Genomic DNA, 72,089 nt, shown 5'->3' with positions numbered 1-72,089 from the left:
ATGATAATTCTGCTACTCAGTAACTTTAATATTTAAGCACAGGGCTTTGAAATTCTTGCTGTGCTTTGGAGGAGATGTCTCTACACTGTCCCCGATTTTTTTCCCATTCACTCTTAAACTCACTCTAATCTAGCTTTGGTCCCCAGTGTTCTATCAGAACTCCGCTTTTCATGATCTTCAATGAACTCCACATTCCCAACTCTTATGGCAGGACTCTGTCCACGTAGTATTTGTGGTACCTGCACATTTCAGCACAACATATCATGCCCCTTGATATACTGTCTTCATTTAGCTTCCAGGATATGGGTACCATTTACATCTCATTTGCTCTTCCAGAGTCACTCTTTACCTTTCTCCACTCCTGCTTTTGGCACAATGAGGCTGACCTGTATGGATTACATCAGTAGGTGGTTGTGCCCTCTGCTTCCCGTGGCATCTAGTGAGAAGGGAAGGAGCAGAGGTCAAAGTACATAGGCCCTGGCTCCCTGCCACCAAGGCTACTTTGAACTGGTTGTTTGTCTTCTCTCACAGAGTAGACTCTACAATAAACGTTCCCCTGCTTGTCTCATCAAGTCTAGAGACTGTATTAGCACCAGGTCACTCTACTATCTGCAGGGTTTCCCCCCACACACACCTTTGTAAACAATTCTGACTACTTCTCTCCACTTCTGCTGGAACCACCCTAGTCCAGGCATCATAACTCACATGGATGTTTGCAATGGTCTCATAATTTATTTCAGCCTGTATGTACCTTCCCAACTTCACTCACAGTCTATCCTCAACATAGCAGTCAGAGTGACCTTTTTAAGATCTAAGATAATACCACATAATCTGTTCCAAACCCTTTAAGGGATCTGCATTTCACTTAAAGTACAAGTCAAAGCTCTCAGTTTTCTACAAGGCCCTACATGATCTGGCCCCTTTACTTTGGTGATCTTATCTCCTATTAGTGTCCCCTAGCTTGCTCCATCACAGACTCACTTTCCCAGTGGCTTTCTTGCTGTTCCTCCTACAAGCTAGTACACTTCTCTTGCCCTAGGGCCATCGTGTTGACTGTTCTGCCTGGAACACTCATCACCCAGACATCTGCAAGTCTTTGCTTACCTGTCACTTTATTAATGAAGCTTATCCTGCTTAACCTTTTTAAACTTACAACCCACTCTCTCCCCTTTATCCTCAATTCCCCTTATTGAGCTCTATTTTTCTTTTTTTCATAGCTTTTATCACTTGTAAACTACCAGATTATCGAACTATGTACTTAATAATATATTCACTGACTGTAACTTTGTTTCTCCTAGTTAGAAAGTAAGTTCCAGGAGGTCAGGGATCTTTGCCTACTACTCTCCCTGGTACACAGTACAAGTATGATAAGTAATTGTTGAATGAACATCTAAGCCCTGGGGGCAAACTCCTTTTATCCCCACCTTTGCTTCAGGGCCAAGGAGTTTTCCATTTAGGTCCACTGGGGCTTTTCACTCTTCCTAGAGACTTTCTCATCCAAGCTCACCACAACCTAATTTACTTTCACATTATTACTCCTCTTCCCTGCTCAGGAGCCTAACTGCCTTTTATATAATACTTCAGTCTTCTATAAAGACTCTGGCCAAATGGAAATCTCTCCCGTTTTTACCAATATACATTCTAACATCAGACAAAATATCACATTATACTTTTGTGGTATTTGTACTGTAGAGCTCTAGATATTGTCTTTCCAACAAACTTATAAGCTTTTTGACAATAATCATACCATGCTATTTTTTGTAATCTCCAATTGTCATATAGACAGTGTCCAAAAGATGTTGTTAAATTTAATTTGAAATTTCTTTAACAATGATTGATAAATCTTCGATTCAACCATCCTCAAAATATTTCCCTCAAATATAAGATCAAATTTTGCTAAATTTATATGACCCGTTAATATGAAACTCATATTATGCTTTTCTAAGAAACTTGATTTCTCACAATCTTGCTCTGAAACATTTTTTATAAAATCGGCCAGACATTTTTTGAGGTGTGTACAAATTGTACACATTTCATTCAAATTCTGAAGGTTAAAGCCCTCAGAAAATATGTTGTGTGCATGCTCCGGGTCAATCACATATTGGCAAACTACATAAAGATGCAGAATAATATCTAAGAATTCTTGTCTTGAATAAATTACATGCTCATTAATGTTGCATAAGTGATTCCACATATGTGTCTTGGGATGTGGAGTCACTTTTCCAATTTGTGTTTATTACCTAAAAGTGTTAATGTATTATTAATTCCACATAGGATTTGGGAGCTCTGGGATTTCATCGTAACTTCTAGTTTGGTTTAATTAATAATATATCTTTTCTTTAATGATAAAATATCAATTAATGATCTTATTATATATATGAGTCTGATAGGCCCTGATGAGAGTCATTTAGACAAGTTAACTCCAAGATGTACCGTCCAAGAAATTAAATTCTTTACCAGCTTTGTTTCTAAAGCAGAAAGGAAAAGAAGAGTTGGGAGAGATGGAGGGACAGAATTATAATTGGTATATATTGACTAGCACTTTGGAGCATATGTCTCTTTTTCTTTTTTGTAATTAGATTCCTTTACTTCTCTTGATTAATATTTTGTTCATCATTTGATCACCCCAGAATTGGTCACTTAGTTTTATTAATTTCCTTCAGTTTTCACTCTAATGCTTAAGAACATTAGAGTGACTTAATCTCCTGTTTAAAAAAATTAATGTGGTTTTATTAATTTTTAATATTTTAATATTCATTCTAACGATCTGATAGCCAAGCAAAGATTTAATATATGGGTTGTTTTGGAAACAATTAATATTTTAGAATAGATTATTAATGATCATGTGATTTTTTTCACACTCCTTCTTTTGGGAGATATATTCAGAATTATTTTCTTACTGCTGTGGCAGGTACCCAGAGTCACACTGTGTAAGACACTTACCTGGCTTACCTGCACTCCCCATCTCTTTCACCCTGTCTTATAAGCCAGACTCTACCAACTCTGCCTGTTCTCTTTGTCTCTCCTCTTCTTTCTGCCTCTCTTGAAGACTTTCTATACTTCTCCTACCAGGATTCCATAAGGTTCATGTAAAAGAGACACCTGACTGGGAGAATATATAAGTGAAGTCCTCTCATAAAAAACTAGACACAAATGAGAAAAATCTTACTTTTTAGTTTAATCAGCAGCAGGATAACATAGCAGTTAAAACCATAGAATCTAAAGCTTGAGTTCATATTCTGGCTTTGTTTCTAGTATGTGATTTTGTTTCTTAATTTCTAAGAGGCTCAGTTTTCTTAATTGTAAAATGGAGATAAAGTTCCTACCTCACAGGGCTGTATAAGGATTAAATATGTTATATTTAAGTTAATATATAAATACTTAGTTGTAATATATAGTATATAAAGTACTTACAATAATCCTTGGCACAGAATGAGTGCTAGTTATGCTATTACTATGTAATAATTTGCATGCTATTATGCTACTGCTATTCCTATATCTAAGTTATAGCTATGTACATTTTAGCCAACACTACTATTAAACTTACAATAATGAAGAGAATGGGATTTCATGGCAAATCATGCTAGACTATATCCTCTATTACAGAAAAATAAAAAACTTATAAACAATGTCTCCTTGATCTTTAAGCCCATATATAGATTCTAAGACAAAACAAACTATAATTTTAATTAGTAATTATAATCAGTCACTGCAAAGTCTTGATTAGCTTTTGTATTCTTTGCTTAAATTTATAAAATTTGCTTTTATCTTTGAGAAACATGATACCAAAATTTCCAAATCTATAATTTCAGTGTGGGCTACAGTTGTAACTAAGCAAACTCTATCAAAAAAAAAAAAAAATGAAGGTACAAGTACATTGGTAAATAGAGATTGAAACTATAGGAAATGCAGTCCTTCTGGAATGTTCATTCCTTTTCACAGTTTGCTTCATTCATATTAGAAATCAGAGAATCTTCCTTCTCCATCACATCATGACTAGGTCCCTTTCATTACTTAATACTATTTTCAGGGTCTTGTTTGCAAAATTAAGAATCCTCTCTCTCCATAAAAGCTAAATAGATAAAGAAGTAAAAACAGGCATGTATAGATTATATACTGAAGATTGGTATTTATGGATTGAAATGTCAATAGCAATATGAGAGATATCAGCAATGGATATTTAAAATAATTTTGCCATCTAAGAATCAACACACATTTATTACGTGCTGATAAAAGGCAGGCTTTGTACTAGTCAATCCTATGGTGGATAAAAAGAGATATCTCTATTTTATCATGATCTTAAGCACTGCACCAGGTGTTGGGGAGACAAAGATGAATAAAACACAGTCTAGGTCCTCACAGCCAAGTGGGAAACAAAGCCACAGCTGTCAAGGATCTTTAGCTTAATTTTCAGAAAACTCCATGGCTTGCAGAATCTCACAAAGTGTTGAGTGAGAGAAACCAGGCCCCAGCTTTGTGTTTGCATTCAAGTAAGGTTCAAAAAGAGGCAAAACCAAGCTATGGTGTGAGAAATAAGTGACAACCCTCATAGGAGCAGGAGGTGGTGATTAGAAGGGAGCACAAAGCAGGCTTCTGTGATGTTGGTAAGACTCAGTTTCTTAATATGGGTGCTGATTATATGGGGTTCCTTACTTTGTGAAAATACACCTATGATTTGTACACTTTTTGGTATGGATATTATACTTCACTTAAAAAAAAAAATCCCATGACTTGTTAGAATTCCAAAATTCTCTCCGATATTTCTTTAAATTTCTAGGGAGAGGTGTGATAACATTCTTTTGATTTTCACTTTCTCCAGGCCTTCTGCCTTTGTGCTTTTAGAGATTTAGGAAGTATATGGAAAAGTGGTTTATACTGTAGGAGTGTATATAGCTTTAAACATAATAAGCATCACTGTTCAAGAAAATGTTCTTTGTCCACCCCACCACTATGGAATCTAGTTCCAGATTCACCCCATATCTCTCATGCGATCATTGCTCCTGTGTATTCTCCTCCCTTCCTCTGAATCAGCTGTCCCTTGTGCACCTTCTCCAGTCTCTACAGCGTACCTGACTCCAGCTGTGGAGAACAGTTCTGTGTGTGCTTTGACTCACTTCATTCTGACAGCATCTCCCCTCAATCATACACCGAAAGTTGTATGAGGCCCTTCCAAACCTGTGGCATGGGATGCAGGGGAAGTCCATGCACAGGCAAACCCTGAAAGTGAAATCAATTTAACACCTTCTGGCACGATCTTTGACCAATAGAAAGCTGATGGGTAAATGCTACTTTTTGTCAGTCTCAAGCGGACAATCGTAAGAGGTCTTCTATATGCTCCTCAGCAAAGTTCCTGGAGTGCTGTTATTACAGCAGTGACTGACTTGACAACATACCCCCTTTTCTCCTTGCACGTTTTACTGTTGTTGATTGCTAACTCCTGCTCACTGTGATTACCTTCCAAATAAACTACCTGTGCAGAAGTCTTTGAGGCTTTGCTTTCTGGGGGGACAATGTCTAAAACAGTTGGTACCTAGAAAGCAGACATATAGGATAGGATTCCAGAACTGAATCACTTACCAGTCTGATGCAAACAGAAAACCCACTGGTCGTGGGCAGTGGGGTGATGAGGAAGTCCAGGTATGCTATAGCATCACGACTGAGTCTCCCACCTGCAGTGGAATAGGCCGAATGGAAGGTGAGGCACTGGCTTATTCTGTGCCTCTAACACATCAGTGGGCAATGGTGAGTTTAATAACTATGAAATTGACCGGCTGATGTTTTATACTTTGGAAGAATTGAGCAAAGAAAATGACAATGTTAGATCAGACAACTACCATCTCGGGGCATGCTGTGAAACACAGGAGGACTTCCAAGGCAGCATCTAGCAAGACACTCATTTCCTGAAGCTGCAGGGAAGATTTTGCTCAAAACCAGACTCAGGAGTTTCAAAAGAAAGTATAAGTCTAGCCTTGAAAGGTTTCCTATGCTTTGTTTTGTGGAGCTACAGCTTTTCTCTCTAGTCATCGCAGTGCTTACACAGTAGGCCATGAAAGAAAAGGCAAAGGTGGCAGAGGGCAAACTACGTACGTACGGTTCGAGAAACCCGAACTCTCTTCCCAAGGCTGACCTAGCTACTACACGTTTGAATACCTGAACTGTCAACATCAAAGACTGATGGTGATTCCGCTATACGATATCATCCTTGAGAAAACCAGCCACCCATTTGGGTGGCTTGCAGATTTCGCCAAAACCTTTCAACCCTGGAAGTGGCAGCAAGAGTTTACAGAGGGATTGACATCTACTCCAGATTTGCTTTTACCTTCTCTGCCAAAAGTTCCTCCACCCCATCATCATGTAAGAGCTTACACAATGCTTTATTTATTGGCATGATTTTTTTTCTACAATACTGTCTCCAAATAAGGGACCCATTTTATAGCAATGACTATGTTGACCGTGGAGTAGACTGGTCCTAGCATAAATATATGTATTCCACAGAAGCAGTCATTTTAATAGAATGAGAATAGCCTATTCAAATATCATCTGGGTGCTAGTTTACAAACAAAACCCTGGAGTGCTGGAGTGCTAAATCAACAGTCAATACATGGTGTTGTGTCCTCAAAACCCAGAATATCCAGGTTGAAAAATAAGCCTAAGATATAAGATTGGCCCCCCTCACCACCATTTCCAGGAATCCTTTTGCAGAATTTGTGTTTTCAACCTTAAGTTAAGTAGATCTAGAGGTCTTCATTCCCAGAGGTGACTCCTTCTGTCAGGGAACAGAGAACTGACGAAGAGTAACATTTATCCATACTTTGCCTGTTGGTTGAAGATTGTGTTAACTTTCCTGCACTTATGGGCTTTGCACATGTGTGGGTCTAGTGGGCTTCCCCTGGAATCTCATGCCATAGTTCAGATTTTCTGCTAGATTTAAGTTTCTACTCACCTGAACCTATGACTATTTCCAGGTCACTTTAGGATCTTCATGCCAGTATCCATGCCAGCAGACAAAGAAAGGAGCTCCTGATTACCAGGAGATACTAGGAATACTGCTACGTATAGGGACACGAAGGAGGATATCTGGAACCCAAGGCATTAACTGGAACATTTCCCGGTACTTTTATCCCCAGTTAATGATGGTGAATGGGCAATTGCATTAATTGCCATTCAATAATGGCGACGCTATTGAGGTATCATACCTTTCAGGGGTAAATGTTTATGTCACCCCATATGGAAACAGTCAGATTACCTGAAGTTATGGTTTAGCTTGAGGAAATTTAGAATAGGTGATGGAAGATAGGAGATGATAACTGCCAATTAACGTCTTATGACCAATATAGCAGAAAAAGGGGATGGTTGTATCTTGTTTCACAAACCCTTCCCCTACTAATTCTTTTGAAGGATTGGACTTAATGAAAGACAGAAACACTGTAATGGGTGAACTGTGTCAGATGACTCTTGTTCACCAGCTCACATTTTCTTGGCCTCATCTCTGATTCCAGTCATGGCTACAGCAAATCAATTCTGTATAGGCTTCAGTTTACCTGCAACTGACTGGTAAACTTGTCTCAAACATGCACCATAATCTTTCAAGCCCTCTTTGACACTGTTCCATGGGGATGCTGGTGGGAGCTCATTCAGGAGAGATGCAAGCACAACCTGAAATGTAAGGGAGTTGAGTTCATGCTCACTGGGGCAACCTTGAACTAAAGGGGTTTGGAAAATGATCAGGAAATGCTTATTGTTTTTTTCCAATTCTCAGGTAGAAATTTCTTTCAGGCACAGTAGTGTATTGGGTTTTCTCCCTTTCCAGTTTCAATCTCCACGGTCACTCACCTCTGCTCCCTGGGACCACCTTTCAGTAAACTACTTGTACCCAAGTCTGATACAGATTCTACATTCAATCTGTCGATTTCAGTATAAAAGCACACCTTCTTCCACTTGTTTCATTCAAAGAAGCTTCCTTCCTCTTCTAAGGTCTTGACACCAGCTAAACTCTCTGCCCAGAGTTATCTCATTTATCCCTAGAAGGCTTGTGAAAGTATGTTTTCCAAATGGAGACATTTCCTTCCCTAACTAAGCAGAATTCAAGTACTTCCTTTTCTTTCTTTACTAGCTGATTTTCTTTAGCCTATAAATGGGTTCAATTTAATCCCATCTAAAACATCCATATGCCCATATACGCAGACACACCTATTCACACAAATTCCAAGACAAAACAAAACAAAGTCACAAAGGACACAAAAACTACGCACTTGACTTTATATCTTCTTCTCAAAATAATAGCTGACATTTATTGAGTGCTTACCACACGCCAGGTGCTATTCTAGCAAATGACATGCAATATCTCATTTTATTTTCACAAAACTCTAGGTGGTACTATTATTATACTCAAATGTACAGAGAAAAAGCTGTAGTTCTTTGATGTTAATTAGCTTGCTCAAGGCCATAGCTTCCATGTTTGATGAGGGATTAAAACCTAGGTCTCTCTGCCCCTGGACTATGCATATCAGGGTTGTCTAAGTATCATGGTTATGGTTTCAACTGCTCACTTCTCATTCTTTTCAATTTATTACAACGACTTCGCATTGAAACAGCATGTTCTAGGGTCACCAATATTGTCCAAATCCAATGGATACTATTCACTCTTATCTTACTCAAAAAGTCTTCCTGTTTGATAAAGTTGATAAGTCCCTTATCTCCTTCTGAGTTTCTCCTGACTGATGACTTTACTGTTTGTTCATGGTCTTTTTTATGTCTCCCTCCACTCCAAATTTAAATATTGTGATTATAAGTTTTAGTTCTCAACTTTCTTTTCACTTTATAATCTCTCTTTGGGTGTCTGCAGCTACTACCTTACATTGACCTCTTGACCAGCATTTACAAGAACCAAAATTTTACCTGAATTTCCTACAATTTGTATTTAAACTTTAAATAATTAATGTTTTCTAAAATTATGTTTTCTCTTTTAACTCAGCCGTCTACCTACTAAAAGTAGAAACGTGGAATCTTTATTGAGGTATGTAGGAAAGCTTATTTCAGACTGTCCATATTCTAAAGATTATCAGCTTTAGGGGAAAGGTGGGGAGTCATCAGAGAAGCCTAAGCTTAGTCAGACTCTTAATTGCAAGAGCTGGGATGTGAGTACTTCATGCTCAGTGAGAAGCAGGAGTGACTTCAGTGGGTAATGACTAGATGTTTTAGACTTCTTTTGCAGGTGATTCTGAAAATACAGTTATTCTGGAGAGTGAGGAAAACTCTACAGGGAGAAGGGGGCTTTCTGTTAGATAGCTTTTGACTGCTTGCTGCTATTATCATTCTTACTAAATAGTGGTGCTGTTTATTAAAATGTTTTCTCATGATCTACTTCCGCCTAAAAGCTTTGAACTGTGGGAATACATGAAAAATCTGTTCTGACCTGCCTCAGCCCTAGGACTAGCCTTAATAGAATATGCAGCAGTGTTTATTTGCAAGCTGATTATGAAACTTGTTTTCATATTAACTCTTCTTGATTTATTAACCTCATTTAGAATTTTAGGGTGTTAGATCCTTCGCAACTGATTAAAACAAAATACTGTTGTCCTTCCAAGAATAGAAACTGTTCCTTCCTTCTGTTCCATGTGGAAGTCAGCTTTTCAAAACCAGGTTTGTTTTTTGTTTTTGACATGTGTATCTTGTGAACAGTTGTACTTTGCCAACTGCTAAAGTAGTCATTGGAAATAAAGACAATGGAGATAGTCACAAGAGCTTTTTGGAATTATTAAATGCAAGACCCTTTCTGGTTTGTTTTTGTCAGCCATGTCTACTACTAATGGCATAGTTAAAAAAAAAAAAAAATCCTACCTAAGAAGAAAAACACACCTTAAGTTCTTACGAGTAGAATCAGATGGAACCAATTATCTGGATGGCAGAATTGCTTTCATACGCTGCAACGGACCTCTTCCTGGGGCCCGTCAGACCATGTGGAAACCCATGGACCCCATGATTAGGTCCCTTGTGGGCCCTGTGTGTTTGAATTCCAGTATAGCCCTTGTGTTGATCTACATGTTCATCATTTTATATGTACTACAAAAGGCATTTCACTTACCTAATTATTAGTATTCTTTTTCAAAGAATAAAATTGGGAACCTCATTGACAATGATATCCTAGCACTTGCTAATTTCAGTGTTGTTTCTTAAAAAAAAAAAAAAAAAGATTGCCCTTATGACTGAGGCTAAGAGTATCAGAATAGGGTCATCTGAAATGGTTTTCAAATTCATAGTCTTATTGAACTAGTACTAAGAATTTTGGTTCTCATTTTACCTTCTCCCATACTACGTTGCTGTTTTCAAACATTGTTCTCATAGACAAATGGTTGGCTTTTAAATCTTTCTCTCCTCATAAAAATTAAAGAAAAAAATAGCTTATATGGCAAGTATTCAATATTTTTTAAAATGTAGCCCAGAAATATCTTTAAACAAAGATTACTTCATCTGACTGAATTTTTTTTAAAAAGGATTTAAATTATAAAATTTTCCTGTTGACTATGTAATCAACACTTTGTGCTTTAGTTGTGGAAGAAAAAGACTCACTTTTATCTCTGTTTGGTAAATATTTTAAAATGCAATGCCCATACACAGAGTTTGGTTCTTCAATTACTTTTCTTCCACAATGACAAACCATCTAACGTTATTTAATGGCCTTTCCTAGAGCGCTTCATGATTCAGAGTCTTCCAGCTGTGACAAATCAAAAGGCACCTATGTATTCTTTGGGGCTTTTATTTGCAAAAATGTCAAAAATTCAATTTAGTTTTGATTTTGATGTACATTAATCTTCACAACCTTTTATGCATCAATTAACTGGTAAAAGTTATGAGGGCATCTCTTTACCGTATGTGTCATGAAGGTCTTTTAGTCTTTTTTTTTTAAGTATATATTCTTTGTTGTTTTTGCAGTGAGCTACGCTTTTAAAGGGGCATTTCTTGGGCTTTTCTCTTTGGAAGCCTGCTTTATATGAAAACAAGTTTAGTTGGAGTTTCCCAAAAGTACATGTTCTCTATCTAGAATGGTTCTAATGAGGCAAGGTCATAGCAGCGACCCTCACAGTTGAGCTTAAAGTTGTATATTTACATTTTACTTTTTCTAACTTAAAAATATTTATTATTTATTATAGAAGCATAACAACTTTAGAAATCATTTAGCCCAACTCATTTGACAGATGAGATAAAAAGGGCAGAGTTAAGTTGGACACCTTATCTAAAACCAGCCAGTTAATAGTATATTCAAGACAAAAACCCAGGTCCTTTTATCTTCTCTATAGTATCACCCTACTCTTGTCACTTTGAAACAGATTTTGTGGTGAGAGGTTATAATCCTTTCTTGCCCACTTTCACAGAGTAGTTAACTTGGCTTCTGAAACCAAGCAGGATCCTGCGGGGCTCCTGGGCACAGAAGCCCTTCAGTGTCCCCTGTTTCTTGTGGGGAACGGACTCCAGCCTCCATGACTTCCCTGAGTTCCAAAGGGCAGATTCTGAACAGTTGCTAATCAGGGAAGGGACGGGATGCAGAGTTAAGGGAGGAACAGCCAAGAAACAATAGGGTAGCCTTGGGGCAGGGTACTGGCTCCGACTCAAGGGATACATATGACAATGTCTTTAAGCCATTTATAGAATTAAAACCCAGCAAATGGAACATGTCAGCATTCTTTATACCAGAGAAGACCACCTGAGGCCAGACTAAAGGAACCAGAGAAGCTCATCAAGAAGATTACCTGAGACCAGGTTAGAGGAGCATTGGCCTGCACATACCCTAATCTTATCAGCAACGCCACCCTTGCCTTAATACTCTTCACCAAACTCCCCTGGGTTGGGACACACAGTTTCAAGGGATATGTCCCCCTTTGCCTGGCAAAGCAATAAAGCTATTCTTTTCTACTTCACCCAAAAGTCTGTCTCCAAGATTTGATTTAGCACCGGTGTACAGGGACCCAGTTTTCAGCATCACTTCCACATTGATTTCCATGAAGAATTGTGAGCTCCTTCGAAACAAAAGCTGTTCATACTGCCTAGGATGTCTCCAGCACACTCAGTAAGACATTCTGCCTTCAGCCTAACTAGCACGAATGAGATAGTTTCTAATTGTGAGCAAAATGTAGAGCTGCACCTGCCCCACTAGAGGAAATGGAAACCCTTTAATTTTAGACCATCCCTTTGGCCTAAAACCTTTAGCATAGAAGAGTGGTGTGGTTATTTGGCTTTCCTCCCTCAAATTCATCAGTAGGACATAAATCACTTCTGGATACTTCTTGCTTCTTCCTATTCTTTAACTTTTGGAGCCAACTTTCCACTTACTCTATTATTCCTGGACCCTAGACATGGTAATTAACCTCAGAGATGGAACTTAGTCAAAAATGTACTCTGCAAACAGCTTTACATTAGAAAAACTTTAATTGTGCTCAGCAACATTTCTTAATTTAATCTGAAAGGTTACAGTATCTTCCACATTAATCAATAACCATTTAATTTCTGGATGAAGGTTGAAATGATTTTCTCTGACTCACTAGCTTGCCATAAGGCTATGCTTTGGGCTGTTAATTCACCTTGCAAAGGCTTCACTTGAATTCCTCTGGGTTCTGAAAGTGGGGCATCTTTTAAAAAGTGGGTCTTTTTATTATGATAAGTCATAAGACAAACTCCACAACAGTTTCTCTCCTTGAGGAACATTTGGTATAAGATGGTGGGCTTTTTGAAATTATGTATAATACTTGGAATGGGAGGATCTAGAGCTCAGAGGCAAGGCTGTGGGATTAATCATCTCTCTCCTTCATTGCAGAGCCCACATACTGAGTGATTTTAGATTGTTTTTGTAGGATTGTTGTAAGATTTTAGATTGTTGTTGTATGAGTTCAATGTCCAAATGTTATTTCCTATTCAGAACATAAGCTCTTCAAACGAGGAAGAAATTTTTACGTTATGTAGCATCTCTGTTCACAAACACTATTTTTTTTTTTTTAATATTTTATTTATTTATTTATTTATTTATGGCTGTGTTGGGTCTTCGTTTCTGTGTGAGGGCTTTCTCCAGTTGCGGCAAGTGGGGTCCATTCTTCATCGCGGTGCGCGGGCCTCTCACTATCGCGGCCTCTCTTGCTGCGGAGCACAGGCTCCAGGCGCGCAGGCTCAGTAGTTGTGGCTCACGGGCTTAGTTGCTCCGCGGCATGTGGGATCTTCCCAGACCAGGGCTCGAACCCGTGTCCCCTGCATTGGCAGGCAGATTCTCAACCACTGCGCCACGAGGGAAGCCCCACAGACACTATTAATGATGACCATTATGTCAATAAATTACAATGACAATTTGGGAAAGCTTCCACCTAGTTCTGGCTACTTTTCTTGTATTCCCAGTGTGTTGCATCATCTTTCTAGTCTATAGAATTTGTTCTCAGTAGTGGTAGAAAGAGAGAGAAATGCCAGGGTCTAATTACTAATGACTTTGAGGTGCAAAAGTCTGAAAGTTCTATAGTCATGAAGTTAGGATTATCATTAAAATGTTTTTTCCCATCACTAACATTTGGGAAGCACATGGCACAACAGCCTATGATATGCTCCAATTAAAATTCTCTAATCAAAGAAACTAATCAAATGAGAATCATTGCATTTGAAAGCAAGAAAGAGGGACCTTGGAGATCTAGTTTTACAGATGAGGATGCCAAGTCTGACTTACATTAAGTGACGTGCCAAAGGTCACATAATTAAGTAGTGGCAAATTTGGCACTGGAAGCTTACTACGTACGTCAGAGCTCTTTCCACTAAAACCTTACATTTCTTGAATATTTAGAGCATTTATTTTAAGGAAAAAAATGGCTAAAGTCTGAGTGAAGACATGCCAAGAGTTCCATTATACTTAAGCTTTTGAATGTTGTTCTTCTTTTGGCCTCTGCTGCTTCTCTTCTCCCTGTATACAATTCTCCCTGTAAGCGCTCATACAAATACTGATGACCATTCTGAGGCTGTGCCCCTATTTCCTGCAATATTTACAGTCATCCCAATATGCCCATCTTCCAAAATAAGGATCTAAATACGCAATCATCTGCACTCCAAACATACCATGAACCACCAATGTTTGCTAATTCCACTTTAAGAAGGACTCCAGGGCTTCCCTGGTGGCGCAGTGGTTAAGAATCTACCTGCCAATGCAGGGGACACGGGTTCGAGCCCTGGGCCGGAAAGATCCCACATGCTGCGGAGCAACTAAGCCTGTGTTCCACAACTACTGAGCCTGTGCTCTAGAGCCCACGAGCCACAACTACTGAAGCCTGCACGCCTAGAGCTGGTGCTCCGCAACAAGAGAAGCCACCGCAATGTGAAGCCCGCGCACCACAACAAAGAGTAGCCCCCCCTTGCTGCAACTAGAGAAAGCCCGCGTGCAGTAACAAAGGCACAACTCAGCCAAAAACAAATAAAACAAATAATAAATTTATTAAAAAAAAAAAAAAAAAGGACTCCAAAATCTGGGCCTTGCCCTCTATGGCCTTATCATCTTTCTCCCGGATCTTTGCAAAGGGACCCCTGCCCCCACCTTGGGTCTTCCCATCACATACTGGTCTCCCTTAATCGACTCTCCATTTTTCCCTTAGTTCTTCCTAAAAACAAATCTGATCACAACCATTTCTGTACTTATAAAACTGCATGACTCTGCAATGCCTTCACGTTCTGGCTCAACCCACCTCCCCAGGGTAGACCTGCTCCCTGGCAGACCCATGCTGTGGTTGGATAGCCCACCTTCTCAACCTTCTCTGCACAAGCCATAACCTCTCATAACCCCAGGCCTGGCTTATGACTTCCTTCTCCTGGAACACCTTCCCTCCCATTCACTGCTTCCAAAACTCTTATCCTAGCTGAAACACAGCTAAAAGCATTACTTTTCTATGACATTTCCTGAGGCCTTTGGCGGTAGTGACTCCCTGCTCCTACCTCACTCTGTTCATGCATTTCTTATGACATTTATGGAATTATTTACTGCAATTTAATACCTCTCTTATATTATTCTACTTAAAACATATTAGGGCTTAACAAATAAAAGGCAGGTAAGAGGCAAATAGAACTGAGTTTGATGCCTACTCACCAGCCAGTAACGATGACTTGATACAATCTTGATGATCCAGTTTGTTGATTTGCTGAAGGTTGATAATAATACCCACATATGGGTCTGATGTAAGAAATGGCAATGATGTATGCAAAGTGCTTCACACTGCGTCAGCACCATTTATCAATCAATAAACGGAGATGTTCATCCGTGTATTCTCAACCTTTAAGTGCCAAGCCTATTTCTGGAAATGAAAATAATATATGTATTTACTCTTTATAAACTTGGCTATGTAAAAAACATATCTTCTTTTGTTTCTTCATGCCTGGCTAACCTCCCCAGTTCCAATTTCTGCTGCTGGTGACTGTTGTGATAACTCAGGGACTTTCTCGTATGAGAAGTAGTATTTTGGAAACTACTCAGTCTATTCAGGATTTTCTACCTGACCCACTTTCCCTCCCCCCAGGGCAGAGCAGAAGGGTTTATGTACTCTCCAGGCATCTGAGAGATATTGAATTTGTATGCCTTTTGTGCTTCTGTCTGCCTTTAGTTGAGGTGCAGCACTCCTTACCTGGTCTTGGACTTTAGTCTCTGGCCCTGTTATATTCACTACTGATGTACTTAGATGACAGAAAGATCAGTGGAAACCCTGAGTAAATTTGAGAGGATCTCAGAACAGAAAGAATCATAGTCTGACTTTCCAGGCTGTATTTCCCCTGGAAGACTGCAAACTAAGTCCCATTTCCACATGAATGCTGGAGGCTAGAAGTCTGAAATCAAGGTGTCAGCATGATTGGTTCCTTTTGAAGGCTCTGAGGGAAGGATTTATTTCAGATCTCTCTCCTTGGCTTGTAGATAGCTGTTTTCCCTTTGTGTCCCTTCACATTGTTTTCCCTCTACGTGTGTCTGTCTCCACGTCCAAATTTCCCATTTTTTATAAGGACAACAATTATATCGGATTAGTGCGCATGCTAATAACTTCATTTTAACTTCATTGCCTTTGTAAAGACCTATCTATAAGTCAGGTCTATCTACACGTAAAGTCTTAACTAGGGTTTAAGACTCCAAATATATCTTTTTTGGGAGGGGGAACACAATTCAACCCATACCATTTGGTTACTCTAACTGCATGTTCTTCATACTGACTGCTCACCCTCTCAGGAACTACTACACCCTCCTGGTGTACACAGGATTGTGAGGCTTCACTAAGGCACATCCCTAACTATGCCTTCCCTGGCTATTGGTCTTCTATTACTCTGGAGTGACGGTGAAACTGCTGTTTTCTAATGAGGTTTGCAGTATCCTGGAGGTGAGACAGCCTGGAAATCAGATCATAGTTTGGTCCTCTCTGCTCTTCTGCCCTGGAGCTTTCCCAAAGGTACCCAGGTTTCCAGTGGTATTTCTGTTATCCCACCACCTCCCCCGGGTTAAGACAGGTGAAGTTCTACACCCTGCTCAGGGAGCCAAAATCATCTCTACACCAGTCATGTGCCTCCAATTGTCTCTTTTCTGCTGGGGAAACTCTTATCTCTGTTTGAGCAGGAAAAAGAATGACTATTTTATTGTTTCTTCTCTGTAATATAAGTAGAGCTACTCAAAACTTATTATGGACAAGGAAAATTAGGCTACTTGTTAAAATTCATATCTCTGTCCTCGTCCTTGAAGACTCAGTGCAGGGCTCCACAACCTGCATTTTTATGACATATCCTAGGTGCTTCTGATATACATGGTTTGCAGACCATGCTTTGAGAAACACTGGTTTTAGTTATAAACTCATGCTCTGAATATTGTTTCTTAATATGTAAAACTAAGTGTTTGAAATAAGAAAATGAAAAAAGAAATATTTTCTTTCTTAAGTGCCTGGCTCTTGATAATAAAAGCCATGACTTTCAAGATCATTATTCTGCTAGAGATTTTCAAAATCTATCTAAAAAATTTAAATCCAATAAATTGAACCTTTGTTCTTTTACATTAGCTCTTCTTTCAGTTCACTGTATACGGTAAGCTCTTCCTTCTGCTTGAATGGTGAGAAAACATTGGGGAAAAGGGTTTTTAAAAAACACATAGCTAATTATTGGATATTACTATGTTACATTTATGCCTGTGTGTGCATGTAGTGTGTGTGTGTGTGTGTGTGTGTGTGTGCGTGTGTGTATGTGTGTGAAAGAGAAACAAAGTGGAATTTGGGAATGAATGTGAGGTACAGGATAGAAAGAGAATTGTATGTGAAAGCAGTCACAACTTATTTGGAATCCTGGCTATGATATTTCTCATCTGGGTCCAGAGAGAAAATCATTTGATTTATTTCAGTTTCAGTCAGTTTCCTTCCACATAACTACAAGATTCTTTCAGAATACAAGTACATTTCATTTTATTTATATTCTTTAATCTGGCACACTGCAGAGGAATTGTCATTATTTGTTGAATGAATAAATGGGTGATGTCATTTCTTTCAATGAAAGGCAACAGAAGAGTTCTTTTTACTTCCAATTAAGTTCTGTTCAGTCAGAATACCATGTTTCAGGAATGAGCCTCAATTTGGCCTTAACTTCTTTTCAGAAGCCTCATGTGACAGTCTTTAGGAATATGCTGACTTTCTGGCTGCTCTAGCGAACATATTTTTTCTCCTCTGAATTTCAGTAGAACTTGCTTTTTGCACTCATGACTTAACATGTGGCATCTGTTACCTTATTGATTTAGGGCATGTTTTGTGGATATGTCTTTTCTCTCTACTAAGTGCTCAGCTTCTTCTTGGCAGAAACCACATACACCTGTGTTTCATATTACCTAACAAAAGGCCCTTTACTTAGTAGGTGTTGGACGTGTTATTGTCCTTGATGATGACAGTGATGACAGTAATTTAAACAAGTGAACACAATTCTTTAACAAATTATGCTGATATAATTCTCTCAGAAGACGAAATCCAGACTCATTCCAGTTCAATGGCTTGAAATAGGCCCACAGCTAGGAAGAGGCAACGAATTAAATCTTCAGATTCTGATTACAGGGCTGTTTCCATTACAGCATGATAAATAAGGTCTGTTTTTATAAAGTTAGAATGTTTGACATGAAGGTGTTAGGTCTGACAGGATTTTTTTCTAATAGGATTGAGATATCCTTGAACAGGTCACCAAAGTATGTTGTGTCATTTACCTTCCCTTTATGATTTTTACAAGGAAGATTGATATCTGCCTTTCAGGCATGGTCTAGGCATTGCTCTGCAGAAGTAGAGAAATTAACTAAATGTGTCTCAAGATTCCTTTTGGTTCTGTACTCTTCTAAATTGAAGTAATATTTAAAATACTTTTCAAACTCTGAGTTCTATCTTTCCCTGGGCATTGTGTAAATAATATGTGAGTAACAAGGTGAAATTAGCACTGATGAGTCAAAGTTGGGAGGTCAGGGAAGGCAGAATCAAGCGAGCCAGAAGAGCTCAGTATACGTGCACCACTATTAATGGAATGAGAAGGAATAAAAATATGTAATATTCCTCTTCATGCTTGGGCACAGGATTTTGAAAGCACTCTGGCATATTCCAGATATTAAACCCCAATGAATAGGAGTTTGTGGAGGTCTCAGGGAACCTGGAAAAGTCTTGCTTGTTCGCTTCCGTCAATCTCCAATCCAAGTTGTGTTTTCCCCACACTGAACATAACTTCATTTTAAAATCTCAACCTCCTTTTCAACTATTTTTACTCATTTGTTGTATTGCAGATTACAATGGCCAGTGTTCAGAAAGGGTGAGATCAGCTAAACAGTTATCATTCTATGTAGCAATTCCAGGAGTTCTGAAAAGCAAAGCATGTGGAACCCCATTAGCAGACAAAGAACACAGGACTGAAAGAACCGAAGGACAAATCGTTTATTTCAGTACATCTTGTATAGCAACGCATTACCAGAGGCAATGGGTATGAAAGATAAGATGAAACATCAGAAGTGCTAAATGATATTCATTTGCCATCTTCACCAAAATAATAAGACTGCATGGGAATTTTTTTTGATTGTCAAAGAGAATTTGAATAATGTGATTTTTTTTGACCCACAATCTAAGTCAAAGCCTCATCCCAGCAGATAATAGAGATGAGATGAATTGGGGACTACAGCCAGATACAGAAAGAAAAAAAAAAGGCAGAACCTTTTAAATACTAATAGATGAAACAGGCAGTTCAATGCAGATAAATGCAGAATAATGATGCTTTTGATGGGTCTTTATCACAGAAGGCCATGTTATTCAGAAATTATGAACCATAAAAAAAGGAATTTCAGTCAAAAGACAAGTCTGTTTGTATTATCAATGAAGGATAAGAAATAGAAAGACAAAAAACCAAATAGGAATGCATAGAATGATAACTGCTTGATAACTCTATCAGCCGTCTCTATGCTTAAAAAAAATAGAAGAACAAAAGATTACTCCGAATAAAATTCCAAAGACTGTCCAAAATGGCACAACTACTTTCACTTTGGAAAAAAAAAAAGAAAGAATGGTTTTTGTGGAAAATAAAATAGTGGTCAGTCTAGCATCCACCGAAGTCAATTTCAAATGCAGATTTTCACAATATTTTCTTACCTCAAAGGGCATCTGAAGTATATTTGAAGTGATATTCTTTAATGTGGATTGGTGTTCATTTTTTTATACTAAAGTACCTCAATTTACACCCAGATGGGCTCCTGAATGTTTTGTCATTAATTATCACATAAAAAGCTTGCTGGTGATTTTTTTTTTAATGTAAAATGAATCTGAGCCTCTGATAGATATATAAATAAATTTGAACTTTTGCTATATATTTTTTATTAATATACCGTGATGAATCTTTGACGGGTAACCACTCTTATACAGTAAGAACCAATATTATTTGGAGAAAGATTTTAAAAATTGGTCTGCAGGTTGTCTTAGTCAAATGAGCCATGGTTTGAGAACCAAGAACCCTAAGTCCTGCCTTACCAGACTGGCTATATAACCCTGGGAAAGTTCTAGTTCTCTGCCACATTGTCTTCAAACAAAATAAGGAGGCTGAAAAAACTTAACACTAAATTGTTTTTAAAATTTATTACCCTACATTTTATTGCTGGTATATTTTTTAGGTCTTCTTTATCAGTAATTAATCCTACTTTTCAAATTTATTCCAACTTGTCTCCTAACATCAAAAGCAGTTGTCTTTTAAAGCTGACAGGTGTGGGGGTGAGACGAATTCTAATCACCCAAAGGGCTTTTCCAGCCCCCTCGCCCTTTCTGATCTGCCTCCAGAACTCAGAATCACTGCTGCCAGGGGATGTAGTGTTGATGAGCCTCTTTCTCCTCCCCCAGGTGTGCTGGGGTGGAAAAAGATTGAGGACCATTGGTCTAAGTCCTTCAGAGAGTGTTTTCTGAGGACAGAAGTGCTTGTCAGGCATATGCGTTAAAGGAAGCATCCCTTCAGGGAGATGTTGTCTTCTCAGCATCACTTTTACCTCCCATGACTCCTGCAGCAAGTCTGAGGACTGACATCCAACAGCTTTCTTTTTTTAATGGTCTGATTTAAAATTCTGTGTTATTGACATTGATCCTTTCTTTTTCACTCTACATTTTATGTCTTCTCAGTTTCTAAGCTGCCTTAAAGATGCCATATGTCATAATTCTTTTGCTGAAAGCAACAAAAATGGAGTCTGGTTAACTTTAGCAAAAGGAAATTTATGGGACAGATGTAGTGAGCTCACAGAATGTATAAGAGCCTGAAGACCTGGGCTCTGAAAGGACAGGAACCAATGCAGTGCTAGGAAAAAAGAGCAGGAACCACAATACAGTCGTCCCTCAGCACCATGGGGGATTGGTTCCAGGACCCTCGTGGGTACCAAAATCCACAGAGGCTCAGGTCCCTTATATAAAATGGCACAGTACAGTTGGCCCGTGACATCCACCAATGGGGAACCTGTGGATATGGAAGGCCAACTGTGATAGCAAGAGCCTCAACTGTAATAGCAAGAGACTTTGATCTGGAGGCTGGCTCTCAGATAGAAGAGAACTCCAAACATTTTCTGTCTCTTTATCATGTTGCTCCGATTAGATTCCAGGGAGTGAACATTCTTTTGGCCTAGCTAGGCTCATATACCCATCTATTGGGTAAGGGAGAGACGTTCTTCCAGTATTCATTGGGAAAAAGATAATTCCAAGAAAGGATCCAGGAGTTCTGTTAGGAAAGGCATGCAAATGCTAAGCAGATACTAAAAGGACAAATGCTCGTGTATGTTCATATGTGTATCTTTCTCCTAGTTATGGCAAAGCTGTTTTTGTTTTAATAATTTATTTTTATTTATTTTTGGCTGCATTGGGTCTTTGTTGCTGTGCGCGGGCTTTCTCTAGTTGCGGCAAGTGGGGGCTACTCTTTGTTGTGGTGTGCGAGCTTCTTATCGTGGTGTCTTCTCTTGTTGCAGAGCATGGGCTCTAGGCATGTAGGCTTCAGTAGTTGTGGCACATGGGCTCAGTAGTTGTGGCTCGCGGGCTCTAGAGCGCAGGCTCAGTAGTTGTGGTACACGGGCTTAGTTGCTCCGTGGCATGTACGATCTTCCCGGACCAGGGCTCGAACCGTGTCCCCTGCATTGGCAGGCAGATTCTTAACCATGGTGCCACCAGGGAAGTCCCAAAGCTATTTCTAAGAATAGGCACCTATTCCACATTTTCTGTTGACAAGCTGGGTTAGTTTCTCTACTCACCACTTCTTTTCTAAAAGTATGAATTGCCTTCATCTATGATCCCAATTTCATCTGGATAGCTGTTTTTCTTAGAAAAGTACAGGTGTACCCCCAATGAGAAAACTGCTATGTAACCATGTTTAAAATCTGTTCTCTGCTTATGGTCAGAAGATTTAAGATGTTCAAAAGTTAAAGGCAAACTTCCTTTAAAAATAGAAATTATTTGATGAAATAGCACTTTTTATAACCCCTAAGGATATTACTGCATGCACTGATACATAAGGTAGTCTCAAGTTGTAAGTAGCATAAAGGAATATGGTATGTGGGTAACATAGAATAGGATTGTTATGTGGTATTTCCAGATGGGCTCATACATTATCCCATGTCTAACACTTTCACGAAGTGATGGTGTTTCTCACATGCTTTCTGATTTCCCTTTGATAGAAATAGTCTGGCATCTTTTTCCTTCATCACCTCTGTCCACCTATTGAACTTTATGTTATCTTTTCCTACCACTACTACAAACAATCTCCACGGGATTTAGCTATTTTTTAAAGGGCCTCTGTGTTTTTCATGGGACTCTATTACTTTCTTTGATCACCTAGTCCTTTTTCTTACCTTCGAGATACCTTCTTTTGTAAAGACTCATCTAGTTTGTACTCAGCACAAATCCAGTCACATAGAAAACCCTATTCAAGTGAATCTGACCACTAATTTCCGTCAAGATTCTGGATAGCCTTAAGATTGGAATTTGCTAACTGTTGATAGGAGTCTGGTGAAAATAATAATATGAATTCACCTGATACTGGATTCTTCAAGGATTAATTATTTGGTGGGGTTTCCGTCCTTTTGCTTCTATCCTTTGACCATTTCCATTGATCAGATGCTCTAGGGGTGGAAAAAGAAGGTGAGATGAAATTCAAGCTGGTTTGTTTTGTTGCTTAACTGCAGCTCTGGTTAGGGAGAAAAAAGAGGTTTTGTTTAAGACAGAAGATGAAATGTAGAAATTATTGGCTCAATTTAAACTAGGAGATTCGCTTTGGAAATTGTTGATTTATGTAACCCTTGCTTCCATTTGCATAGATAATTGAGTTAGCTTTATAAGAGTTTAGAGTTCCCTCACTCACAGATATTTTATTCATGGGTTACTGCCCTTAAAAATACTTAACCATTAAAGGAAGTCTTCTAAAGGAAATTCAACCTCTGAAATGAGGTTTACAACCATTACATTGAAGATCTGAGAGGCACAACTTGCCTCCTTCGGTTTAATGATGATGTCATTGTCTTGGTCACAATCTCTCTTTTGTTCATTTAAATGGCACAGGAACATAAACAGGATTTGCCATAGTGGTTTGCACATTAATAAGCACAACATAAGACCAAATTACAAGGCTGTACTCTTCCTCAAGCTGTTAGCTCACTCTAATATTTTTCCGTGGCAGTGACAGATGCCCTGGTACCTATATAACCTCCAGAATAGGAGTTTAATGAATATAGTATTTATACAACTTTGGAAGCCTTGAAATCAGTGAAATTCATTTCTGTGATTCCTTAGAGTGAGAAATTAGCATTTCTGCAAAGACAATAATTTCCTAACATTTTACCTCATATCTTATGTAAAATCTCAGGAGAACTCTGTTATTTAAAAAAAAAAAAAAGAAAGAAAGAAAAGAAAAAAGACAGTCCAAACAGAGAAATGTAAAAGAGAAGAACAAAATAAAAACCACTTTCAATGAACCACAATACTGCGCTCTCTGATGAACGGGGAAAAGTTTCAGCCCTCTAGGTGCTTTTAATCCCCCACCCTGTCATTGCCCTGTTTGTCAAACAAAGCAACCAACTGTTGAGGTGGAAGCCCTGCTGGGAGTTTCCACAAGTTTGATGATCCAAGTGATGTAACATTGTGAGCCAAAACTGCACTGGCAGAACATTATCATAATAGCCCGACCTCCTGAGTTTTTCCTGATTACCTGGATCTTACCTCCCAAAGGGAAAATGACTTCAAAGACTGAAACTCTTGCCTGAGTTTTTCAAAGATTCAGCAACTTGAAGCTACAGACTCTCCAGCTGGTTTTCAACATGCACAATAACGCCAGAAAATGAGCTGAGTCCCCTTTAAGAGTCCAGGAGGATCTGAAGACAGCACCCTCACCGCTGGCCTCATCTTCTTAACACAGAGACGAACGCTGGTCTCTTGTCATTTTAGGTACCAGGAAGAGGAAGGCTACAAATTCCTTTTTATTGCCTTTGCCAGGTGTTTTTACTTAAACATATTTAAAAGGGAGCCTTGGCTTCCAAAGTCCATTTGGAAAGCCAAACAGATTAAAAAGAGTTTCAAAACATTGCTAGCCCAAATCCCGTTGAATCTTTTAATTAGTCTGATGTTATTTTTAGACTCTCTCTAAGCTCCATAATTGAGCCCTTTGCAGTTGTACAAACAAATAGAAACCTTGTAAGATTTTGAAATTCATGATAGAAGTCAGCTTGGAAAACTCAGTCATTGAATATTGTAATTTGATTGCCATCTTATTCTGATTGGACCCTGGTTTTGCATTTAAATGAGTTTATATTATTCGAAATGCAAAACAGCATGTTATCTGGGGTATTTTGCAAGAACAGACAAGATTAAAAACATCTAATGTTCCATTTTATAAAAACATTACAAAATGGAAGTGTAGAGCTTTTAAAATTTCTTATAGCTTACAATAATTGGACATTAATTAATCCTAAATTACAAGACATTTCTGTGGAAATGCATATTAGATCCTTCTCATCAGTACTTAGCACATTCATTAGTATATTATTTTTGTTTGGGATACTGAAGGCACTAACAATTTCTTCCTAAAGCAGTTGCTGTTACAGAATTGACTGCTGCTCACGTGAGTTTAACACAATAGATCACCAATTACTGATTTGCAACAACTGACCTCGAGTATCCAATTAAAAAAAAAAAAAAAGCTGCAGCAGAAGCTGAGGCAAGCTGAATTCTTGAATTAGGGTCTGTGTCAGCTTGTTCCAAGCTTTGATTTTTGTCAGTTTGTTTTTTTAGATGGCTTGGAAAGAATTTTCTGATTCTGTAACCCTTTATTATTATTCTCAACTGTGGCAAAAGTCTTACATAGAAAATTGTTTTCAGTCACAGCATCCAAAAAAGAAGATTTCTGTTTGGGAAGAGCATCTCTGTATTTGATTGTTTGACTGTCTGAAGTTTCCACTACATCTGTTCTCAGACACATGTAGTTACTTATAATCTGTTATGCTGAATTTTTTTTTCTTCCTTCAGGATCTTGCTGACGAAGTCTTGTCAAAACAGGACCTTAGATTTATCAGTGTATTATCCAGGTCTTGGATATAATTTTTAATTATTCAGATATTATATAGAGTTGTAATCTGTGAATGAAAACTTTGTGTGGGATTTAGACTGTGAGACAAAGATATTCTTTCATCTATTTCATACTCCTGAGCTCAAATCCAGGGATGGAGGAACAGGGGTTCCTAGTGGTCTTCAGGAGTAAGAATGATGGAAGAGGGCAGCAATGACAATGCCTACAACAGTGGTGCAGATAGCAGAGAAACGGCATGACTCTACACCTGCCCTTTTGTCAGGCCTGTGCCGGCACTGTGTTAATTCAACCTCAGTCCAGCTCTGATGGGCAGTTCTAAGAGTTTTCATGAAATTTTCTACCCTCTGTAAAGTACACACAAGTACCATTGCCATATAATCCATTTGGTGAATTCTGTCAAAGTAATTTTGATTTCTGAGATTCTAAGATTAGTAAAGTCTGCACTTAAACCTTAACTTTCAACCCAGTGGCCACAATGCATGAAACACCAATTTTTTAAACTAGGAAAAGTCAAATTTTCTCAACGAAAGTAAAGCTTAAAATCAAACTGTCCTGGTTGAAAGAAAAGATACTTAAATTTTGAGAGCAAATCTAAACGATCATTCTGCTAAAATAGGGATCATGTACCAGATCTGGACAGATTTTGGCTTGAGGGAGATGCTATACAGGCCCATATCTTATGGATCTTATTATATGTGAATGAGAGCTGCCAGCTTCATATATGGCCCTATATGCTCAACCAACCAAAATGATATAAGAATTAATATATTAGCTGGTACATCAAACTGTTTCCTATTTTTTTTTAATTGGAGCAGAGGAAAATATCCTCTTTTCTCTGCTGGAAAAAGTGAGAATATGTGAACCCAGACTTCCAGTGGCCGTGATTCAAGCATCATAGATAAAGTTGACCAGAGAAAATATAATTGAAGTGAAAGAGAAGTATGGGCCAAGGATAAGGAGCAGTGCTATCTGAGTCAATTGTTCTGGTTGTCCCAGAGTCACTACTTCTCTTCCCCAGGCTTACTTATTTTTGCCAATAAATCCTCCACTTTAGCCTAAGCTTGTTTGAGTTGTATTTATCTCACTTGCAAGGAAGAATGATCCCCTCTAATACACAGAATTCATTTCTCCTTTCTCTCCTCTTAGTGGGAAAGGAGTGAAGGGAAGATTGGCCATAAGGTATGAGTATTCTCTGAGCTCATCCAGAAGTAGAGGCAGAAGATAAATGTGCTTAAGTATCATCTCACTTGTCATATGTCAAACACAAAACCGCTTTTCTGTTTTACAGATTCAGCCACATTCCTGATTTTAATCTCTTACTTATTTGAGGTTTTCCAGAGTATACATCTAGAACATCCTAGGCTCCTAAAAAGAGATTTAAATGTTCAAACTGAGTACCACATGGCAATGTGGCTAGTTAAATGTGTATCTTGCCTCCTAAAGAACATTTCAAGACTTGGGCACTGATTACACAAGGGGTGCAAAGGCAAAGGAAGAATCAAAATTCATTATGGGTCTGCATGATTAAGAATGTAGGACAAGAAGCCAAAAATAGGATTTAGGTAAGAAGTACCTGAAAAAGTAATGGAACCAAAATGTGATGGTATCATGAAAGTTTTTGTTACAAAGAATTTAAAAAGAAAGTGATAAACATAGTGTGCTAAAATGCACATGTTTAAGAGGAATAGAATTTAGAAAGTTTGGCTTTGACAGTTGTGACATCATTGTTAACTTTCAAAAGAGCTTCTTTAGACATGTGAAGCAGATGAAAGTCAGACTACAACAGACAAACAACAAATAAAAACAGAAGAGAAAAATGGGAAGAGAAAAATAAAAGAGACACAGAGAGAAAGAAAGATCCAGAAAAAGGTCCTAGAGATTATGGGATAGGAAGGAATTAATGAACAATTAGATCAATTACACGACAAAGAAGGACAAACAGAAAAATAAAGGAAAGTAATAATGGAATGATATTTTGAAAAGGGAAATAGGGAATTAAGGGAGCTTGAGTTGGGGTATCTAAATTTCACAGGTGGGTTAGGTCACCTAATGTGCCTGAGGAGGATGAGTGTGGAGTGTTGGGGAAACTAAAGATCTTAGAACATTTTGGGGACACATGTTGTGACAGAGTCAACAAGAATTGACTGAATACTCTCATCACTGTATGTCTGTGAAGGACCAGTTACTATTTTATAACATATGTTTCTTTAGAAGTAATAAATATGTCTTTAAAACTTTTTCCAGTAACTAGTGACAGTCTAGGAACTTGGCCAAGGGAAAAGGAAGATAGCAAAATGTAAGAATTCACTAACGTGGCTGACCATGGGGTTCAGGTTTGGTAGTGAGGTAAACGGAACAAGAAGGAGGCTAGCATCTTGGAATTAGAGAAACAGCTTGAGGTACTGGAGGTCACCGATTATTTATGTAACTAAAAATAGGTTGAACTTCTACGGTGTCAAGTAGCATGCTTAGGAATTGGGGTAACAATGTTGAACAAGATGGGTTTCCACCCTGGCAGCCATAATTTAGTTAAAGAGATGGCTATGTACAAAGGCAGAGTGATTCAGTAGAAGTGAAGAACTGGGAAATAAGGAAGAAAATGGTGGTTATAGAGAAGGAGCCCAGAGTTAGGTATCTGGGAAAAAAAGCTAAATAGTAAGCAGATTTTAGGTCTCCATTTTAATTGTATATACAGTATTTGTGTAGCTGGTATACATCAAAAGAGAGTTGGGGGCAGGGATGGAGGGAGGGGGGGCTTTGACTTAGAAACAAACACTCTCTTTTTATTGTTGTTCTTGTTGTGACCACAAAAAGAATTGGCTCCAAGTCATTTTTGGCATTCTCATTCCTTCTACTCTAAACTGAATTATGATCCAATGTCAATTTCTTAATCCATAAATCTGGCTTGACATTTCATGTGCTTCTAATAGATGGTACTAGAAAAGCTATTTCTGACTTAAGCTCCATAAAGGAAATGAGGAAAATGCAGAGAAGGCTTCAGGCTAATCTGTAAAGTAATTTGAGGCCTATGCCAGAAAACTCTTCCTCAATTCATCTCAGTAGGTGATCTGAAGAACTGTCACTTCTTTGTGACCCACAGAGGTCTGAGACCACATTTGAAGTTCAAATACAATCAACTACATTTCTGTGTCTATAGAACATCAGTGGAAATTTTTGGAAAGTAAAACAGTTAAACCAGTTGCATGGCATCATATAGCCAATACTACTCACCCCTACTCACTGCATCATTTGCACTTTGTTCAGTTTTTAAAAAGCTAAATTCAGGTGTATCAACTTGGATATGGACAAAATTTAAAGGCAAGCTAAGGCTGCAAACTCAAATATCTATGAGGGTCAAGCAATTGGTAGAAGTGAGTGAAGCAGATAAAGCAAAAGCTGTATGATGAACCCTCTCAGCCTCCATGTTCAACTGATGTTAGGTGGCGTGATGACTGCGGCAAACTGGGTAAGTCTCTGGGCAGCTGCCAGTCAGTAATAGCTTATTGTTCCCAGGGGAAATGTCAGCCCAGTGTTGCCACATCTTCCAATTTTTTCCAGAGAGCCCAGAAAACAGAATTTTTATTTGTAAACTACTGATTTAAAAAATTGGCTCCTAATTCAAACAAAAGTAAACTATAGGCTGAACAAAACCTACCTGTCAGCCACATTAAACTTGTAAGTGGTCAGTTTGTATTCTCTGCTTTAAAATTCAATTCTCACGTGGATGTTTGGATATTGCACGGCCATGGCCTAAAATCCTGATGTGCACACTCAGGTTACCTCAACCAATCTTGGATGAGCTACAGGGGAGGTAGCCAGATGCAAGGGATAATTTGTTTGTTTTTTTTAATGTTGCTTTTAAGGCTCTTCTGTTTAAGAAACTATCTCAGTATTGTGTATATAGGCTCTTGAGATGCATAGATCAATTGTAGAATGGCTCTGTTCCAAACATGTAACAAAGACAGGTAATTTCTGTATTCATCGCCACCTCTCTGGAATTGTTTTCTCCTGTTGCCTTGGTTTCCATTCTGAAAATCAGAAGCATTGAACACCTCTCTCCTATTTATCTTCAGGGAGGGGGTGGAAACAAACTCTTCTGCAAAGGAAGTCACTACAAAGTTCAGTCCACTAATGTTCTTATACTAAGAGTTAACTCAGCCCCTGGCCTCCAGGAGATAATAAAAACATGGGTTCCTTAAGCCTGATCATCCTTCAAGTTCTTCTAGCTCAGTCTCCTCATTTCTTAGATAAACAGAATTGAGGGGTGGAAAGTCTTAGCTGGTGGGTTACCAGATATCAATTCCACAGACTCTCATATGTTATAAAATTAATGCTCCAAAGCCTTCTGAAATCATCTGCTCCTTAGGTAGAGTAGCACTTGGACCAGAACTCATTTCTTCTAAGTCACAGCCTGATGGTCTTTCTATAGTATTCATGGACCACCAACAGGCTTCTCAGCCTAGTTTAAGAAGCTGCAAATAATTGGTTGCATATCAGTTGCAAATAATAGGAAAGATAAGCTCAAAAAGGCTTTAAAAATAGAAGCAGTTTGTTGGCTCTTTAATATGAAAATTTCAGAGGTAGGGTGGACTTCAAACACAATTTGATCAAGCTCTAGCTCCATTTCCTCCATCATGATGTTCATGATCAAGATCAAGATCATCTTTATCACTATCATAATAAATGGTTATGTTTATATGTGCCAACCACTATTCTAAGTACCTTATAAATATTTACTCATATACTTTTCACCACACTCCCATGAGATGGGTACTGTTATAACCGAATTTAATGCTTGAGAAAATTAAGGCACTGAGAGTTTAAAGACCTGCCCCAAGTTTGCATTGTAGGGCCAGGATACGAATTCAGGCTACTGGTTCCTCAGCCCTTGCTCTTAACCTCTGTACAAAGATTCAGATTGAACTGGTCAAAGATAGTCCTTAGGGATCAGTGTTTTTAAAAATATCCCCCAGGTAGATTGTGATGTGCATCCAGGGTTGAAAACTAGTGCTGTTACCCAGTGGGTTAAGGGGTGGAATTGATGTTGAGGAGGCTATCCCAAGGTCCACTGCAAGGAACACCATGTTGGAATTTAGGCCTAACTTCGGCTCTGTGATGCTCACATCCCAGTGGAGAAGAGGAGTAAACACTATCCACTGATGGAAGAGACTTCCGGATGGAACTGCTGAGCACTGCTGAACACAATGACTGGCCCTGCAGGGATCCTTTGCCTAAAGAACTCAAATATTACAGCCACAGTATGTTTTCAGGGTGTCCATTACCTGGGTATTACAATTTTTGTATGATGGCAGTCAGAGACTGATTATAATTAGGAAAGAGGGAAGAAATTCCTGAAGAAATTCCTGGGGATATGTGCTTCACTATAGATCCCCTGCCTCTAACTCTCGATGCAGAAATCTTTGCAAGAGTACTTCCGTGGATCTCAATGACAACAATTAAGCTTGAAGAGCATGAGAAGACATTTTAATCAGGAGCTAATTAAGAACAATGGGGGCATATGTATCATTGATGTGTCTCAAGTACTCTGACTGATCTGGAAATTATTCCATTAATATATGGATGTAAACAGACACCAGCATTTTCTCAGGATGAAGCAACTGCACTTTGAAGTTTCCACCTCCAAATCTGGCTTTTACTTATTAGATGACAAGTAAAAAATGAGCAACATTTACCTTCCTGGGGAAGATGTCAGGTGCTGGTTCCACATTTTTTGGGTAGGACAGTATCAGGTGTAATAAATGAAGCAATGGGTGTCCAGAAACCAGAGTGTTATTCATATTTAACTAAGTGTTGCTCCATTATAAAATAAGACTAAAAATATATCTGGCCATAAACACAAAGGGATAGATTCTGTGAGTAATAGAAATAACAAAAAAACAAAAAATGAAAAAGCCAAAGTAACAATCATAATATTATGTGTAGCTTTTACCTTCTGTTAGTGTTGGACACAATACAAATACAATATGGTGTTTTCAGGGCGGAGGAAGTTCTTCTCTTCTCTTTGTCATATAGTCTCTGATTAAATCAAGCAATAGGTCCATACTGTCTCCCCTTACCAACACAATTGGGATGTTTTCTTCTGAATTAGTTTGGAATTTTTTAGTCCATGCTCTCTCAGGAATCATGCTTGCTGATCAATGGTGCTTGCTTTGTGGTCCCACTTTCCCTGGTCATGCCTCCCAAAGAGATTGTCCAGGGAATTTCATTCTAACCTTGTTTACACTGCAGGTAACAGATAAGAGAGATCCTCATTACTTAAGGAGTGAATTTTTCAAATGGAGAATTCTACCATATGACTTCCAACTGGCTTCCCAGAATTTTCTTCCAGTCCCTTCTCAAATGAGCATTGAAGTATGTGTCAGGCAATCTGGGTTGTAATCTCAGCAATGCCAATGTCTACCACTACAAGTTATTTAAACTCCTCTGAGCTTCAGTTTTCTTGCTTCACAAAATGAAATATAGATGAGGTGATTTTAGCATCTTTCAAAATTAAAGTTGTTTGGATGCTATTTATTTTTCCTTCTGGCTTGCCTGTCTCCTCTTCAGTCCCTGACTGTCATACACATTTTGGTTTCCATGTTTTACCAGGTCTTTTTGCTCAGGCAGTTAACTTTTCTCATATTCCTTGATGTATTAATGTTCTACCCATTCTTTAAAGTTCTTCTCAAGTCCCAATTCCTTCAATAAACTTTCCCAATCTGTGTGTGTGTGTGTGTGTGTGTGCGTGCACACACGTGTGTGCGTTTGCATGTAAGGTCAGGTGGGCAGGGCAGATATGTGTTGGGACACATGCCAGGGTTATAAAGATGAATGAGACAGACTTGATTCTGCCTTTCATTGAATTGCATGACAATAGCGAACATATTTTGAGATGACAGTGTCACTGGCAAATCCCACTAAAATTCTTGGGAAATAAAAATAGAATCCGGGTAATAAAATAAAATCTAACTTTTTCTTCCTTTGTGCTCTGTCTAGTTTCACTTGCTCATAGGGTACCACGTGCAGAGGCCTTGCACCTGGCACTTCAGACCAGAATTTCTAGTGTGAAATGGCTGCACCCAACACTTCCGCTCACAGACCATGTGCAGAAGCGTTGCGCGTGACACCTCAATTCAAGATAGCAGTGGCAGACTGTGTGCAGAGATGCTGCTCTCGGCACTTCAATTTGGAGCTCTGTGAGCAGCACAGCTGTGCCTGGCCAGCAAGAACTCTGCCCCCTCCCCACTGACAAGAAGCCTAGAAAGCAGTCCTGCCGACAGCCTTTTGGGGAGAGCGTCTACTCTAGAGCACAAGCTTGCACGTCTCTATTCTTTGGTCAAAGAATAAAGCTTCCCTTTGCTTCTGAATTGAATTCGGTCTCGTTCTATTGGCTTGAATGACACTAGGCAGAAGGACCCTTGTTAGGGACTGACTCAGGAGGGTTGGTAAAAAAATTTCTGGTGACCCAGATGGGATAGAGCACGGCCTTTTCCACCTGCACGTACCCACTAGGCTCTGAACTCACCCCAGCTTCAGATGGAGGATGGCAGAGGCTCTGGGAGGTTTGCATGAGGATGATTGACTCTAGTCTTTGACTTCACTCAGATGCGGTAGAAGGGCAGCAGCCTTTGGACAAATTCAGAGCAACTTGTCCCAGAAACCTGATACCCAGGTATGGTACACACACAGCATAGCCTGCAGAGCAATCTGGACTGCATCCCCTTGAATGGATCATATTGTGGCATCATTGGGGATCAGAGACCGAAACTCACATGTGCCTGCCTGCTGCATCTGGCTGGCTTTCCCGAGGTGCCAGATGCTGGGGACGGGCGGGACCTGTGGACAAGGGGGAGCCGCAGCAGTCTTGCCCACTGTCTCGCCAGTAGTGCTGTCCTCTGGACCCCTGTACAAGGCAGTAGTGGCCACACCAGGGCTGTTTGCCCTCCTCACCAATGTCCAGGGGTCAACAGTAGCACTCTCCATAGTCCCTTTCAAGTTGGTAAAGGAAAGTGGTCAACCCTGTGAGCCAAGAGGCAAGGTAGGGAAAAGGCCCAGGTAATGAGGACTGCCTGACAGAACGGAACGAGGACGCGCGATCTGAGTTCAGGAAAAGGCATGAGGGATGCCTGAGTGCGAAAGGGTCTCAAGGTAGGTAGGCAACCGGTAACTTGACCTCTTCTGGTCAGCGCTAGTTTCTCTGAAGTGGGATGGGGAGCCCTGTGAGCCACTCATAAGATCAGAAACCCCATTATTGGGAAGCCCCATGAGCTACTGGCAAGAACGGGAAACACCCACCGTGCAACCTCTCCTCCCCGCTCTGCCTGTGAGGAGAACCTTGGGTGATTCTTTACTGACCGAGGTTCCATGGGCTCTCCTTCCAGTATCAGCACAGAATACCAGCCGCCCCAGCGATCTGTTGAGTACCCCATGGGAATCCCTTTTGATTTTAGCTTTCATCTGGTGGGAAGTCTGAAAACTCCTTTTCAGCTGAAAGGAGGAAGGAGAAGACCCCTGCCTCAGACAGATATGACACTCCCTAACAGACCAAATTGGTCAGGAATTAATGTGGCTAAGCTGCTCTGGCCCAGATGTGGTCCTGCCTAACCTCCTGTGGGACATTCTGAGTAGGGAGGGACTAACACTCTCAAGCACAGGCCATTACAAATTCAAGGTGAACCCCAGTTATATCAGGGTCCACACCAACATAGATGCCTCCTATTTTGGTCTTTTGAGGAATCCATTAACAGTTTGGGGCTGGTTCCAAATTTCCTGAACCAGAAATCTTATTTGGGTCAAATCTTGTGGCATTGGCGTGCCAAGAAATCACTCTAACCAACCCCCCTTGATAGCTGGAAACAAATCCATAACAGAACATCTAAGGGACAGAGAAACAAATGTCCACCATACTGAAGGACTGACCAACCATTAGGGTGCATCCTGCACAAATGGAAGTTTTATGGTTATCACCCCCTGACCCCCAAACATTTTAATCTTCCTGTGTAATACAGTCTGGCCCCAATACTGGCTAGGAGATGAGGAAAGTTGGCCCATCAATGGGTCTCTAAATTACAACACCATCTTATAACTGGACTTGCTATGCCAGAGACAAAAAAAAATGGGATGAAATTCCCTATGTCTAGTTTGTTATGGCCTTATATCAGAACAAAGACCTTCAAAAGGGATGTGGGCTCTCCTCCACTGAGGAAATACCAAAGGAGACTAAGAGCTCTCTACTGGTCCTTGACTCTTCCCCTGAGGACCTCCTTGATCTATTCCTTAACCCTCCTCCTACCGCTCCTGCCCGACCCTCTTCCTTCATATGTCCCGATTTGGGCCCCAGGCCCCAGGGGTTCCCTCCATACAAGCCCCCTCCCCCAGAACCCAATCTGGCAAGTACACAAAGTGGGACTCATTACCAGCCAGGGCCCACAACCCTGCAGGAAAAGCACTCCCTTTGAGGCAGGTCCCTGATGGAGAAGGAGGGCTCACCCATATATATATTCCATTTACCACTTCTGATCTGTATAACTGGAAAAGTCATAATAAGGGGCTGAGGGAAGATCCCGAGGTGTTCCTGAATCTGATTAGGGGAATCTTTCAGATCCATGACCCCACCTGAGCTGACATCTAGAGCCTCCTCAATGTATTCCTAATGAGGAAAGAAAAGACTACGGTCTTTTCAAAATCCTAAGATGAAGCAGACAAAGAGAACAGAAACAATGCAGGTCATGCTATTTTTCAGACTGGGAAATCAGGAGGTCCCAGACAACGAACCCAATTGGGACCACTGAGACAATGGAGAAGGGGGTGAAAGACAGAGGCTAACCCATTATAAAAATATGATCCTGAGATCCTAAAAGGAATCCAGGCAGCAGGAAAGAAACTTGTCAACTGGAATACGATAAAGGAAATCAATCAGGAGCCAACAGAAACCCTTTGGCATTCCTAGAGTGCCTCAGGGAATGTCTTTGAATCTATACTTACACTGACCCTGAATCCTTGGAAGGGAATGTAATCCTGAGATCATATTTTATTTCACAAAGTGTCCTTGACATCAGGCATAAACTTCAGAAACTGGAAATAGAACCAGATACCCCTTACTTCTTTCCTAGCTGAGGTTGCCTACCAGGTGTTTAATAACCAAGATATACAGGAAGTCAGAGAATAAAAAGGTCTGGAAGCCAGCTCACCAATTGACTGTTGCCCTCTCACATCAACTGGTTAGCATGGGAATCTGAACTAACCGCCCATGGAGACCCTCAATGTCGGTATATGGCCCCCAGCCCCCATCGAGGGATAGCAAGCCAAGGAAACTGGGAGCCAATCAGTGCACCATATGTAAACAAGAGGGACACTGGAAGAGAGAACGCCTTTGCCACTCCCAAAGGGGGATGGAAATGGCAAATCCTGGCCACCACCCTTGAAGGCAGATGGTCCAAACAGATGAAGAATGAAGGGGCCAGGGGGCTCCTAACCTGGTACTCCAACTGACCCCCAAGGAGCCTCAGCTGACATTGGACATAAGAGTAAAGGCTGTCGAATTCTTAGTTGACACTGGTGCCATTTACTTAGTTCTGAACACTAAATCAGGAAAATCCAGTCACGAAAGTTGTAAAATTATGGGACTATCAGGGAAATCCCAAGAACAGGCATTCATACAGCCATTAGAATGTAATCTGGATGAACACATGTTCACCCATTCCTTCCTTCCTGTATATCCCCGAATGCCCTATATCCCTGCTAGGAAGAGATAAATTTGTGGCTACTATCCACCTAATGGGAGACAAATTGGAGACTAGCATCCCCTTAGACAAAGGGCACAACATGATAATGTTAATGTCTGAGGACAAACCTCCCCGACAGAGCAAGTCAATCTCCCTGGAATAAATCCCAAGGTCTGGACTCAGGGACAGGTGGAATGAGCTGTAGGAGTCAGTCCCGTGTTAGTCCATTTAAAACCTGGACATACATGGCCCAATAGAAAGCAGTACCCTCTCCGTTGGGAGGCGTTATTGGGCATTGCCCCTGTTATACAGGGCCTATTTGACCAAGGCCTTATTTGACCACGTCTATCAGCCTGTATCACCCCCATTCTTCCTGTTAAGAAACCCAGTGGGGAATACCAGGTGGTACAGAACCTCAGGGCAGTCAATGAAGCCACCGAGTATATATATCCAGTAGCAGCTAATCCCTACACACTGCTGGCCATTCTACTGTCCACGAGGACCTCGTGCTCTGTATTAGATTTAAAAGATGCCTTCTTCTGTACTCCATTAGCCCCAGAGTCACAGGAAAGTTTTGCTTTTGAGTGGCAGGACCCAAACATGCAACAAAAACAACAATACTGCTGAACAGTCCTGCTCCAAGGGTTCAAAAATTCCCCCACCATCTTTGGGGAAACTTTAGCTACAGACCTAAAAGATCTACATTTGGAGGAGGGAACCTAGAATGGAGACAACATTCTGATTGCCAGCCCTAACTAAAGAGACCTCTGATAGAAATACTAACCACCCTGAACCACCTAGTCAATAGAACATACAAGGTATCCAAGAAAAAGGTCCAAATATCACAAACTAGGGGGACCTACCAAGGCTTCATTCTCACAGGTCAGAGAAGCCTATCCCAGGAAAGGAAAGAAGCTATTTGCAACCTTGCCCCTCCTAAAACTAGAAGACAGTTTAGGGGTTTCCCGGGGATGGCTAGGTTTTGCCGCATCTGGATCCCTAACTATGGTCTAATAGCTAGGCCTCTGTATGAAAAGTTGAAAGGAAAGAATGATACTCCTTTTGAATGGAATTCAGAATGAGAAGGGGTCTTTCAAGAATTGAAAAAGCAATTACTTTAGGCCCCTGTCCTGGCCCTCCCAGATTTAGCTAAACCTTTTGACCTTTACATTCATGAGAGAAGGGGAATCGCCCTTGGGGTATCAGCTCAAAAACTGGGACCCTTTAATGGAGTGGTTGCTTATTTCTCTAAACAATAACATCAAAACGCTAAGGGATGGCTTCCTTGCCTACGGGCAGTAGCAGCTCCTACAACACTGCTTAAGGAGTCTGAAAAGTTAACCATTGGTCAGCCAATCACTATAGAGATTCCACACCAGGTTCAGGTTTTAGTAAGTTCTAAGGGAACACAGTGGCTATAGCCCGGAAGGTCGATTCAAGTTCAGGCTATGCTTTTAGACAACCCAGTGGCTACCATAAAAACCTGTCACACACTAAATCCTGTCACCCTGCTACCCACAGAAACAGGACCCCTGGAGCATCATTGTATAGAAACCATAGACACGATCTATTCCTGTCACCCCAGCCCAGGAAGTGAGCCTCTCCCAAACACCAAAGAGGAATGGTTCACAGATGGAAGCAGCTTTATGAGAGAGCGAGAAGAGTTGGAGGGATACACAGTGACCTCCCAGACCCAAGTCATAGAAGTTAGAAACCTGCCCCCGGGGACTTCTGCACTAAAGGTGGAGTTGACAGCCATCACCTGAGCCTTGGAGCTCAGGCCAGGGAGGATCTGAAATGTTTACACGGATTCCTGTTACGCATATGCCATCCTACACGTACACGGGGCTATTTAGAGGGAAAGAGGTATACTTACTGCAGAGAATAAACAGGTGAAACATGGCTTAAGCATATTGAAGTTCTTAGAAGCAGTTCAGCTTCCAACAAAGGTGGCAGTGATTCATTGTAGGGGTCACCAAAAAGGGGATGCAGAGGGAATAAAGGGAAACGACAAGGCAGACGCAACTGCCAAAAGGGTGGCCTCAGAACTGGTAACTTGGCAACTACCCCTCATACCTCAAAGGCAGATCCATCCAATTATTCCCCCATTTACGCAAAGGAAGAATTAAACAAAGCCTGAAAATGGAGCTTCAGTAGACATCTAGGAGGCCATGTGCGGCTAGTTAATGAACGTGGGTGATACTTCTTTCCCCAAACTGCGGCTTGTCAAGCCATCAGGGAGGCTCATCAGGGAACTCACTACAGGACGGAAGCCCTATGTAACTGGTTGGTTGAGGTCATGGTAACTCCTGGAATGAAAGGTATAATCGGTCGAACAGTTGAGACATGCCTCATCTGTACAATGAACACCCCCAATACCACACCACCCCTCCTTCCCAGCGGGCCCCAGACAAGGCCCATTCAGACCAGAGGGACATATCCTGGAGAAGATTAGCAGATTGATTTCACTGTCATGCCAAGTGTACTGGGCAATTTCAGGTATCTCTTGATGCTGGTAGACACATTTTTCTGGGTGGATAGAAGCATTCCCTGCTAGAACTGAAATGGCAGCTGCAGTGGCTAAGGCATTACTCAAAGAAATAATCCCCAGGTTTGGGCTCCCAGGATTTCTACAAAGTCATAATGGTCCAGCATTTGTGTCGCAAGTGACAAAGGGGATAACAGGTGCCCTGGACATAAAATGGACTGGGCACTCAGCCTGAAGACCCCAACCGACAGGGTAAGTAGAGAGATCCAGTCAGACCTTGAAAGGGGCCTTAGTCAAGCTATGTCAGGGAACTCAAGAAAATTGGATTATGTTGCTTCTGATTGCCCTCTTTCTGCGGTGGTTAGCTCCAAGGGGTAAGTTAAAGTTAAAAGCATTTGAACTCAAGTATGGTAGATCCATTCCGCAAGCCTGAGAGAAGGAACACCTTAGCTCCCTTGAAATAGGACAACTCAAGTATGCCCTCCAGGTAGGGCAATAATGGTAACTGCCGCACCCACACACCTGGCCCTCCACCCCTTCTGGCCAGGACACCAGGTGAACCTGAAAACCTGGAAAAGCAGCAGCCCACAAGGTCAGTTCACTCCTAAGTGGAATGGGCCCGACTTGCTGATCCTAACCACACATTCTGCCCTGAAGATGCAGGGATCACGCTGTGGGCAAATCACACTTGAATGAAGAGGGCTCCTGAGCCCCAACCTCTGGAGAGACAACCTGAGGCAATGGACCCCTTGACTACTCGTGTGAACCTCTCTCCGACCTGAAGCTTATCTTTCAAAAAAACAATAAAAATGTGACCAGGGATATTCAGTCATGGCATTGAGCCTCACCATCAGGGCACACTTGTGCCTACAGGCAAAAGACCTAGATACGTTCATTTTTAGGAAAAATTTGACATGTGACAATTATTCTCTTGCTAATATTTGGGCCATGTATCTTAAATTGTCTGGCGTCCTTTGTCTCCAAAAAGGTTACACAAGTGGTGGTCGCTCAGGGATATGAACAATCAGGGCTGAGGCCTGGTCACAATCCAACAGACGTAAAGGCAGCTGGGGAGAAGCTCTGTTCCTCCACCCGGGTTGTGACGACATCCCACATCAGCAGAAAGTAGTTACAGAAGACGAGAGGAATAAGGAGAAGGACAAAAGACAGAGGAGGGATTTGTCAGTGGCAAAGCCCATTAACAATTCCTGGGGAATAAAATTAGAATCTGGGTAACAAAATAAAGTCTAACCTTTTTCTTTTCCTTTGTGCTTCATTTGGTGTCACTTGCTCATAGGGAACTGCAGGCAGAGGCCTCGCACCCGGCTCTTCAGACCAGTGTTCCTCCTGCGAAATGGCTGTGCCTGGCACCTCAGTTCGGGGGTCCGTGAGAGAAGGGCTGCGCCCCCGACACCTCAATTCAAGGTGGCGGTGGCAGGCACTGGGATCTGGAGCTGTGAACAGCATGCCTGTGCACAACCCGTGAGAACTCTGCCCCCTCCCTGCCGACAACGACCCTGTAAAGCAGCCTGGCAGGCCCGGGGTCTCTTGGGGAAAGCGTGTACTCTAGAGCGCGATCTTGCATCTCTCCATTCTTTGGTCAAAGAATAAAGCTTTCCTTTTGCTTCTGAACGAAACTCGGTCTCCTTCTCTTGGCACAAGTGACACCAGGCAGAGGGACCCTTGCTGGGGACAAACCTGGGAGGGTCGGTAAACAATAGTTATCTCCACTTTTCAACTGAAAAAAATTAAGGCTCAGACAAGTTAAATAAATTGCCCAAGTCCACAGAGCTAGCAAACAGCAGAATCCAGGTCTCTTAGACTGCAAAATCTTTCCTTAACTGTCACGCTATGTAGCCCGCACACCAGGGAAAGGAAGTGGCAAAGTGCTCACACTTCCCGTTCCTGTGGCATGACCAACATTAGTCCCTAAGCTATTTCCTTCTGAGTCTGGCAAAGTAACGTAATCACTGGCTACACATTTTTCCAGGCATTTACTTCCAGTAGATAGGAAGTGGCACTTGAGGTGAACCTTTCAGTGTTTGCTCTTAGCGGATGTCTTTTCCAGAACATCAAGAATCATTGATGGAATAATTCATTGAGAATTAATCATATGTTTCATTTCACTGTTATTTAACTATTTCTGTTGTAGGATACATCTTATCTTTCAACAGCTTTTAACTTCCACAGGGACAGAAACACAATGTCTTTTTTTTTTTTTTTAAACTTTTATTTATTTATTTTTGGCTGCGTTGGGTCTTCGTTGCGCGCGGCCTTTCTCTAGTTGTGGTTCGCGGGCTCTAGAGCGCAGGCTCAGTAGTTGTGGCGCACGGGCTTAGTTGCTCCGCGGCATGTGGGATCCTCCCAGACCAGGGATCGAACCCGCGTCCCCCGCATTGGCAGGCGGATTCTTAACCACTGCCCCACCAGGGAAGTCCCACGATGTCTTTTAGAAACTCCATTTTACTTAACATTATTGACATGGATCGTGTGTGCTTAGTAAGCACTGTGCAGGAAGACTGTGCATGAATGAATGAATGCTCTCAGGCTGTTTCCATAGTGTAAGGAATGTCTGAAGGAAAGCTTTTCTTCCTGTGACCCAAGTCTCCAACGTCCGAGTTGGGGGATCAGATTTTTTTCCTGTCCTCTGAGCATTAAAAACGTGTGGAGGGATATTTTTTAGGGTTTTTAAAGAGAAGAGAAAGAAGACTTTGTCTTCTAACCAGTTAGATGTCAAATAACAAATGAAAACTGATGCTTGTCATTGAACAACCCTAGGAAAGTCTCCAGTGGTACCCAGAGAAGCCTTTCCCGCCGCCACCTCCTCCCCCACAGCAGACTGGATTAAATTCCCCTTCCTGGTTCTCCCATGCTCCCCAGTAAACACTGAGCGTCTCCATTGCCTTGTTTATCTTTGCACCACCCCCAGCATCCAGGAGTATCTGACACACAGAACTCTTCAATAAATATTTGTTGCACAAACGGATATATATTGCTGTAACTTCAGGGGCTTGGGGTATGGGCTGGGAAAATAGGCCTCCCACTTGATTATTAACGTTGTGGATTCCCTAATAATACAAAAGCACTTTTCTTTCTACAGTAAGAGATAAAAGGTAAATAAAAAGATTTCTGTCGGGGCAACATTTTGTGGGGACACAATTACACAAACATAAATGACTCAAACTCTTGCTAGAAATGAGAAGAAGGAAGATATAGGGGGTACTAGAAATGTGGAATGAGGTACTCTGGAAGTAGGGGATATTTATTGAATTAGTGGGGTGGAGACCCTGGAGATTAGAAGAATACCTAACAGTTATTAAGCTCTTACTGTGTGTCAGCATTATTCTAAGCAATATTTCATGGATTAACTTTCCATAGCTTTATGGATATTATAATCCCCACTTTATAGATGATGAGTTTGAAGCATGAAAGATTGAACAATGTACCCAAAATCACAAAGCTAGGAATTCTTCAAGTCAGGTTTCAAATCCAAGTAACCTGCCTCCAGCCCATGCCCTTGACCTCTGTGCTCTCCTCCCTCTGTAGAAAGCTTTTGCCTGTATCAGCATTCTGCCTAGAGCCAGCCCTTAAATGATTCCATCTGATAAATTCAAGGTTTCTATTCCTAATATAATATGAAGGCAAGATCTACTTACAATTGTTCTCTTACAGTTGTTCCTAATTATTCTATCTGTGTTTACTTGGAATGCCTGAGGGATTTAATAAAGGTATTCCAATACATGTGCACAATCCTGAAGAAATCAATAGATGGAATAAAAATGAAGTGAGATATAAGCAAACTTTCTGTATTGAAATCATATCATTCACTGGAGACTGTATCATTCTGCTTCTGTGGGGAAATAAGCTGCCCCATGCTTCTGTTTAAGAAAGCAGAGGTCCTAGCCTAGAAAGCTGTACTAATCAACTAGTAGCTGCAAGCTATAAATAACACTGAACTTTGTGTTACAAGTGATGGTGGATGCAAAGCTGACACACCATAGTTTTCATATGATGATCCCAATCTGCTTAGAGTATAATAGTTTCTCTCAACCTTTACTATCTTAAGTACCACTAAGAGATTGAATCATCACAGGGAGGCCAAATGGAATGCATGCGATGGGTCATATAATGGGATGGTTGTTTTGTTATATAATGTAACAATCATTCCAAATAAAAAATGCTTGGTGTCTCTCTAAGGAGCATACTTATGCTGGAGCATCTATGTGGGCTGGGGTCACTGCAAGACATTAGAACAGGCAACTGTGTATGGGATCTATCTATGGAATATTATTTAAGGCCTTTTACCCTACTGCAAGAAACTCTCTCCCTGAAACATTTATACAGTTATGCTGTCAACAAGAATTCATTGAGTACTTGTTATGGATCAGACATTTGTAGTCGAGGTACAGAGTCGTGTTTGAGCTAATGCATAATTATGATAATGTGTGATGAGATCTGTAATAGGAGATGCCATCTGTCCCAGGAACTCAGCATGGCATATGAGGTCTTTACCTTCTGGGTGCAGCTAGCTTCATCTTTCTACTCTTCTCCCAATTCAACCTAGTTCTAGCCACGGTGGAAATCTGGAATTGCCATTAAAAGGGCACTGTTTTTCACAGTATCATGGTGTCTACAAGCTATTACCTTCTGCTTTAAATGACAGTCCCCATCTTCTCTGCCTGGTGAACTCATACTCATCCTTTAAGGTTTAGTTCAAATGCAACCTCCTTGTTGAACTCTTCCCTTATTTCTCCATCTTTTTCTCTTTCTTCCATCCTTCAGTAAACCTTTCATTCTTTAAGCTCGAAAGCATTTTGTTTTTACCTCTCTTATGGCATTTATTATTTGACATTATATTATAGCAATTTATGGACATTTTGGTTTTTACTCCTATTGGTTTGTAAACTCTTTAGGTCAGAGATCATGTATTTCTTCCCCTCTAACACTTATTATTGGAAATTGCCTGTTGTTAAAAATGCTTTTTGATTAACACAGTGAATTAATGAAAAATAAATATCATTTGCTTAGGAGCTATTGTGAAATTTACATATGTTACATCGTTTAATTTTCAGAATAATCCTGCAAGATAAATATCATCATTTTACAAATGAGGAAACTAAATGGGTTAAATGAGTTGCTCAAAGCCACACAGATCAGAAATGGTGAACTGATCTGGTTTTAATGGTCATCTTCTATTCACTATCCTACAAAAAATAAATTAAAATGGTTGTGTAGCTGCACACAGGGTCTCTTCATTTTACGTCCTTGCTACTCAAAATGTGATCGACAGATCAGCGCCACTGGCATTACCTGGATGCTTGTAAGAAATGCAAAACCCTAGGTCCAACATACACCTATGAAATCAGAACTTGCATTATTAGCACTATCCCCAAATTATTCTAATGGGCATTAAAGATTAAGAAGCACCGATTTCTTAAAAAAAAAAAAATGGTCATGAAGAACCTAGGGGCAAGACGGGAATAAAAACGCAGACCTACTAGAGAATGGACTTGAGGACACGGGGAGGGGGAAGGGTAAGCTGGGACGAAGTGAGAGAGTGGTAGTGTATATATGGACATATATGCACTACCAAATGTAAAATAGATAGCTAGTGGGAAGCAGCCGCATAGCACAGGGAGATCAGCTCAGTGCTTTGCGACCAGCTAGAGGGGTGGGATAGGGAGGGTGGGAGGGAGGGAGATGCAAGAGGGAAGAGATATGGGGACATATGTATATGTATAACTGATTCACTTTGTTATAAAGCAGAAACTAACACACCATTGTAAAGCAATTATACTCCAATAAAAATGTTAAAAAAAAAAAAAAAGAAGCACCGATTACCTGCAGTTTATCCTAGGTTTACCGTGGTTCCTGGCTTTTTTAAAACTTCCTAGTTTATACAGCTTATCACAGACAAATAGAAGATTGATGCTCATTATGACATTCAACCGATAACAGATGAAAGCCTGCAATTACCGATTTGGGCATATCTATCCTAGAAGAATAGTAGAACCTTCCCTAATTTTCTGACATCCTTCTTTCCTTGTTTCTCCACCTCCTTCAATCATTCTTTGAGAGAAGAGGGCTGGTTAAAACTTTCACTTATTCACAAATGTGAAAATATTTTGAGTGCTCCTCATTAGGATTCTTATATTGTAAGGAATAAAGTACTACTCAAGTTAGCAACAAAGAAGGGCAGCTTAGGAACACATCTGGAATGGATTAAGTAGTGGGCTCTCAGATATCTAAGTACATGCTCTGTAATAGATTTGGTCCTCATGGAGGTACTTCTGAACTCTATGTCCTTTAAAGATCTCAGGGGCAGGAGTTTGGGGGTCTTCTCCTAGTGATTTACCACTAATGAAGTTTAGCTACCCAATCTCATCTCTCCCCATCACTAAAGTTACCCTTGTCTGTTCCTCTGTTATTTCCTCTTTTGACTGGAAAGTACTTTTTTCCTTATCCCGTTCAAGTTCTAAAGACTGAGAGTATAATTGGCTAATCTCATGAAATCAAGGGGTCCACCTGGGCAGATCCCTAGGTAGCATATTAGTATATGAAAACATTTCCTGAGTCAAATGTCTAGTTCTGGTTCCATTCTCCATGGCTTGGGGTATAGAATTGTTTCTTCCATAAGTAACCTTTGAATTTCTGCAGAAATTTGAGAAGGCCAGTTTCCCTTAGAAAGGGGTATGAATGGGCAGCTCTGTTAAGCAGGTCTAGAGAAAAAAGGAAAGAAATAAGTTAACTTTTCCCAACTCAGGGGTGAAGAGCTTGCTAGCTTGTTATATACTCAGTAGCTGTGACTAATTGCTACATTCTGCATTCTTCTGCAAATCATGGTATCATGGTAAGAGATAAAACAAGGAGTCCATTGGCTCATTGACTTAATTTTTTAAGCAGATATTTATTGAGCATCTACTACTGGTCAGATATTCTGTAATCTGAGAGTTGCAGAGATGCATAGAATATAGCTGATGTCTTCAGGATGGTTACAATTTATTGGTCACAACTATATAAGGAAATGCTCCCAAAATTCATGTCAGCTAAAAACATAAGTGGATAGCCCACGGGCCAAAGATGTGGCTTTTGTGTATATTCTCCTCTTGCTCAATTTCTCTCAGAATTTATTTGTGGGAAACTAAAATTAATTTGCTGCTAAGATCATCGTCTTCACTTATCCAAGCAATATGGAAAGAAGTCAGAATGAGTAAACCTAGCTTATAGCTGAATGACTTTTTTGAAAAATTGAAGGACTAAGAGTTGAACTACAATTACCTGGTACTATTGTAGGGTCTGTCATAAGTGCTAAGTCTAGGACATTGTGTTATCTTCGGGCAAGGAGGGGACATAATAAATTTTAAAATGAGGGCACCGTGTTCTGTCAGATCTCTGGAAGTGTCCAATCTATGCACTGTTTGAAGCATGGTTTTATCTGTAATTAATACTGGACTATCTTGTCCTGACAAAGTCAGAAGACAACTATAATGCAGCAAATTGAGAGAGATAAAATATGGGATTGTTGGTGTACATCATGGAACTCAACTCTTACCTTGCTCAAAGAACCAGCTCTCAAAGTGTTATCACACACTCATGGTAGTAGTTCTCTGTTTCTAAGTAGAGTGACTTAGATGGGGCTGTTCTACTCATTCAAAATCTATTTTCTAGCACAGCTAGAACTTGCTGAAGGTTGAACTACAGTGAATATTAAAGATTATTATGCTGATTATACCCTTATTCTCAGATTATTATGCTGCATACATTTTCAGGGAAGGTATTAAAAGCACTCTAAAAAAAAAGAGCAAGTGGGAGAACTGGGTAACAGGTGGGAGGAAATGTCTAGAAAGATCTTTTCTAAGATTCTCCTAGGTGTCCTCTATCTTGGAGGAGAACTGAGCATATACTAGATATACAGCAAGGAGTTGTTCTTATTTTTGCTTTCTCTTTCATCCAGTTGATTAGGAACAATTACCAGCACAGAACATGCTCCATGGAGCTCTGGAGAGAACATAAGGAAAGCACTACAGTCAGCTCTTGACTTCTTTTTCTGAACATTGGAATTGTCATTCTATTTCTTTTTCTCTCTTCTATCTGGTGGGTGGCTTTGCAAGGAAGAATTTTGGGCCTCATGGCACCTCAGCAGTGATGAGAAATTTATGTACTCAACAGCTAGTTTTTAGTTTGTTCTTCCTTTCAAAGAAATCTTATGCAATATTTCTACTGCTATATCAGCAGTAGCTGGCATATCTGTAGCAAATTCGCTCAACATGCTTACCACTTTCTGGGTCCAATACAAATGGCAATCCATTTTGGCAGATGGACCCAGAAAATGAAAGCTTCTTTGGGAAATAGACTTAATAGAACTAATTTAGATCTCGTGGAGGAAACTGGAGCAAAAGCCACTGGTACAAAATAAATATTTTGTTTGGTTTGTTTTCATCAGGTAGGTTACTTTGATCCACACTTGTTCAGGATGTTTCTCTTTTAAATGAATAGTCCTTGAACCTTTATTGTTTATGTTACTCTAAATATTATATATCATGAAATATAAAAACAATTAAACATAAACTTCCAAAATGGTCGCCAAACTAGCAGTGGATTTTAGAAGTGGCAAGGGGTAAGAGTGGGAGACTTTTGCAACTGTCCAGAATCTCCTTTAGGCCATCGAATGTCCCTCATAGACATACAATCTGACTGTTAAAACAGTAGAATCACAATTCCTCTGCTCTCTGTCTTGATCAGATTGCCACCTACGATCACTACAAAATAGAAATTTTGCAGGTACCACTGTTACTCTTCCATCAGCATTAGCTGGAACTCTATTAAGAGTCAACTGTCGTAAATATGTTCCTGATAGTTTGCTACCCTTAGCTCTCTTGCTCAGGACAAAAGAAAAGAATAATAAGATCTCTGAAAAGTTCCTATAGTTCAGAGACTTGGTCAAAGATGTTTCTCTCTGTTTTTTTTTTTTTTAATATCTGCTCTTAGCACTTTTTTAAAAAATTAATTAATTAATTAATTAATTTATTTATTTATTTTTGGCTGTGTTGGTTCTTCGTTTCTGTGTGAGGGTTTTCTCCAGTTGTGGAGAGCGGGGGCCACTCTTCATTGCGGTGCACGGGCCTCTCACTGTCGCGGCCTCTCATTGCGGAGCACAGCTCCAGACGCGCAGGCTCAGTAGTTGTGGCGCATGGGCTTAGTTGCTCTGCGGCATGTGGGATCTTCCCAGACCAGGGCTCGAACCCGTGTCCCCTGCATTGGCAGGCAGATTCTCAACCACTGCGCCACCAGGGAAGCCCCTTTCTCTGTTTTTTTAACCATGATGTTTCTCTCTGTTTTTTTTTAGCCAAATATGAGAAAAGTAATCATCAGTAGCCAGAAGAATCTCCAGATTCAGGGATGTTATAGTCGGGTCAGTTGAGCCTTCTTTCAGCTCATTCCACGTCGCAAAGCTGTCATTAGACCTATGCTTTCTTTGGAGCAGGTACGTTCAAATACCACCAGGTTGCAAGCCTGGGGCTGCAAAAGGTAAACTATTGTCAGTGAGCATATCATGTTGCAGAAGCATCATAATAATTGTATAGACAGCAAAGGATTGCATTTCACTACCATGCAGCATCCAATACATAAGGCAAATGCAAACAAGCTATTGTCACCTACCAGGATTGGGAACTCGAGAGTCAAAACTCCTAAGCTGTTCATTACAAGCTTAAATGAGCCCGTTAGACTTACATTAGACTTAAGAGAAAAGAGAAAATAGTGCTACTGAATTGTCAGGGATGTAAAATTTCCTAATGCAAGAGAAAGATCACCACAAATTCAAAAGCTGAGCCTTACTGTATTATTTCTATCTTATTTTCAATTTGGAAAATTCATAAGGCCAATATGGGTATTGCTTTTATGAACTTGTTAAAAGAGATGACAGAAGAAATATCTTAGCATCATTTCCATATTTGTCTTTTTTTTTTTTTTTTCCCTCCCTGGTAGGAGTACTGCTGAGACAAAATGGGATTTGGGAGAAACTTGTTTGTTTCTGGTGTATCTGGTGCTGATCAAAAAGAATCAAACAGAAAAGAAATCCATGGTAAAATTTTGAAACCTGATTTTTACCAGAAGTTTATTTTGATTTTATTATGTTTGATGCTAGTGAGGGATTAGACAGACATGAAAGGTTTTGAGTATAGATTTTTAGAACTGAGTGATGAGCAAAACTGACAATTCATATTCTCATCAAATCCTTTCGAGTCTTACAAAATAGAAGTTTTCTTGAATTTTCTGACATCTTCACATCTCACCCTGCCCCAAACTTGGAGGCTCTGTGAAACAGAAAATTTGAAAAATACTAGCAAGAAAAACTTCAGCAGCAGACCTGTTTAGGAAAAAAAAAAAAAAAAAAAAGTCTTATTTAGTTGAGGTTGAAGGCTCTCTTTAATATAAGGTTGTTGACTCCACAAGGGTATTTGACCCCAAAGCTAACTATCATAAATAAGGAACTGAAGCAGAACGTAAATTACAATGCTGAGACAGAGCTTTTCTTTGCTAGTTTCAGGTCAAAATACAAACCCCAATCAAGAGAAAGTTATCTATGTTGTCTGGGAACTGGTTGAATTTTTGCATAGCCAGGTGATCCCAGGAAATCTTCTAGACGATTACTTTTAGTTTATAAAAACATTATAAAGCAAAGGAACAACTAAATAATCTTTATGTCTTCTGCACATGGGTCATGGCAGTCTTCTAAGCTCTTTTGACTTTCTTTGGCAGAATGAAACCTTTTCAGTTCAAGGATGCTTTCTTCTTCATCATGTCATCATGTGGCTATCATTACCACTATTATGACTACCACAATTATGAGCTCCCGTTAGGCAGTGGAAGCATAAAAGACCTCCACCTCATTAGGCAGGTAAGTTATCAGAGTTAATCAACAACTGATGCCTGTGGTTTGTTCCTATTCCTATTGCATCAGCTCCACAGATGCCACATGATTCAGGAAGATAGCTTCCGATTCAGAGAGCTCCAAGGATATTATGGCTTCCGGGAACGGGGCAAGCACTCTCTCATGAAATTCTATGCTCCTTCTCGAACGCACTCCATCTCTTCCAGATACGATCTCAGAAAACAACTGAACAGTACGTGAGTTGGAATCATGAGGCAAATAGTGGAGGAAATTATATGTAGTAACCAACAGGATTGTTTCTTGTACTGTACCGTCTGGTAGGAGACTATAGCTTTAACCGTATTCTCAATGCTAAGAACAGATCTAAAGGGTGTTAACACCACTGATGTTAAGTTTCTGACCTACCTTTCAAAAGCATTACACTAGTTAGAGCACTATTTGGAACACTACGGGAGAAACGTATGAGGAAAGAAGGCTGAAGGGGTACTGGCTTTAATTTTAATTTCTTCTGAATTAGATTGCATTCTAAAATCCCAAGTGTACACATTAGTCTACAAAGAGGCAAATAATTATGAAAGTGCTCCAGTCACCACTGTGTATGGCCAGACTGCTTGCTAGAAGCAAGGATAGGCGACAGTGCAGAGTGGCAAGAACATTTTGTCCTGCATTAAGCCCTGCTTCTCTCAGAGGCTGTGTGTCAGACGCCTGGTACCCTGGTTCTTTGAGCGGGTGAGCCAATTAGCACATTTCCTAGTCTGGAACTGTGGTTGCTGTGTATGTGATCTGCATACTGATTCAGCTGGGATTTGACCTTGTGGGAGGAGAAAAACAAGAATCCCAGGTGAGAGAGAACATTGGCCTAGATTTTCCTATCTCCTCTTCCCTGTTCTTTATTTCCAAGCATACCCACCTAGTAGTCTTTTCTGGCTAATTCAGAGACTGGAAAGCAGTCTATTTCAGTTGAAAATTTAGACCAATGTATAGGATAAAAAGTATTAAAAATCATAATTTTTACTTCCTCTGCAAATGTCAAAAATGAAAAGAAGGTAGCTCCTTGTAATAGTGACACTCTTGGCCCACATGAGGGCAGTACTAGGTAGTCAAAAGCCTCCAGGAGCTTCCAGGGTATGCGAAGAATCTGGCAGGAGAAGAACTTTGAATGTATAAAGCAGAATCAGGTTAGTTTTTCATAAGCACAAGATTCCTTAAAGCCAATCATTATACTGTTCTAAATGTTCCTGCTGAAGGAATTAGGAAGGAAGGATGTCTACCAAATTTCCGGCTGCTGCATAATCACTTGCCAGGAGATGTTAGAGAAAGTTTTGACTGATTATTCCATTTAACACTACTTTTAACAATACACAATATGAGACAAACAGAACATTTCTTATCACATTATCAAATGCTATTCTATATTTGCTTGGAACGGTAAAGGTATTGATATATCTTAGGTATAGATTTTAAGTTTCTTATTGTCTGATATGATTAGTTGTTTTTTGATAAATTTTCAAATAAAGAATTTCTAGGGAAGATGGAAGTGTAAGTGTACATTCATTGCTAGTGGAATTTAACCAGTATATTTAGTGCATGGAGGTTATTGGTGGTTTAATGATATTGAACAAGTCTCCTTCAGATAGGTCTCTTTAAGTTAAACAGTTACATAAACAAACATTGGTGTAATTATGCATTCATTTGATCTGAAGAGTTTTCAGTGTTGGGAGAGGAAATCTTTTCTACCAAGACCCTTGGGATACATGATTTTGGTTATCTGTTAGGCACACTTTAGAAATTTAAGCAAACACTTTTTAGATGGTGATGTCCCATTCCAACCTCCAGAAAGCAAACTTGGAATTAGCTGATGAGCTCCTGATCATGTTAGGTCATGTGAAAGCAGTGGCAAATGACTATACCAGCCTGGGGCACAGCATTATGATGCAAGCTAGACAACTTTCCAGAGAGGACTCAACAGGCTCCCCTGGTGATAGTTTGCACTGACCAGAAGAGAAGAATATCTGCCTTTGATGTCATTAACACTGACTCTTGAAGTCCTTCTCCCTCTCTGAACTTCCTTCTTTTCCTTTCCTAGTCTCTGATCTTTGGGACAAAATTAAACACTGAATTCTCTCCATCTTCTTCCTTAACTTTATCTCCCATTCTGCTGATACACATACCAGAACATTCATTTGCACCGATGGAAATTGTTTATCCCTGAGGGGATCATTTGGTACGTAAATGGCTATGGATCCTGTGCTGGAGCAATAAGATTACTGGAGAAAATTCAGTGTTCGCCTTTACATTCGTTTTCAAAATCTCAGTACAAAGGTTATTTCTCCTATCAAATGGCTACTTAGAATAAGGTATATTAAGACGCACATCTTTTTGCTTGCTTTAAAATGGTACCTTGGGGGCTTCCCTAGTGGCGCAGTGTTTGGGAATCTGCCTGCCAATGCAGGGGACACGGGTTCGAGCCCTGGTCTGGGAGGATCCCACATGCCGCGGAGCAACTGGGCCCGTGAGCCACAACTACTGAGCCTGCGCGTCTGGAGCCTGTGCTCCGCAACGGGAGAGGCCGCGATAGTGAAGGGCCCGCACACCGGGATGAGGAGTGGCCCCCGCTTGCCACAACTAGAGGAAGCCCTCACATAGAAACGTAGACCCAACACAGACATGAATAAATAAAATAAAAAAACAAATACTTAAAAAAAAAAAAAAAAAGGTACCTTAGAGTAGCATGATGGGAACTGTCTTCCTGTTCCATGAATGTTTTAAACATGGGAGAAAGTATCTGCTTTGCCTCAGTCTGGGATTTGGCAAATACAATTTCTCTGATTGATTTTTCTATTCTAGTTCATAAAATGACTATAATGGCTATGAATTTGAACCTTGCCATACATTACCTTAGCGTCATCTGGCAAGTTGTGATAAGCCAGTGTTATGTAAAAATGGCTGGGCCTACCCTAACCCTTCTGGAAGTCAGTACACAAGCTCCATTAACACTTAAGCACTATTATACAATCGCTTTGCCTGTGTGGCTATACTATTTTAATGAGCATACAGGGAAGTGAACTGCATAGAAGATGTAGTGATAAACAACAGATTAATCTTCTTAATAACTTGGGACTTTGGCTTGCTGGATTTTAATTTTCCCCTCTTCTAAAATACTAAGTAGAATCTATAACATGGTAAAATGGTTTCCTATGGCTTTTGGGGTAGAGAAGATAGGATTAAGTTTAACCTATCTCTATTCACTTGTCAGGTCCCTTAGGGCACCCACATTAAAGCACGGTCTCCTTTGTGCTTTCCGCTCTGGCAGCACCAGACTGCCACCTCTTCCAACCCCACTTACTTCCTCTTCCTAGTTCTAACTTGATCATTAGCAAGAGAGAGGAATGAATAAAAAGAGAAAGACAAAAAGTAATTAATTCACTGAAGTGCAGCTGCAAATGAATTTTTGAAATAAATTATTAATTTTCTCTTTAATATTTCTGCATTGATACTGCTCTGTATCTGGGGATTGGGAGCGACAAGCTCGTTGCTTCACAGCAACAGTGCCCTGGGTAGAGACAGCAGCACCTCACAGTAACTAGAGGGTCTGTGCTAACATGATATTTCTCCCATTCATCAGCACCATGCTTTTTAGCCAGCAGCATTTTAAACACGCGTGGGTTTTAACGTCTATGGTAGGTAGAGCAGGCATGAAGGATGGGAACAGTTGCAATAAAAGAGGTCGAATGCCTTATCCTCTGTATCTTCTGGTGTCAGCTTCCTAAAATACTGAAACCAAGACAAAAGCTTAACATGTATGATGATTCTTGAGGAAAAAGGTGGCAGCACAAATCTGAAATCTTTCTGCTTATGTAGGAGGGAGAAAAAAAAATGCTGGATTGTGAAGGGGACGTTAGAGTAGGGAGGTCTGGGTGTCAAAGGCACAGAAAAGAGCTACAACTCTTTGTACTCCTGACCAAGCCTGGGCAGCGATCTGGGACCGGTGGGAGGGAAACAGCACAGGACTACCTCCACCGAACTCCACATCTTCAGTCGGCTCTAAACCCAGATTACAGAATGCACCTTTTATCACTCCCTTTGCTCAAATCAAATGTTATCAGGAAATCTGCTTTTCTTGACCTCTGCGGCATGTGGATGGAATGTAAACCTAAGCATTATATGGAAAAACTATTTTTAGTAACAGAAAGCAACAGTACTGCTTCTGTGTTCAAAGATGTTGGCTCCAAATGGCAGAGGAATGATTGTTTCCACTTAAAGTGATTGATATGTCTACACACACTTGAGAGATAGAATTTCGTTACCTATTCTTTCTGTGGGGACTGACTGAATACAGTTTCAAAGGAAATAGGGAGCACATTTGTATAACAGAGTACCATTTTCTTCCGTGAAATGGAGAAAAAAAACAAAACAAAAACCCAATATATAAAGGGAGAAATTGTGGATGTTAAATAAAGAAAATTAAGATACTGAAAGAGTGAAGAAATTACTACTACAGAAGAATATTCAATACATACAGTAATTAGGCTTTTAGCTTTCTGTTCAATGACAGTGAAATATTTCTATTGGTTCACTTGCAAAAGTATTTATTTTTAAATTACCTATAATGATTAAGCACAGAAAAAAATAAGGATTACAAAAGGCAACCTAACAAAATTCAATTTATTCCATAATAATACTTAAGAATTAATGCTTTCATTTTGTGTGGATTTGAAGACTTGGAAACTCAAGTTTCCCAATACCTTGCAGACAATTTCAGAAGAGAAAATTAAGAAATCCAAACTCTAATTTGGGGTCAAACATAGGGGAAAACAACTTAATGAGCTCCTAAAAATGTAATGTTCTTTTATAAAATGAGAAATCCTTCTGCAACATAAAAATCTGTTTTCTCTCAAATATTTTTCTCTAATGCTGTTTGATTACCTCCTAAAGCCATTATTTCCAGCAGAGTCACAGAAATCCTCAGCTGTGTAGGCGGTCCCAGTAAATTTAGCAGCCAAGCCACATTTTGACATGTTAAGAATAGGCGTACATAAATCTTCTCCAGCTTCTGCTGAGAAGATTAAATCTTTCTTTTCAAGAATTTGCTAAATTTCTGGAAATGCTGTAATATAACAAATGACTTGTAGACAAGCCTGAAGAAAGAGTAGAAGATAATGAAATCCCTTTGTTCAAGAACCAAAGCAGAAGCTAAGGGAAAGTTCTGGACATTCCACTTTAGCTAGCAGAAAAGAGAGAGGGGCTGGGGCAAATGAAATCAATCTGCTTGTAGTAACTCTTGGACATGAGCAGGGGCCTGTCAAAACCTCCAAAGAAGCCCCTCTGTTGTTAAGAGGGGTTTCTGTTTTCAGGACCAATCTCTTTAGAACAGAGATGTCATAAATAAGGTTTCAATTAAAAGAGACCCTCAAGAATCTGAATTTCATTGTTCTTCCTTACACATAGTTAAGGGGGAGGATCCAGGATCATTAATTCTGTCTCCCAAATCTACTTCAAATATATTTCTTAACCTTCCTCTGAATTGGAAGGGCTCATTTTATTGAGCAATATATAGAGAAGGCTTTATCTACTTAATATGTGTCTCTGTCAGTTTGGGATACTTAAGAAAGTGCCATAGACTGGTGGCTTATTACCAACAGAATTATATTTTTCTCAGTGCTGGAGGCTGGCAGTCTGAGATTAGGGTGCCAACATGATAGGGCTCTGATAAGAGCCTTCTTCTGATGTGCACACTTCTCATTGTATTCTCACAGGGTGGAAAGAGGCTAGAGAGCTCTCCAGGGTCTCTCTTATTAGGGCACTAATCCCATTCATGAGGGTTCCACCCTCATGACCAAATCACCTCCCAAAGGCCCCACCTCCTAGTACCATCCCACTGAAGGTTAGAATTTTAACATATGAATTTTGAGAGGACAGAAACATTCAGTCCATAACAATGTGAGTATGAGAAACCTAGACTGTCTAGCATAAGCAAATGAGGAATTTATTGACAGAATACTGGGCAGATAAGAGAACTGAAGAGGGCTTCCCTGGTGGTGCAGTGGTTAAGAATCTGCCTGCCAATGCAGGGGACACAGGTTCGAGCCCTGGTGCGGGAAGATTCCACATGCCATGGAGCAACTAAGCCCATGTGCCACAACTACTGAGCCTGCGCTCTAGAGCCCGTGAGCCATAGCTGCTGAGCCCGCATGTCACAACTACTGAAGCCTGTGCACCTAGAGCTCGTGCTCCACAACAGGAGAAGCCACCGCAATGAGAAGCTTGAGCACCGCAACGAAGAGTAGCCCCTGCTTGCCGCAGCTAGAGAAAGCCCATGGGCAGCAACGAAGACCCAATGCAGGCAAAAATAAAATAAATAAATAAATTTATTTTAAAAAAAAGAGAACTGAAGAGAGGGACTGAACGGGCTCTGGGAAAGTGGGATCCAAAGTTGCCCCAACATAGCCAAAATAAGGCATTCTCACTGGGGTTTGCAATAGGGATGACTCTGCATCAACTGTTTTCAAAGCATGTGTCACTCCTCTCTGATACTTCTAAATGCCAAGGAAATATAGTCTAACTGGCTTAACATGACTCATGGGCTCACTCACCGGCTGAGGATGAAGCTGGAGAGGGCATAGCCATCAGGACCACGTGGAATGGTGAAGGCACAGTTCTCTGAAAGAAAAAAAGACTACTGTTACCAAAAGAAGAAGGAGGGGATCTTGAACAGCAAGAAATGGACATATAAGAAAAGAGAAATAATGCCAGTAGAAAGCAAGCTTAACCCCCCAGTCAGATCATTCTGGTTTAAAAAGCTGATCTTTATCTCTCTTATTAGCACTTGCTCCTTTCCCCTATATCGTACTTTTCCTAAAATAAGTAAAGTTGCCCTTAAAACTCACAGAAATTTGACTTGTATTCTAGTTGATGAGACAGTAGAGAAGAAAGAGTCTGGGAAAGAGCAGGAATGCTCTAGCAGGTACATACTGGCTCCAGATACTACGTGAAATCATATCAACTAGACAGATCCAAACACATTAGACACATATATCTAGACAGAGCTCCATACCCACTGAAAGACCCCAAAGCCACATGGCTATCCTTCTCTCGTACCTTTGAGTATGTATCTTCTGATTCTACCTTAAGAGGTAGAGTCTTGCTATTTTAGATGATTCTGTTACCAGGATGTCTATTTAACTGCAATCTATTGGCACTACTCTTTGTTAAAAGTCCCCTGAAGTGTGGTTATGTTGTGACCCTCAGCATCTACAGTTTCAAGATTAGTTTCTCAGGACATCACTTTGGACAATAAATGTTTTTTCCCTTCTCCAGCAACCTCCAACCCCACATGCCAAGACTGACTCATAAAAAAAGGACCTACAACCTGAAGAATTGGTTCTTGAGAAAATACATTTTCACCTAGGGAAAAATATATATCTCAGTTCCACTAGTCTCTGAGCTCCTTATTTATCTGTATATCCCTGGAGCACCTAATGTGTGTTTAGTGTGCTCACTGAATAAATAACTGAAGAATTGAGTTAGTATATAAATAAACATTTACATGTGTTTGGCTATCAACTAAATCCCATCCAGAAATGTTTAGAGCAGAAATCTTAGAGATTACCTCACGTAACCCTACCACTTATTATAAGCTTAGACATAGAGGCCTAGAAAAGGAAAATGACTTATCCAAGTGCTAAATCTAATAAATGGTAGGACAGAAAACTAAAGTGAGATGTTCTGACTTTAAATTCAATACTTTTGCCACTATAACATCCAGGTAATTCACAGTAAGTTCTTAAAGTGTGGCATCTCTCAGGTATATGGGTTTTTTAATAGATACCCCTGTAGACTAAAAGCAGGGTTAGATTTAAAAGAATAGTGTTAGAATAATAAAGAGGCAGACTTTGAGACTGAGGTTTGGGACAGAGACTGCCTAATTATAATCTTAGCCCTGTAAATGGTCAGTACAAGATACTCTATTTGTATAGAAGGGGCGAGCTCTTCACTACCTTCTCAATCTATCCATAATCTTCACTGTTCAGTCCCCGGACTAGGGACACCTGACTCAGGGGGATATTTCCTTGGGATGCCATGATAACCAGAACCTCTATTTATTGACAAGCTAGAGTGATTTTTAAGGGAAGGGGGTGGCCTTCCTGCAGCTTTTGTCTCAGATTTTTGCCCCACTCAGAGAAGAGGTCTGCTGCCTGTGCCTCAGTTGTGAGAAGGAATGCATGGAGACCAGAGAACCACTCCAGCAACAACCTCTGAAGTGTCATGGATCACCTTCACAATGGGGTGGTATCTTAAGCTCTGTACCTGCCCCCCTCACCATAATTAAAGTGTCTCTTCTGGCCCCATCGCATTTAACCTGTTAAAGACTCTTTAATTTAGGTTATATGCTGATGACTCACAATTATCTATTTCAGGACTAGATCTCATTTTTGAGTTCCAGACCCATATATAATATATCCTAATAGACTTCTCTAACTGAACATCTCATAGACATGTCAAGTTTAATCCATCTAAAATGGAATTCATGATCAAACCTACTTTTTATATCCTGTTCCCAAGCCAGAAATCTGAGCTTCATCCTAAAATCCTCCTTGTACTTATCAACGACATCCAATTTGTTAAGTCTCATTGATGCCAATGGTTTGAGGAATTGGTTTCAGTGGTCAGTCTCTTTTGTCTGACTATAGAGTGGTTTTCTCAGAGTGTGGGTATTGGCATGATTAAGACAAAAAACTATTCTGAAAAGAGATCTGGTGAAAAGTAACTCTAGCTCTGAAAAATCTCTCGGACCGGTTAATGACCTACTCTCAACTTCCTTTCAACCTACCCAAAATGGGTTAGCTAAATAATTTTTTTCACTTTGAGTACATTTGCATGAGTAATGTGGAGAACAAATTTTTTCAATACTCAAGGGAGGAAAAGAAATGTTTCTCTCCTCTGACCCTTTTTGGGTTAATCATGCTGTGTTAGTTTGATATCCCCATATCTATTCCAACACCAACAGGCAACATGAGACTCAACTGTCTGATCTGTGAAGAGGAAGGGTTATTTTGAATCCTAACGCAAACTCTGTGTCTTCCCCAAACTCCAGGAGGTTAGAAATCAAATCTATTTAACTGTTTTGTTTACAGTAACCACAATGATATGGACAAATTACATTAAAAATTTACTTTGGTGATTATATCTTGCTTCATTTAGGAGTACAAGAGCAAAAAAAAAAAATCTTGTGTTAAAATACCTAGGTTACTACTGGCTTTATAATATCCACTATTTTTATACAGAAAATGAAAAGTCAAATTACATTTGCCTATACTGCCCATGAAGGGCTCTGTAAAGCCTCCATAAAGCAGAGCCCTGTGATCCCATCTGCCAATATAGAGAAAATGACATGGATATGAATCTCAACTCAATAGTCTAGGAGTTGCTTGGATATTCTTTGTTCTTATATTCACCTTGGAAGATTGGGGTCTGATTAAAAAAAAAAAAAAAGACACATTCCTCAAAGAATTTTCATCACGCCTACAATTTAGAAAATATTTTCAAGGCAATTTTCAGTACAACCTTTCGATACAAGAAACAATTCCAAACCTATTCCCAGTCCATGCGGTGAAAGTCTGTCACCATTATTTGAGCCTGAACTGAGAGGATCATTTTAAATCTAATCCATTCTTTGTCATTGAAATAGTTGTATGAAGCTCTCTTTCTTTCTCCTCATCTGCTAAATGAGATCATCTTCACCCACTTAAGACGTCTTGATGAAGTGTTATGGCTTTTAAGGAAATTTAAATATAGGAAATATATTTTTAAGAACACTCTGAGTATAATTTTATGTTTTCTACCTAAAGATGTAAAATGATATTTAATTTTAGATTTGTGTTTCCTCCAGAAAGTATTCCTTTCCCAAAATAATATTTGCTGGCTTGAGTGGTAAGGTTTTGGATGATTTAGTCCCTCTACATTATAAACTCTGTAGTACGTTGTCATCTTAAGAATTAAAATGAATTTTAAAAATGAAAAGCAGCAAAGTATCTATTCAACACATATATATTGGACATATTTTCTAAATCATGCCCTGTATTATATAATAAAGTTGTAACAAATAATGAGTAAGAGGGAGGGCAGACCAGTAAAGAGATGGTGAGTACAGAATGTGGTAAGTGTAAGAATTATATGGAGAGAGGGATATGCTGTCTTAGAGGAAAGAAAAGGCTAAACATCATTGCAAATTTCAGATGAAGGACAGTTCTTTCATTGAGCATTTACTGTAATTCTACCTTCAACAGCATTGTGATTAAAATAGTTAATTTCTCTCATGAGGGGAAATATTTTCCTCCCAGGAAGAGTTAACCTCACTTCTCATATGGACATAATTCCAGGGAATAAATTTCAAGGAAATGTTCTCAGCAATGGACGTTTCTTCTTCGAATAAACACAGGTGTTTAGTGTCCATAGTTTTTTGGTTTTTGTTCATCTTTTTCTAACCCTCTCACACAAAAGGCACTGCTGCATAGGCACCAGAATCTGACTTTCAGCTCTATCTGTGTTCCCATCTACCTTTCTGTAAGTAAGCTTCAAAGAAAGGTCTAATTTAAGACTTAAGGTGTGTTCAAACCTGTAGTTCCAGATAAGGATTCTCCCTCTTACATAATGCATTTTAAAATGAGAGCAAAAAGCCCACATCAGTGTTGGAATTCCACTGTTTAGCTCTGAGTATTCTTGAGGGCTTAACTTGAAGAAGGAGTACAGGGTTTGTGAGCTACAGTCATTAGTGCTGGTGGCAGTAAGGCTTGTAGCACTGTTGATGAAAAGAAACCATAATTTCTGTTAAACTCCTTAGGGTCTCCTTACTGAAAGGGAGACTTGCTATGTTTCTTTTTAAAGCTTGGATCAAATAACTTAAGCAGACACTGTGACAATACTATTTGCAGGAAAGAAACCTATGGCACAACTCGCTCACCCACCAAAATGACACCCTATACACCTACTTGTTCCTTGACTTTATTTTCTGAGTCTTCTGAGTCAAAGCCTTTGAAAATCAGTCTGCATGTCAAATCCCCATGAAAACCTACTTGCACACATCTTTCCTGTTCATCCTTGTCTATTTCACCTTTTTCAGCATAGACAGTTAATAACAATTTAGTGATTATTCATTAAGAAGGTCCACATGTAGCAGAAAACTCATTTTTCTCTCCAAGTTAACACTGCTTTACTGCTCCATCACTCCATTCCCTAAAGACTAAGAGAAGATTCCTTTACCCTCAGAATTTTACGAATCCTCCAGTTCATCCCAGCTCTCCTCCCTGACAGCCTCTGTCACTGAAGAGACAAACTTGATCAGAAAACTGTCCTTTGCAGCTTTTACTCTATAATACAAAATCACCTGATTTCATTTGCCTTTGAGAGTATTGGGAAAATTTTAAATTGAGTGGAGGTACTCTTAAAGAATTAAATTTGGTGCTCATGTCATATCCAAATACCACTGCAAATAAGAGATATACTGCCTGTCACATAGTAGGTTTGCTGAATGAGTGTTTGAACAGATTGTAGAGCTACGGTCTGAGATTACCTGGTCGTGCGTTATTTTTCTCAAAAAATTTTTATTGAACACCTGCGTGGCAGGCATAGATGCAATGTGCTGTGCACTGTGACCTCGAATCCATCATCCTGCCTCTGGACTGAAGAGTAGTTTGGTCATGTTTAGACAGATGAAAATTTATACTACCGACATACTTCATCTTGCAAAGTATGTCTGATTCTAAAAAAAGTATGAAAATGTCCTTTTATTTTGTAATTCTAGAGACATTTTAAATCAGAAAGAAACCAACTACTTAAAATTATCCTAAATTAATTCAACAATTCCACTTACATGTGAGGAGACTGAGGACTAAACGTGTAACTTATCTAAGGTAAAGAGGGTCGTTATAAATACCCTTTTTTGGGACATAAGGTCAAAAGGATAGTTATAAGGTAATAACTCTAATACTTTCCCCTCAGTATTAGGCAGTCTCTGTGAATCCTTTCTTCTTCTTAATAGTTTTCTAGTTAATCAAATAATTCCCCATATTTGTCTTATATTATTTTAGGAATGTTAGTGTAACTGCAGGTTTTCATTGATTCTGCTGCCCTAAAATGGGAATATACCTGTCTTTCTGTAAACCTCTGGGCATTCTCCCCTAGAAAAATATTCTAGATTTTAACCATTATTATGAGGAGGTTTTTCCTTATGCATTACTTGATGCTAAACACATTTCACTGTGTCTTTCAGCAGAGGTGAAAACTAATAAGAAACCATAATTTATTCAATGAAAACAGTTCATTTATTTGAGGACAATTAACTAACCCTTTTTTAGTATTCTATTTTTCCAGTTAATTTATCTCAATTACCTTGCTTCTTTATGAGATAACTTGTTGATACATTTTTGACCCAGAGCGAAGGCTTATTAAATGGGACTAATATATTAGCATTATTTCTCTTTACCAAATATTTCCAAGATATTTTATTCATGAATATCAACAAAGAATGAGAGAAAGAGGGCATGCACTGAGTGCCTGTTATACAACAGCAATGTTTTAGTTATGTCATCATATTTAACCCTCACAGTATCATTGTGAAGATTGCTTCTGGAAGCCTTAAATTTTGAAACATGAGAGCAGTGGGGTTCAGCAAGGTTCACTAGCTGGTCCAATGACATACGGTTAATGAGAGGTGGGGACAAGGTACAAATCCAAGTCTGACAGTAACAAAGCCTAGTATCTTTCCAACACAATGCTCTGACTCACAGGCAAGTGAGAAAATAAACGCCCTCTAGAGATGAGATCTGGAGTCTGGAAAGATTAAGTCACATACAGCAAAGGGACACTTTTGAGCCATAGAGAGCCAGGTGCCATTCCTGTGTTCTGGACTGAGGTCTGCCTTGAGTGTGTCCTTAAAGTCCAATCCTCTGTAGGGAACCGTGTTTTCCATCTGTGCGTGAGAGCTTAGCACTCAGGAAAGGTTCCAGATTGACATCTGGCAATTTAAAGTTCCCTTAGAGTTATATAGGATGAAAATCTGGCTTATATTTTCTTTTCCCTACTAGCGGCTTATCATGACGCGGCTGTCACTGGCTGTTACAGTGGTTGGCAGGCCTGGTGTGTGCAGGAAGTCGGGGTGACAGAGTCAGGATACCTCAGTGGTTAAGGATGAGAGTAGAGGACCCAAGCACAGTCACTGATTCCAGCTCTTGCTCCGGGCAGTCACTTAACCTCTCTCTGCCCTGTCCTCCCATCTGTAAAATGGAAAGAGGAATACTGATAAAATCCTCAGAGAAGCTGTAAGGCAAAACCCATCCATGATTAACACACAGAAGGGGCAAAGTTTAAAACCATTTCAGTGTGAGATCATTTGGTATAAATGTCGTTAAAATTATTACTGTTTGGCAATACTGGTCCAGCAAGCCTTCAATATAGCATTGGCTGTTATGTGTAGCCAGCCTTTTAGGAACTGCTGAAGCAATAACTGCTTTGTGGAGATTTTGTAGGACAATAATGGAAATATGTCAAACAAAAAGTGTGCATTAGATCCTCCATTCCCCAGCTTTCCGCAGGCTTCTTAAGGCCATTTTCTATGTCTTCTTCATGTTTTGCATGTTCTATAGTATCTACTTTAGGGCTTTGCATCAAAGAAATTACCAGTTGAGAATCACTAATCATGAAATGATTCACTGATTCAAGGCCAAGAGAAACTATAATGAAAGGTCAGTGGGACTTAACTTTTAATGTTTGGGTAGAATGGCTAATGGCTTTGATTTTCCTTGTGTTTCTTGGCAAGAATTCCTAAGTGCCAAATTGTTAAGAGGTTCTATATTTCTACTTTCCAATTTGTTTGGGCTCTCTAAGTATGCAATCAGTTGCATAGGTGTATGGCTTGGGCAAACACCCAACACTGCTTTACCTCACCCTTAAACTCATCAGAAAGTGACCGTCCACACCTGTTCAGGCCTGAGTGGCGTCTCCTTTTACAGCTTTGTTTCTCCCATCCATGTGAGAAATGAGACTTGCTGTCCATAAGATGTGGTTCATATGCTATGACTGCACTTTGGACCCTCTATTTTTTTTGTTTTTAAAGAAGTCATAGTAATGAAGGGAAGAGAAAGTGAAGGCTGTTTAATAAATGCTGCCATGGCCCATAAATGCGTTATGCAGTACCTTGCTACTGAGGAGGGTTGGGGGTTGCAGACCACCAGCATAGATATCACCTGGAAGCTGTATACAGTCCCACCCAGAGCTTCAGAATCAGAATCCTTGTTCTAACAAGATCTCCAGGTCATTTGTATGCACATTATGAGTGAGAAGCACTGGTCTAGGACCCAGGTTTTAGGATAATTAGGAAAGGTTAACACCACAGTTAAAAACCAAGTACTCTTGCAGTTAGCAGTTAGTATTGGGTCCCACCATTACTACTGGGGCATAGTCTCATATTAAAAAATCATTCACTCTTGCTGTCCAAGAGATTATGAAGAGCCAGATGAAGCATAAAGACTGGGTCTTCCCTGCTGTGCAGTTACGACGACACCCTCTAATCTTCCTGTTTCTGCTTTGATACTTGAGGGTTTCTCCATATATACCAGATGCTATTCTCCCCTCCTTTCTAGGTAAATAGGAGGCCACAGTGTCTCCCTAGCTTTCAATACATACTCTGTCTCACCTGCATCAAACTGACAACTCTCTGAAGAGCTCGGACTAGTTTTCTTTATAAGTAACCCTGAGTCCTTTAGACTTGTCATAAGAGGAGGGAGAAAGAAGCAGTGAAACTCCCTAACTAGCTTACTTTGGCTCCTGGGTACCAGGGCAGATGACATCTCTGCTCAGGGCCTCAGTGTGGAAATTACTCGGCAGAGCAGACACAGGCCTTTCTGTTTTACTGCCAGTTATGAGCTTGCGAATAGCACACCACACTGCCCTGATTAGTGGATGCTTTCACTCCCTCCTCATAATCGCAGGGGCTGGAGCAGAATGATAAGAAGAGCCTCCATGATAGAGTTGGAGGTGTGGAGCTGCCCTCTCTCTTCTCCTCCTTTGTTGTGCTTTTCTTAATTCAGGCAACCCTTTGATGTGTGATTTTTTTTTTTGGCTTTGACTGACTCACCTGAGCCATCAGAAGCTCCACATTTCCAATATAGTTCCCTCATCACTGTCCTGACTGAGGCTTGAAAGCACCCGGGGGAGAGCTTCAATGTTAGTGCACAGCTGTTGGGTTGTACCATTCCCTGCCGCCTACCTGGAAATGGTGATTCTCCTATTGTACCGCAATGAATAATCACCTTAATTTTTATTAGAGGTTTATCTGCAGACCTTGCCTAACTTTTCTGAAAAGCCTGAGGGAACTTGCCAGTTGATTAAGTGTCCTGTTAGTATAGCTAAGGGATTTCTTCCGGGGAGCTCATCCAAGATTTCAGCTCTGTCCTTTTCTGAGTATGCAGGCAAGGGCAGAGGAGTGAGCAAGAGAGGATGTCTGGGCTGGAGTTCATAGTGTTCAGGTGTGTATGACTCATTTTCTTTGGATCCCGGTGGTATAGAGTTCTGACTCTCACCTTCTTTGACTTAACTGAAGGGCATAGAAGAAAAACAAGTGGCAAGTGGCTACATTTAGGTTCTGATAAGAGGGCACAGATGCTGTCTGGTAATGGAAAATTTACCCAGTCTGTGTGAGTAGGTATAGAGTTACCTCTTAAGTAGTGTCAGACTATTTCTTTTATGATAATGAGCATCTCTGTAATCTTAAACATACATAGCTCACAAATGTGATCTTTTAGTATGTAAATCTCTCTAAAAGTGAAAATAGTTCTTGAGTCCTTTGCAATGATGAAGACTTATTTTAAACCAGAGAAGAAAACTGCTTTCATCTTGAATTGTTGACTGTGATCAATTGGTAGTGGTACTTGGGAGTCCTGCGTTGAGAAGAATATTGAAGCAACCTCAGGGCTCAACAGAAAACTACGATAAATTACATAGAAGGGTATGGCATCACTGTACTACATGCTTTCTCTATACCATTCATACATATTCTAACTGTAATTCATTATTGTTTGGAAGGAAAAGAAAATCTCCAACTGCTGAAAGAGAGCTAGCTCTGATCAACTCATAGGTGTTTTCTTATTTCAAGATACAGGGCTTACTGGATAAACCAAAGCAGCTTGCCTGAGTAAATGCTACCAGCCTATCCTAACTATACTATACAGTTTGAACATATTAGGACATACCTAGTATTCAGAATACTATGCAGCTTTCTTTTTGGTCCTGTTCTCATATTTCTCTGGATTTGGTGTTAGAAGTCTTGGGCTAAAACTCAGGCTAAAATTGCATGGCTGTGGGCTAGTCCCTCAACTTCTCTGAGCTTCAGTTTCTTCCTTTGAAGGCTGATGGAAAGAACACATGAAACAAAATATGTCTATAAAGTCACAGTAGAAGTCACTATACACGAACAGTCTCAAAAGACTTGTGAGATAGGAAAGGAAGAAAACAGGATAGAGTTAGCTTGAGCATAACATAGATACTGAATAAATGGTAGTTTCATTTGAATCCTACTAGTCCTCCTTATGAAAATGAAACATCAAAATATATGGAAAAGCAAACAGTTTTAGTTGTAGATGGGCATTTATGTGTGGACTAGGTCCCTCTAATGATGGGAACACATGCACATAAACAAACGATTTACTCTGATATTTGTGAGTAAATATGTGACTCTCTGGAGTCACATAGAGCTTCTGATATGGTATATCTTTTAATGTCTAGTGGCAAAGCCTCTCCTCTAGTTTATATTGAACAGACACAGAGATGTACCTATATTTTTTTACATATCTGAGTGAGTCGGCAGTGACTGTTGATAAAGTTCGTTGTAAAAGATCATCTGCAAGGCAGACAACTAAGAAACCTAAAGCAGTGGTTTTGGTTAAGTGTACTCGACCAAACTAAGGTAAAATGAAAATGATGAAAGTAGGGAAACAGATGTTAATAGAACAGGTATCTCCTATATTAAGATAACTAAAACCTAAGTATCGTTAGGACAGGCTGATAGTGTTTATCCAAGCAAGCATAACCTTGATAACTTTCCATACACTATTCCTGCTGGTGGACCATCTCAGATGAACTGAGCTTCAGTTCATCGGTGATGCCTCTTCCTAGTGCATGTATCCCTAACTTCCAGGAAAGGGTCTGAAGGACAATTCTTGCTTTGACACTAACTTTGTGATCTTGGGCAAGTGTCTTAACCTCTTTCTACCTTATATCCCTCACTTGTAAAATGGAGATGATATTATGTATTATCACCCTTACCTTCTGGTGAGGCTTGAATGAAATATACGTGAAACAAAAAATATGTGGTACAAAGATGTTAGCTGCTCTCTTCATGTTAATACCGGCATTAACTTCAACCTGAACACCTCCGTAGATGAACACTGGATGGGGTACATCAGAGGTTCTCAAGGTACAGTCTGCAGACTCCTAGATTTCCGGGGCCCTTTCAGGTCTGTGAGGTCAAAACTCTTTCAAAATAGTACTAAGATGTTATTTGCCTTTTTCACTTTCTTGGTTTTGCACAGATGATACAAAAGCAGTGATGGGGAACTTCCACTTTCTGTTTCTACATGTAAGGAGCTTGCAAGTCACTACTCATTCTGACAACACAAAACAAGCTGAACAGACTGAAATATCAACTCTTCTTGGACCTGAAAGAGAGGTCAGGACACAAGCCCCAAGACTGAAGAGACAGGCGAATACAAGGAGTCACAGAGCAGAGACTCAGAGCAGAAACTGCAGTGGGAACCAGTGCTGGAGTAGGAAAAGCTGGACTGGAATTGATGAATTGCTGGAGGCTCAGGGTGGACCAGTCTGAGAGTTAAAACTCCAAGAGCACCAAGTCATAGGGGCACCCCCACAGTTGTTTAAGTTTTACCTTAACCAGGTTCCCAGAGTAAATAAAAATCCTTTTACGCTTCCTACAGGAGGGGACGGGAAAAGGAACCATTCTGAAATAGGTCAGAGCGCTCTTTGCTTAACAAGGCCTCAGGAGAAACTGGTTAACGAGGACCTAACCAGATGGGGTTTTATTAGAGCCTGACTGACCTAGGGGAAAGGAAATACCCAACTCCAGCCCACTCTAGCCATCCTGTCTCACCTAAGGGGGGGAGAGGAAAAGACTGAGAAACACTTGTGAAATTCACAGTCCAGAGGCATAGCATCACCAAAAGCAGTGGTGGCAAGAACTGCGGTCAGTTCTTCTAATGATGGATCAACACAGCACTGACAAAATACCCTAGTAGTTATTGTATTCTTTACCACCACACACTTAAAGTTTTAAAAAATTAGTAAAAATTAGTAATTTTATTAAATCCCAATCTATGAATACATATCTGTTGAACATTTGTACCATGAAATGACAAATATGAATAAAGCACCTTTACTGCACACTAAAGTACAATGGCTGCCTCAGGAAAAAGCACTGGTTTTTGAGTTGCAAGCTGAACTAGCCACCATTTTCATGGAATACTTTTTTTTTTTTACACTTCAAAGAATGACTGACAGACGTACTGTGGTTACCAGACTTATGTATTTGGCACTCATTTTTATAAAATTAATTGAATTTGTTTCTTCAAGAAAAACAACTTTCAGTATTTGTTGCAAGCTATGAAGTTCAAGCTTTTGTGTAATAATTAGAATTGTGGAAAAAGTTTATCCACTATCACAAATCTGACAGTTTCTCAATATGTTAAGACTTCTCGTAAGACTGGTGGTGAAAATAATAAATGTGGTATGATTGTTTGATGTTGTATGATAAAAACGTATCAATATTTAGAAGGTCTGTATAACTAAAAAATAAGATTTTACAAATAATAAATGCCTGCCATTACAAAACCACACATGGGTAAAGATACACACAAAGTATAAGATGATAGGCTAATGTATTTTAAGGTAAAAGAGTACAAAATGTTTGGCATGGTTTCAGATTTCACATTGCAACTAACTTTTTAGAAATGACCACTTGCTGAGTTTCAGTATAACACCAAAGAGCAATATCTACAAATACATGAAAAGGTTATTAACATACTCTTGTCCAATTAAATATTTGTTTAAGGCCAATCTTCTTCATATATTTCAACAGAAACAACATATTTCATCAAATTCAATGCAGGAGTATACGTGAAAATTCAGAAGTCTTCTATTAAGCCAGATATTAGGATGTGCAAAAATGCAAAACAAGGTTAATCTTCTCACTAATATTTTTTGTTTTAAAAAATATTGCTTTTCAAATTAATTATTAATTTAATTAGTTGAATATAACCTTTAATGGTTTATTATTGTTATTTTAAATGAATGAAAATCTTAAAATTTTTCTCCGTATTTATTTCTAATTCAGTAAATAGTGACATATATAACCCACACGGACAAAAGTTCTTTGATGTCCTCAATGATTTTTAAAAATAGAAAGGGATTCTGAGATAAAGAGATTTGAGAACTACTGACCTATACTCTAGTGTTTCTCAAAATGTCTTCTTCAGCAAACTTCTTCATAAACATCTGGATTTCTTTTTAAAAAATTAATTTCAGGGACTTCCCTGGTGGTGCAGTGGTTAAGAATCGCCTGCCAATACAGGGGACAGGGGTTTGAGCCCTGGTCTGGGAAGATCCCACATGCCGCGGAGCAACTAAGCCTGTGCGCCACAACTACTGAGCCTGTTCTCTAGAGCCCGAGAGCCACAACCACTGAGCCCGCGTGCTGAAACTACTGACGCCCGTGTGCCTAGAGCCCGTGTTCCACAACAAGAGAAGCCACCGCAATGAGAAGCACGTGTACCACAATGAAGAGTAGCCCCCGCTCGCCGCAACTAGAGAAAGCCTGCGTGCAGCAACGCAGCCAAAAATAAATAAATAAATAGATAAATAAATAAATAAATAAATAAATAAATAAATATAATTTCCCCAGCCCAAGGTCTACTGGATCAAAATCACTAGGTGGGGCCAGTAAATCTGAGTTTCAAATAAGCTCTGCTGGGTCACTCTCTTGCATAATAAAGTATGATGACTTATACTATAAACAGGAGAAAGTTCATACTTTCCACGATATGTAAATTAATTTAACAACAATCACAGCTCATTGTGAGTACTCTTCCCTCAACCTCCCTACTCTGTAACCCTACTTCTTTCCCATAGGTAAATGGTAAATATTATCCTATCATATATGGAATGCAAAAACTGCATTTAAGAGCTATATTCTGATCTTTACTCCTTCACTCATGTACACCCTCAGTGCACCTACATATGTGTCCCTGTGTCCACGAATACTTTCAGAAGGAGACATATTTCAGGTAAAAAAGGGGAAGACGCAGGATGATCTGGGATGATGATGATCTGGTAATCAGGTTTTAGGATGATGATTTTACTTTGGATATGATGACCAAATTATTGACACTGCCCTGGGGGACAAATCCAGTCTCTCAGAGTGAGAATATCTGAGGTTTTCTCTTCTTTGATTTTTTTTTTTTTTTATTGTGGTAAGATATACAAAATGAAATTTCCCATTTTAACCTTTTTTAAGCATACAATTCTGTGGCATTAAGTACATTCACACTGTTGTACCACCATCCATTACCAGAAGATTTTCATCTTCCCCAACTGAAATTCTATACCCCTTAAACACTAACTCCTCATTATCCCTTTTCCCAGCCCCTGACAACCATCTCTTGAATTTCTCTTTTGTCTACCATTCAACCTGAAGGAGGACTGTGGCAGATGGTGGTAACCAGGATGATTCTACTAGAGCACACCTCCATCAAAGTGGTAGGTATGAAAACCTCCCTTCCTTGGTAGATACATAGTTACAACTTTTTAGAAGTGAAGAAGAGTTTAATAAAATCTCCCGTTACACATGCTAGGTAGATAAACTTGAAGCTCTAGACTTTCAATTGTCCAGAAAACAAATTTATGTTTTAATGTATCAGTCTATTATATATTTTATTACTTTGGGCCAGGGACAACTGTATTATGTGTTCCTGAGCAAGTTCTAGAATCACAAGAGTTATAAACACAATTCAGAAGGGACCTCAAAAGCTATATATTTTAATAATTTAATTTATAATAAAATAAATTAATAAATTAAAATTATAAATTTAATAATAAACTTAAATAATTCAATTACCCATCTGATAATTGGATCCTGCCATGGAGCACTCAATACCCACAGAGGCAGAACATTTCTCTTTGACTTCCAAGATTGTTTAAAAAGTTATCTTACACAAAAACCTGGCCTATGTAACTTCAAAACATCAGTCTTCATTTTCCTCTGAGAAAATAGTGAAGACAACTATCATGTTTTCCCTTGGTCTTCTTTCTCTAGGCTAAGCATCACCAGCTCCATCATATATTCACCATGGGATAGGGTTTAATTCCTTCCAAACTCACCTCACATTTCTGGAATAAACTCCTCCACTTTGTCTGAGTCTCTTCCCCAGGAGATTCCATATCAAGAGATGTAGGTGATTCTTAAGATCAGTGAGGTAAGCCTGTTAGAGGATGTCTGACCAGCTAGATTACAGCCAAACCAACACTTTCTTTATTCAGAATATCATAATTATATGAATGCAGCCCAAGACCATTTTGCTCTTTTATGAGACACAATACATGACAAATTCATATTGATGTTATTGTTATAAAAATCTATAAAAATAATATTTACATCTTTCCCAAGCTGTTCTTTCACAGCTGTTTCTAATTTGTTTTTTAATTTTTAATTTTATTTTTGTTTATTTATTTTTGGTTGCATTGGGTCTTCGCTGCTGCACGTGGGCTCTCTCCAGTTGCAGCGAGCAGGGGCTACTCTTTGTTGTGGCGTGCGGGCTTCTCATTGTGGTAGCTTCCCTTGTTGTAGACCATGGGCTCTAGGCACGTGGGCTCAGTAGTTGTGGCTCGTGGGCTCTAGAGCGCAGGCTCAGTAGTTGTGGCACAGGGGCTTAGTTGCCCCGCGGCATGTGGGATCTTCCCAGACCAGGGATCGAACCCGTGTTCCCTGCATTGGCAGGCGGATTCTTAACCATTGCGCCACCAGGGAAGTCCCTGTTTCTAATTTTTTTAAAAAAAATCAAAGATCAGGCACTTGCATTTCTACTAAACTTAATTTTGTTGGCTGTAGCCATTGTCCCGAGATATTATATCTTTTTGGAATCTGATTCTATTGTACAATATATTTTCTATTTCTTATAACATATACCATTTGAAAATTTGATAATCATGCATTTGATATTCTCATCCAAGTACTGACAAAATCTGTGAGCAGGACAAAACCACAGAAACAGAATCCTTTGACACTTTGTAGAAACCTTTTTCCAAATTAATGGAGATATTTTAATCTGCATACTTAAGATTCAATCAGTCAGATTTTGTTTCTCCATTTTACCTGAAAATTATCACAGACACTTTGACAAATGCCTTGATGGGGCTGTTTGATATCTCCGGGTTTTATTTACCACCATCAATTTAATGGAAATTTAAAATGTTTCACCTCTCAGGAACAGGGTAAGTATTTGTGAGATAAGGTCAATTGAATGCTTTAAGTTCCTTGGAGGAAAAAGGGCTATATATCTATGATTATTAATAACAAACTAATTTACTGTGGAGAGTCCTAATCCTTCTGTAATCATTATCATCTACTGGGTAAGTGACTACATAGGACAAGGAGACTAAGCTACTACAACTCTGAAACTCACACTGTGACCAACAGATTTTGAACTTTAGGTGTGTGTGTGTGTTAAGATCAAGGACATTCCATTTTCTTCTTTTAAAAAAAAAAGAAAGTGGGGGGCATCACTAACTTCATTATTTTCTCACTCGTCCTTCACTTACCCTTTACACACGCTTAGATCAATTACTGCTAGTATGTCTT

At 39.8% G+C, this 72,089-nt stretch overlaps 1 long non-coding RNA gene across 1 annotated transcript; it reads right to left on the bottom strand.

Annotated features, from left to right (window-relative positions):
* Positions 1–16,773: 16,773 nt before the first annotated feature.
* On the bottom strand, positions 16,774–66,004 carry LOC309655147. Its single transcript, XR_014260636.1, has 2 exons — positions 51,575–66,004; positions 16,774–23,450 (listed from the first exon to the last, which is right to left on the bottom strand). It is a non-coding gene; the product is annotated as an uncharacterized lncRNA (long non-coding RNA).
* Positions 66,005–72,089: the final 6,085 nt, after the last annotated feature.

The sequence above is a fragment of the Balaenoptera physalus genome, assembly GCF_965194825.1.
Source record: "Balaenoptera physalus genome assembly, chromosome: 2".
NCBI classification, from domain to species: domain Eukaryota; kingdom Metazoa; phylum Chordata; class Mammalia; order Artiodactyla; family Balaenopteridae; genus Balaenoptera; species Balaenoptera physalus.
The sequence above is the reverse complement of the archived record's forward strand: the minus strand, read 5'-3'. Positions and strand labels throughout refer to the sequence as shown.